The sequence below is a fragment of the Pelobates fuscus genome, chromosome 5 (genome assembly GCF_036172605.1).
Source record: "Pelobates fuscus isolate aPelFus1 chromosome 5, aPelFus1.pri, whole genome shotgun sequence".
In the NCBI taxonomy this organism is placed as follows: domain Eukaryota; kingdom Metazoa; phylum Chordata; class Amphibia; order Anura; family Pelobatidae; genus Pelobates; species Pelobates fuscus.
Window position 1 is genome coordinate 292,597,714 of NC_086321.1, and position 54,840 is coordinate 292,652,553.

At 40.9% G+C, this 54,840-nt stretch overlaps 1 protein-coding gene across 1 annotated transcript; it reads right to left on the reverse strand.

Moving 5' to 3' along the window:
- Nucleotides 1-14,042: 14,042 nt before the first annotated feature.
- Nucleotides 14,043-35,090, reverse strand: BABAM1 (BRISC and BRCA1 A complex member 1). Its single transcript, XM_063457321.1, has 9 exons — nt 35,033-35,090; nt 28,964-29,307; nt 27,911-27,969; nt 27,516-27,636; nt 26,662-26,740; nt 18,424-18,448; nt 17,543-17,672; nt 16,567-16,647; nt 14,043-14,304 (listed from the first exon to the last, which is right to left on the reverse strand). Exons 2-9 carry the CDS (start codon nt 29,219-29,221, stop codon nt 14,101-14,103), a joined length of 957 nt encoding a protein of 318 aa, XP_063313391.1. The 5' UTR covers nt 29,222-29,307; nt 35,033-35,090; the 3' UTR covers nt 14,043-14,100.
- Between the last annotated feature and the right edge of the window lie 19,750 nt (nt 35,091-54,840).

A 54,840-nucleotide genomic window follows, 5' to 3' on the forward strand; every position in this document is an offset into this window, starting at 1 on the left:
AGGGGGGTCGGTAGGGGTTGATAATTTTTTTGGGGAGGGGAGTAACATTTTTATTTAGGGTCCCCACCAGGCGCTCAGGGTTGGTGGCCGGGAGGGAGGACAATAGGTTCCCTCCCCCCTTATTCTACTTTAGAGAGCCCAACCGCCGCTCAGGGGGCCGGGGGAGGGAGGACAATAGGTCCGTCCCGCCCTTATTTTACATCAGGGCCCCCATCTGCATACCCGCTATGTATGGATTTTATGATGTTTTGGGAAGTTACAGGGTCAAATATAGCATGTTACATTTTTCAGTTTTTTCACATTGAAATTTGCCAGATTTGTTACGTTGCCTTTGAGACCGTGTGATAGCCCAGGAATGAGAATTACCCCCATGATGGCATACCATTTGCAAAAGTAGACAACCCAAGGTATTGCAAATGGGTTATGTCACAAACACTGGCCAAAGTTAGTGTTAATATTTGTGTGAAAAATGCAAAAAACTAATTTGAACGCCAATTGTGGCCAGTGTTTGTGAAGTAAGTGGGAAGGATGGCAGGGACGTGCTATGCCGCACCCCAGCGTTTAGAGCTGGGTCCTTAAGCACGACTGCAAATGATGACAATATGGGGCGCAAGCACCGCAAATTTCAACTCCGAGAGAGCCCTAGAATGCTCAATATATGGCTTTCCTTTGAGAGGCCTACTCCGCCAGACCTACCAAGGATAAGGCCTCAGAGGAGGAAGATCTCATATCTCCTGGACCGGGGGAGGACTCCCAGGAAGTTGAATCAGACGAGGACTCCTCTCCTTCCACAAAAGTAGACATTAAAAGGCTCCTGGCAGACCTGCAGAAAGTGTGTAAGGCCGACCTGAGAGAGACTCAGGAGGAGCTAGGCGCCCTCTGCCAGAAAGTCCAAGTGGTAGAATTAAGATACCAAGGGTCAGGTGGAAAACCTGGCTCAACAGATACAGAGTCTCAACCCGGCGGTCTCAATTATTATTATTATTATTATTATTGCCATTTATATAGCGCCAACAGATTCCGTAGCACTTTACAGTATTTTGAGAGGGGGGGATGTAACAATAAATAGGACAATTACAAGAAAACTGGCACCAACTGGGGCATTAAGAGACACGAGAGAGACACAAGAGTGGTCACCAGGGATGTTGCGGCTTGCGCTGCCTCCTGGCCTGCTCCAGAGACAGGGGGGCGCTCCAATTTGAAGGCTACACGGTGGCAGTATCAATATCATTCTACGTGTATTTTGATATTAATATATATATATATATATATATATAAAAATATAATTCTATATATATTAACCCTTTAAGGACCGCTGACGGTTCAGGACAGTCAGCGGTAAAACGTGCGTTTGGACCGCTGACGGTCCTGAACCGTCATAACGGTTTTGGGCAACTTACCTGATCGCCGTCGGTCCCACGGCGGCGATCAGCTCTCCTCCCGGTCCAGGGGGACTGCCTGTCTGCCCGGGCAGTCCCCCCTCGGCAGATCAGGACCCCACGGCCATGTGATCACTCGATCACATGACCGCAATAGGTGTCTGTGTATCTGCCTGCAGGGGGACTGTCTGTGCTGACAGGCAGTCTCCCTGCAAGTGTAAAATCATAAAATAAAGTTAAAAAAAAAAAACAATCAGTGTAAAAAAAATATAATATGTATATATATATATATATATATATATGATATATATACATGTATTATATCTATATATACCTATATATAATATATGTATATATATCATATATATAATGTCATACTAAGTGTATTTTTATATTTATATATACGTATATTAATATAAAAATACACTTATATTTAAATTACACACGAATATATACAATATATATAATAACTATATATATGGTATATATATATTATTATAAAATACAAATAATATGTTAATAAAAATAAATAACAAAAAATAAAAATAATTTTTAATAATTAAAAAAAATTATATATATATATGCAATTTTATTCTAACAGTATTTTGATATTGATATATATATATTTATATCAAAATACACTTAGAATGTAATGATATATATATCTATGTATAAATAAATAAATAAAAATAATACGAAATATACATATGTCCACATACATAATTACATAAATAATTTCATAAATATACACGTAGACGTCAAATATATAAATATGTATATATATTAAAATTATACGTGCATATTTATGTAATATTTTTACCTAATTAAGTAATTTTAATGATTGCAATTCGAGGGACCTGCCTGCCAACCCAGGCCGAAAGTCCAGATAATTTAATTTGCTAGCACTGTGTTTAACCCTGTAACTTTCTATGACACCCTAAATCCTGTACATGGGGGTACTGTTTAACTCGGGAGACTTCGCTGAACACAAATATTAGTGTTTCAAAACAGTAAAACATATCACAGCGATGATACAGGGAGTGCAGAATTATTAGGCATGTTGTATTTTTGAGGATTAATTTTATTATTGAACAACAACCATGTTCTCAATGAACCCAAAAAACTCATTAATATCAAAGCTGAATATTTTTGGAAGTAGTTTTTAGTTTGTTTTTAGTTATAGCTATTTTAGGGGGATATCTGTGTGTGCAGGTGACTATTACTGTGCCTAATTATTAGGCAACTTAACAAAAAACAAATATATACCCATTTCAATTATTTATTTTTACCAGTAAAACCAATATAACATCTCAACATTCACAAATATACATTTCTGACATTCAAAAACATAACAAAAACAAATCAGTGACCAATATAGCCACCTTTCTTTGCAAAGACACTCAAAAGCCTGCCATCCATGGATTCTGTCAGTGTTTTGATCTGTTCACCATCAACATTGCGTGCAGCAGCAACCACAGCCTCCCAGACACTGTTCAGAGAGGTGTACTGTTTTCCCTCCTTGTAAATCTCACATTTGATGATGGACCACAGGTTCTCAATGGGGTTCAGATCAGGTGAACAAGGAGGCCATGTCATTAGATTTTCTTCTTTTATACCCTTTCTTGCCAGCCACGCTGTGGAGTACTTGGACGCGTGTGATGGAGCATTGTCCTGCATGAAAATCATGTTTTTCTTGAAGGATGCAGACTTCTTCCTGTACCACTGCTTGAAGAAGGTGTCTTCCAGAAACTGGGAGTTGAGCTTGACTCCATCCTCAACCCGAAAAGGCCCCACAAGCTCATCTTTGATGATACCAGCCCAAACCAGTACTCCACCTCCACCTTGCTGGCGTCTGAGTCAGACTGGAGCTCTCTGCCCTTTACCAATCCATCCATCTGGCCCATCAAGACTCACTCTCATTTCATCAGTCCATAAAACCTTAGAAAAATCAGTCTTGAGATATTTCTTGGCCCAGTCTTGACGTTTCAGCTTGTGTGTCTTGTTCAGTGGTGGTCGTCTTTCAGCCTTTCTTACCTTGGCCATGTCTCTGAGTATTGCACACCTTGCTTTTGGGCACTCCAGTGATGTTGCAGCTCTGAAATATGGCCAAACTGGTGGCAAGTGGCATCTTGGCAGCTGCACGCTTGACTTTTCTCAGTTCATGGGCAGATATTTTGCGCCTTGGTTTCTCCACACGCTTCTTGCGACCCTGTTGACTATTTTGAATGAAACGCTTGATTGTTTGATGATCACGCTTCAGAAGCTTTGCAATTTTAAGAGTGCTGCATCCCTCTGCAAGATATCTCACTATTTTTGACTTTTCTGAGCCTGTCAAGTCCTTCTTTTGACCCATTTTGCCAAAGGAAAGGAAGTTGCCTAATAATTATGCACACCTGAAATAGGGTGTTGATGTCATTAGACCACACCCCTTCTCATTACAGAGATGCACATCACCTAATATGCTTAATTGGTAGTAGGCTTTCGAGCCTATACAGCTTGGAGTAAGACAACTTGCATAAAGAGGATGATGTGGTCAAACTACTCATTTGCTTAAAAATTCTGCACACAGTGTATTGTCAGTGAAAGTGAAGTTTTTTGCAATTTTCACACACAAACAGTTCTTTCACTGAGGATATTATTGCTGTGATATATTTTACTGTTCTGATACACTCATATTTGTGTTCAGCGAAGTCTCCTGAGTATAACAGTACCCCACATGTAGATGTTCTATAGTGTTTGTGAAAGTTACAGGGTCAAATATAAGGCTTGATTTTACTTTTTTTTTTTATTGAAATTTGTCAGATTGGTTAGGTTGCCTTTGAGAGCGTATGGTAGCCAAGGAATGAGAATTAGCCCCATGATGGCATACCATTTGCAAAAGAAGACAACCCAAGGTATTGCAAATGGGGTATGTTCAGCCTTTTTTAGTAGCCACCTAGTCACAAACACTGGCCAAAGTTAGCGTTTTTTGCATTTTTAACACACAAACAAATATAAATGCTAACTTTGGCCAGTGTTTGTGACTAGGTGGCTACTAAAAAAGACTGGACATACCCCATTTTGAATACCCTGGGTTGTCTACTTTAAAAAAAATATGTACGTTAGGTGTGTTTCGGGCATTTATGACAGATAACGGTGTTACAATGTCACTATTGATACATTTAAAATCTATATATATTGAAACAGCAATTTCCTACTTGTATTTATAGTCCTATAACTTGCAAAAAAAAACAATAAAGCACGTAAACACTGGGTGTTTTTAAACTCGGGACAAAATTTTGAATCAATTTAGCAGTCTTTTTCATTAGCTTTTGTAGATAAGTAAAAGATTTTTCAAGTAAAAGTCCAAAAACATGTTTTTTTTTAAAATTTTTCACCATATTTTTTTTTAATACAATATATGACATAATACAAATAATGGTATGTAAAGAAAGCCCTTCTCGTCGTGAAAAAAACAATGTATAACTTGTATGGGAACCGTAAATGAGAGAGCGGAAAATTACAGCTAAACACAAACACCACAAAAGTGTTAAAACTGCTCTGGTCCTTAACGTACAAACATCGCAAAAACAGGCCGGTCCTTAAGGGGTTAATATTAAAATACACTTAGACAGTGTATGTATATTTATGTGTATGTGTGTATATATACTTAGATCATATATATAATAAATATATATATATATGATCTAAGTATATATAATTTAATTTTAAACTGTTTTAACATTTGTTTTTCAGGCAGCAGGGGGAGTACCTGTCATTACAGGCACTCCCCCTGCTGGCACTGCCTTGGACGGCTTTGCCGTCCATGTGATCTTGAGGTCCTCGCAAGGACCTGCGATCACATGGCCCAGGGGGATCGTTTCCCGTCCTGCTCTTAACTCTAATAGCTGGTCGGCTGAGGGAACACTTGGGGAGGAGACAGCTCACTTATTGTCGCACACGGAGACACCAACCTGACCCTGACCTCTTCTGGGAACAAGGAGGCATTCCTGCAACAACTAAAGCTGCCAGCTGGGCTAACAGAGGGTACATAAGCTCCAGGCAAAGGAACTGTTACTTGAAAAATATGGTGGATTAGACCACTAGGTCTGCGATCAGCTCCAGTTAGCTATCTTGATAACTTTGTGTTCGGGTTGTTTTTAGTTACCTAGTGTGACGAAAGCACCTTCATCACTGGGATTTGGAGAGGCCTGCTTGCCTGCCTCTTGCCCTGTGACTATGGCCCAAGGGATGTATTGCCCTTTAAAAACTTTATTTGGGCATATTAGATTTTAAAACACTTTTTCTGCCCCTTTAAATCCATGGGAAAATGTGCCTCTTCCTTTTTCCTTTTTCTTTTTCCTGTCCTATTGTTTCTCCAGCAGGGCGTTGTCCCAGGGACACTGCCAGACCAGTTTAAACTGGCTGCTTTGTCCCTCCTCAATCACCCAGAAGCCCTTGCTATTTTCTGAACCTTCCTTGTACTATAGGGCCCTTTTAACATTGGACATATTGAGCGCTCAGATCCAAGCTATCTGGGGATATGTTGAACATATAGGTTAAACATTGTATTATATGAGTTATGTATTTTTATGTGTTTTTTGTAACAGTTTCTGACTTTGAATTATCTCCAGGTACAGGAAATATCTCTGTTACCACAGCCACTTAAGCCAATTATCTCCAGAATAGAGGAGAAGATAGAATGGCAACACAGCCTAAATCTGTAGAACTGTTTTGGGCATGAAAGCCATGCTTGCGGTCGGTCAAATGTGACTTCCATAAAACTTTTGAACCCCTGCTCTGATCTGGGTGATTTTTGGATATGTTGTTCACTCAGATCAGGGCTATTCAGGGATGTAGGATTTATTGGTATATGTTTGTGTTTTGGGGTGTTTCTGGACTTTGGGTAAAAAATTATATTTTCTGCCTGTGGTAATTGAGTTAGTCCATTGTGTTTGGTAATTGTATCACAGGCAGAGGGGAGGGTTTGTGTACATTAGCTGGGAGTGTCTAACCGTACAATACTGTGTTGGTTGGCTGTTGTGACTTTGTGTACTGTGCTTCACAAGGTCTACTTGGGTGGTAATCTTGTGGGGAAAACTGTATAAAATGCCTTTGTGCTCATTTAACAGACCTGTTCTACCCTTCATGAAGTCTTGGCTCATGTTTGGGGGATTGGAGAACTACCTACCCTCTGGGGATTGCTATAATCACTATATTTCCCAGAGTAAGCTCTTGTAAGAGCTTGTTCCTGTTCCTGCTCTCTGGATCCAGAGTGGGTGGAAGACGGCGAGACCCCAACCAAGCTGCGGCAGTTCATGTGGTCTGCGGTAGTTATGGTGTCTAGTGGAGTGCTTGGAGCCCTCAGGAAGCACTAGGAGCATCCGTCAAATGGAGGTACCCAGTCAGGTTGCCAGGCTATCCGTTACAGTGGTGGCAGTGGTGGGATGGCGTCCTAGTGTGAGGAGAAGCAGCTCGGAGACACCAGTAATGTGTGGAGTATATTGAGGGCAACGCTAGTATCCGTACAGCGCCCCTGACTACAGCAAGCATGGCACTCAGCAACACTGAGGCAGATTTTGACGCTATGATGAAGCTGCAGCTGGCTTTCTTTGGACCCAATCCAGCTGAGAAATACGTACAGTTCACGAGGAACCTAGTGATCGAGACCCTGCGGCACAGGGCAGAGGTGGCAGGCAAGTTGGCACGTTTGTAGAGACCCCAGTGGCAGTTTACTTTGCAGGGAGAGGAGACGATCGGTCTCCCTCCCCAGCGGCAGTGCATCTCACAGGGAGAGGAGACAACCGGTCTCTCTCCCCAGCGGCAGGGTGAGTTACAGGGAGAGGAGATTGTCGGTCCCTCATCCCAGCAGCAGCAGGAGGTTAAGCACCAAGCAGCGTTACCAGGAGTCAAGACAATAGCTCTGACTCCCCAGCAGCAGCTTACCTACCAGGGAGAGGAGACAACTGGTTTCCCTCCGCAGCGGCAGCCAGTCTTCCAGGGAGAGGAGATTGTCGGTCCCTCGTCCCTGCAGCAACAAGCATCACTGGGAGTGGAGATGGTCTCTCCCACTATCCAGCCAAAAACAGCATTACAAGGAGAGGAGACAATCGGTCTCTCTCCCCAGCGGCAGTGCATCCTACAGGGAGAGGGGACCACTGGTCTCTCTCCCCAGTGGCAGTGCATCTCACAGGGAGAGGAGACAACCAGTCTCTCTCCCCAGCGGCAGTGCATTTTACAGGGTGAGGAGATGGTTGGTCTCTCTCCCCAGCGGCAGCCCATTTCACAAAGAGAGGAGACTGTCAGTACTTCATCTCAGCAGCGGCAGTCATCACTGGGAGTGGAGATGGTCGCTACCACTACACAGCACCAAGCAGCATTACAAGGAGAGGAGACAATCAGTCTCTCTCCCCAGCAGCAGTGCATCCTACAGGGAGAGGGGACCACCGGTCTTTCTCCCCAGTGGCAGTGCATCTCACAGGTAGAGGAGACAACCGGTCTCCCTCCCCAGCGGCAGGACAAGTTATTGAGAGTGGAGACAGTCCGTCTCACTCTCCAGCAGCAGTGTGTTTTTACAGGGAGAGGAGCATATCACTCCCTCTTGCCAGCGGCCGCCTAACCAACAGGGATGCTGGACGGTCGGTCCAGATCCCCAACCCACACTACAGGAGTGCCAGGAGGAGGAGGTAGGTGATCCCTCCTCTCCACAACAGCTCCTTGGTTCAGGGCCTGAATTCCCGCAGGCCTCCCCAGCAGAAGTGCTGGCACCAGGGCAGAGCGCAGTTGGCCTCTGCCCACCACGTATCTACAGCTCCATGCCTGGGAGCACAAGTGAGATCAGGGGCGGCGGATGTGCCCTCTGCAGCCTGGGACAGACAGGAAAAAGCTGGACACCCAAAAACTACTGGTGCAGTACTTGGTTGTGGGTGGGCTCCTCAACTAACTCAGGTACTGACCGACAGGAGGTCAGGTACCTGGTTACTCTCCCCCTGGGAGGGAAGATATGTGACGAAAGCACTTTCGTCATTGGGATTTGGAGAGGCCTGCTTGCCTGCCTCTTGCCCTGTGACTATGGCCCCTGGGATGTATTGCCCTTTCCTTTAAAAACTTTATTTGGGCATATTGGATTTGAAAACATTTTTTCTGCCCTTTTAAATCCATGGGAAAATGTGCCTCTTCCCGTCCCCCTTTTTCCTGTCCTATTGTTTCTCCAGCAGGGCGTTGTCCCAGGGACACTGCCAGACCAGTTTAAACTGGCTGCTTTGTCCCTCCTCAATCACCCATAAGCCCTTGCTATTTTCCGAACCCTTCCTTGTACTATAGGGCCCTTTTAACATTGGATATATTGAGCGCTCAGATCCAAGCTATCTGGGGATATGTTGGACATATATGTTAAACATTGTATTATATGAGTTATGTATTTTTGTAACAGTTTCTGACTTAGAGATATTTCCTGTACCTGGAGATAATTAAGTTACCACAGCCACTTAAGCCAATTATCTCCAGAATAGAGGAGAAGATAGAATGGCCGCACAGCCTAAATCTGAGGAACTGTTTTGGTCATGAAAGCCATGCTGGCCGTCGGTCAAATGTGACTTCCATAAAACTTTTGAACCCCTGCTCTGATCTGGGTGATTTTTGGATATGTTGTTCACTCAGATCATGGCTATCCAGGGATGTAGGATTTATTGGTATAGGTTTGTGTTTTGGTGGTGTCTAATGAAATGTTACCATGTTTTTATTGAACACACCATGTAAACATTCACAGTGCAGGTGGAAAAAGTAGGTGAAACCCTAGACTAATGACATCTCCAAGAGCTAATTGGAGTGAGATGTCAGCCAACTGGAGTCCAATCAATGAGATGAGATTGGAGGTGTTGGTTACAGCTGCCCTGCCCTATAAAAAACATACACCATTTCTGGGTTTGCTTTTCACAAGAAGTATTGACTGATGTGAATGATGCCTCACACAAAAGAGCTCTCAGAAGACCTACGATTAAGAAATGTTGACTTGCATAAAGCTGGAAAGGGTTATAAAAGTATCTCCAAAAGCCTTGCTGTTCATCAGTCCACGGTAAGACAAATTGTCTATAAATGGAGAAAGTTCAGCACAGCTGCTACTCTCCCTAGGAGTGGCCGTCCTGTAAAGAATCCTAGAGTGTCAGCTAAAGAATTACAAAAGTCACTGGCAAATGCTAACATCCCTGTTAGCGAATCTACAATATGTAAAACACTAAACAAGAATGGATTTCATGGGAGGATACCACAGAGGAAGCCACTGCTGTCCAAACAAAACATTGCTGCACATTTACAGTTTGCACAAGAGCACCTGGATGTTCCACAGCAGTACTGGCAAAATATTCTGTGGACAGGTGAAACCAAAGTTGAGTTGTTTGGAAGAAACACACAACACTATGTGTGGCGAAAAAGAGGCACAGCACACCAACATCAAGACCTCATCCCAACTGTGAAGTATGGTGGTGGGGGCATCGTGGTTTGGGGCTGCTTTAGGGCCTGGACGGATTGCTATCATCGAAGGAAAAATGAATTCCCAAGTTTATCAAGACATTTTGCAGGAGAACTTAAGGCCATCTGTCTACCAGCTGAAGCTCAACAGAAGATGGGTGTTGCAACAGGACAATGACCCAAAGCATAGAAGTAAATCAACAACAGAATGGCTTAAACAGAAGAAAATACACCTTCTGAAGTGGCCCAGTCAGAGTCCTGACCTCAATCCGATTGAGATGCTGTGGCATGACCTCAAGAAAGCGATTCACACCAGACATCCCAAGAATATTGCTGAACTGAAACAGTTCTGTAAAGAGGAATGGTCAAGAATTACTCCTGACCATTGTGCACGTCTGATCTGCAACTACAGGAAAAGTTTGGTTGAAGTTATTGCTGCCAAAGGAGGTTCAACCAGTTATTAAATCCAAGGGTTCACATACTTTTCCAACTGCACTGTGAATGTTTACATGGTGTGTTCAATAAAAACATGGCAACATTTCATTCTCTGTGTGTTATTAGTTTAACCCCTTAAGGACACATGACATGTCTGACACGTCATGATTCCTTTTTATTCCAGAAGTTTGGTCCTTAAGGGGTTAAGCAGACTGTGATTGTCTATTTTTGTGACTTAGATGATGATCAGATCACATTTTATGACCAATTTGTGCGTAAATCCACATCATCTCAAAAGGTTCACATACTTTTTCTTGCAACTGTATAAGCAGTATATAATTGTAATGCCTCATCTCTTAGCTTAAAATGACTATACCCATGTAGCATATAGATCTATCGCCATATGTCTTAATAGCAGCGACTATATGTATGCAGTCTATAAATCTATGTTGTCTTAGATTTTGCTTCACAACGAGCATATGTATGCAGTATATGAACATAACACCTCATACCTTAGTTCAAACAACTATAGGAATGTAACATATATATTTTGCTTTATGGCTTGGTTTACAGCGACGATCTGCAGTATTGGAACCTATTACCTTATGTCCTTGTCTGGAGAGACTATATAGAACCAGTGTATAAAGCCCTGGTCAGATGTCTTAGTTAGGGGTACTGTATGCAGCTTATGAATCTGTTTCAGTTAAGCGACTACATGTAAGCGACAAATTGACGGATTGCCAAGATTAATGTGATCTCACATAAGCAGAATAAGCACCTACGACCATGTGCCTCAGTTGAAACGACTATAATAGGTGTCACATCCCCCTCACCTCCATACAGCATGGCTGCATCCGATCGCTGCGATGATGCTGTAAAAATAATAAATAACTTATCTGAGGCAAGTCAGCTTTCCATTCGGCACCCTGGTGGAGCGATTCCTGACTGGATGCTGCGGTCCCACAAAGCAATATAGCCCCGCCTCCACCCTCAACAAAGATTGCGCTGACGTGCATGTGATGTCACGCAAACGACGAGCACGCACGTTTTGGGGTCAAAAGCGAAGTACAACTAATCACAACCTTAGGAGGGTCATTTAAGCTCAAAATAGCATTTGGTCATTGCCCTGTAGTGGTTTTCACTAGTTGGTTAACAGAGAGTGCGTTCTTGATGTAGTTCTTTTTGGTATTTGACTTTGGCTTGTATTTTTGACTTTCCATTATTTCTGGTATCCTCCCTTGACTTTTGGCTTGTTTCCTCGTTGTGTCTCTTTCCGTGTCCCTGACCTCGGCTATTATTTTGACCCATCTTTTTTACGTTAAGTCCGGCCATTTTAAGGCCCGGTATACGTTGTCCTTGTTGTTGGGTCATGTTATAATCGTGACAATAGGCAGTTTAGGATGCTAAAACCGGGAGTTCTAGTTCTAAATAGAGTGACTTCCCTGACACAGTGACTGGTTCCAAGTTCAACGCACCTGAAGATGTTCAATATTCCAGGCTAACGCCATAGATCCTAGACTACAGCGACTATATACATATATGATTCTAGACAAGAATGCTGCTTTGTTTGCTGTGTTTCCATAGATCTGCTTATACCATCGCTTGCTGCGCCAAGCCATTACCATTACTATTGTGAAACCATGTCTTAAATTTGTTACTTTTATAATCATACAAAGATCAAGGAGTGTACTATTTGTAAACCCCCTAAAAATAAATCCTTGAAAAAATAAGTTGCTAAGAGGAATAATATCAGATCAACCTGTAGCCATTTACAAAAAAAAAAAAAATAACATTAGAATAGGTTGGCACCCAGTCTTTTACAGAGAACTAATTATTTTAATTTGTTATGTAAGAAACCAGAGGCTTTCTATAAATTTGGAATTGCACTTTTTTTGCAAATACCAAGAGAAGAAAACTAGGTTTTATAAATTCAATGGACAATAAAGAATATAAAATAAAAGGGCTACTCGAACCACCACGAACATTTCTGCTTTTTGAAGTGGCCATGGTGGTAAGAGTCAGCTTGAAACACTGCACATACTGAGATATTGTCACTTGTATTTGCTGGGAGCTGGCTGCATTCCCAGCACATGTGACTTTGATAGTCCAGAACTCTGTTCCGGACTGGCAAATGTCAATACTGTGCATAAAATGTGCCTGTCGTGAGCGTACACAGCATACTGGCAATGAATGTATTGAGCATCCCCTTGCAGGATCTGCAAGCCTGGATGTCCCCTTCCTCCATCTGTGCAATTCTACCAATAAGCTCAATTTCTTTTTTCCAATTTCTAATCTCCCACTCTTCCTTGCTGGTTCAGAGTGTGCACATGCGCTCTGATCTGGTTAAATGGTTCAATCAAAGGCTTATCTGTGAAAGCCTTAATTAGACCTTGCATATCTGCTGAGATGCCATGAGAGGGTGTGAAAAGCCATGTAGCCATGTCAGGGCTTTCAAAGCACTGGATTCCAGGTGAGAAAACTGCAAAAAACTGGATGCTGAACCTGGAAAAAAGCTCCATATAAACTAGAGATAGATGTTTTGTGTACTTATAACCTTAAAAATTCTTTCACAGATGAAACTCGTTTGGTGAGAGGCTCTAATTTAATGTGTATTTCAAATCACATACTTTTATTGCACTGATATGTAGTGCCTTTGAAAATTTAAGGCTATGAACCTTCTTGATCCCTTATACATTAAGGGAATTTAATCTAAATACAGTTCTTTATTCCACTATGTGAAATTACTCTTTTGAAACTGTACAATCAAGGCTCCAAATTGACATAACATATTAAAAATATGTATATACCGTCATTTGTATAAACTAAGTGTTTTAATTCACTTGGGAGGTAGTGCGTGGTATCACCTTTTCAAGTGTCCCTCCTAATATTTTATGTTACTTTGTGGGTGTTGCTTGAGGAGAACAGAAAGGTTGGAGCTTGTGTTATTGCACCAGCACTGTGTTATTTAACATTTATCTTGTTTTCCTCAAATAAACCGGTGCCTCACATGATTACTGCCCCTCCTGGGCCTCTTGTCACAAGGATTTGAAAAGCAGTGCCGTTTTAAAATTATAGTTTTGATGTTTTTGTGCTTTGTTTGGCAGGAAAGCGCTACATACAGTTGTCCCAGTGTGGTCTCGTGCTCCCTTTTACAGGTTTACCCTTTTTTATCTGGCTTGTGTCCATGCTGCTTGTGTCCATGCTGGTAAATGTCCACAAGGCTCCTTCCTATTGCTTAGTTCCTAGGCTACTGGGATTTAATTATGTTGCTACTGCTTGGATCCTTTGTACTTTTGGCATGTTTTCTTCTCTTCAATTTGGCTAAATGGCTAGACAAGAAGGCTTTTGTCTGGAACACAATGTCAGTTTGGTTCTACGTCGCCAGTTTGGAAAAGCAATATCCTACAAGTAATGGATTTTCATGGATTGTGACCACACATAATTATTCAGATGACAAACTCTGCCTTTTTATGGTGCCTAGAATGTCCTTGTAAATCCTATGCAACACATAGAGAAATTAGGGAAAAGAAAGCAATGTGGTCAAAGTACAGTTATCCTTTCCAACAATAACCACCTCACTACTGAAATGAAGTGAGAGGCAGGGAATGGGATGTTCAGTTGCAGCTATAGGCAACCACCCCTTATTTGTACTGGAATTAATTTGGGCCACATATCTATCCTATTAAATGACAAATGAAAAACATAAATAAAAGATTCCCGTGCTTACCTTTAGCTAAAACTATGAAATCAGAACAAGTATGGAAATATGTATACTTAAAAAAATAAAATAAAAAGGAATTTAATCAATTCTGAAGGAAGCAAAAGTAGCCAAGAATCTATTTCAGACTGTGACTTCCCCCTCAGGACTCTCCTCCTCTTCTTCTAGAAGACTGTACGCTGCATGGCTCTGAAATGGCCGCTGAAGGGGATGGGCGAGCAGCCTGGCCATACAATTGTGAAGTTCCAGAGCTGGTCCTGTTACTGAGACTTCATACTTGTAGCTGGTGCCTTTTGTGTCCAAACTGCTGAAGAAATTAAATACATCCTGTGAAGGAGAGCAAATTAACATTTTTAGTTTAAAACAAAACCCAAAACAAAAAACCACAAAGAAACACTAACATGACCCCCAAGTATTTTTTAATTGTGTGTGTCAAAAATGTCTCCCAAACTAAAAACATCAAAAAACAATTGAAATAACTTCTCATAAATGCTTCAAGTGGTTTTCCCAAATTAAACTGAAAATGACTTCTCAAAATGATTCAACCCATTCATGGCAAGCATTTTAAGTACTTAGTAGAGCATTCTTTTGCTGTTATGATCTGCTGCAAACGAGATGCATAGCCATACACCAGCTTCTAGCAGCATTTCAGAGGACTTTTAGCCCACATGAGCAATGACCTTCAGTTTAGTAATATTCTTGGTTTGCGTGCTGCAATGGCCTTCTTCAAACCCCATCAGATATTTTCTATGGGGTTCAAGTCAGGCGACTGATAGCCACTGTAGGATTTTCCAGGACTTCTTCTGCAACCAAGCTTTGGTGAATTTGAGGTATGCTTGGGATCACTTCCTTATGGGAAGGTCCAATGACGCCCAAATTTCAACTTCCTCAAAGACGGCATGATGTTTTCTCCTAGAATTTCCTGATACTTAAATTAATCCATCTTGCCTTCCACGCGCTGCAGGTTTCCAGTGCCAGAGGATGTAAAGCAGCCCTAGAGCATCATCAAGCCAACACCAAGCTTAAGTGTAGGCAGAGTGATCATTTCAGCTTATGCTTCATTCAGCGTATGCTCCTGACATACCAAAAAGTTCCAGTTTTCTTTCATCACTCCACAAAACAGAACCCAAAAACGTCTGTGGCATATTTATATGATCTGGGGTATATAGGAGCCGACTTTTCTAGTGCTTTTCGGTCAGTAGAAGTGTACATCTTTGAGTTCTGGCATGGAAACCTTCTGAGTTTAGTGTTCACTGAAACCTCAGTGAATGTTGCCACCAAGTCTTGCTGCAGGTCTTTTGCAGTCACTTGAGAGTTTTTCAAAACCTGCCTTCTCAGAAATCTGGTTGCAGCCATCGATAGCTTCCTTTGTCTGCCCCATCCAGGTAGTGTAACCAAAGTTCCTTCAACTGTGAACTTGCAAACTATGCTTCCAATGCGGTCTCTAGAAACATTCAGTGCCTTTGCTATTTTTGTATCCTGTTCCTTGTTTGTTAAGGGCAATGATCTCTTAATTTTGTGGACCATTCTTTTGACTTAGCCATATTTCTAAAGCTAGCCAGTTCAGGTATTTCAAGGGTTCCAGCTCAAGCACACCTGGTACAACTAATGAAACCCTTGATTAGTTGCATCAGGTGTGCTTAGAACATCACCTTTTGCATATTTGTGTGTTTGTGAGGGATTCTATTCAGGGGGTTGAATCATTCTGAGACTGTAGAAGTCATTTTAGGTTGCATTTTCAGTAGAATTTGGGAAAACCACTTGAAGCATTGGTTGTGTTAAGCTATTTCAATTGCTTTTGTTCGATTTGTTCATTGCAAACAGCTGAAAGTCTGTACATTTTGAATAAATAAATCTGGGGTTGACAAATATTGATTACACCTGTGTATAATATTTATAAAATATTTCACCAGGAAGGATACATTGAGATTTCTCTCATTTTCAAGTATGTCCTGGGTTCACAAAACATTGCATTGTTACAATAGGATAACACACACAAATTTAACACATGACAGGTAATAAATATACTCAACCATGACAGGTGAATTCTGTATTAAGGTTTACGGCCATAGATCTCTTCATTTTTTTTGATTGAATGAAGATTTGACTGTCCCTGAGGTTATTCCATAGTTGCGGTGCTCTGTAGGAAAATTATGATCTAGCCACTTTCTTTTTTGTATTGCGGTATGCTAAGTATCGTGCTGGTACTGGATTGGAGGTTATAGGAGGTGGGAACAGCTGGGGAGAGCATTCTACTTAGATAGGGTTGAATGCACTTGACTCACCTAAAATGAAATAATTTCAGCCAGGCAATACTGATCATTACAGCAGCCTGATTGACAGCTCTGAGGGGCATATTTAAAAAAAAAAATTTTTTATTTTTTTTATAAATTGTTGGCTTTCAAAGCCACGGTTATAATGAAGAGTTGCTTCAGAGTGCTCCACTATAGTTATTCTGGGAATGCTAAAAACACTGTATGAATACTTAGTGAAGTGTGTTCCTTTAACTTTAAAAATAATGTGGGTTGTTGGGTTGAGTGTATGATTGTCAGCTACAGATTTTTTCCTACCCCTTTCATAAAAACATACCTTCCAACCCAGCTCCTCCTCATCTGATCCATTGTGGATGTAAATGACATCAAAGAAAAAATAAGGACATTGTAGCATTTTCTGTGAATTGGAAAAAAAATTTAGTGAAACATGTTTTAAAAACGGAGCTTAAACACAAAACAAAGATTATGAACATCATATATTACATATGAATACCCAAACTGTGCCTGTAAATAGCTATTTAGTCACTTCAAAAAGTTGCCCCTTGTGTTAATTTGTCAGATCAGATTAGCTATCTATTCATGGCATAATGCATGTGAACATTGTTGTGGCTGACCTTATCAGTCACCTTCATGTTGATGATGGCCTGATATGATAAATATATTATACAGTAACTCACAAAAGTGAGTACACCCCTTACATTTTTATAAATATTTTATCTTTTCATATGACAACACTGAAGGAATGACACTCTGCTACAATGTAAATTAGTAAGTGTACAGCTTGTATAACAGAGTAAATTTGCTGTCCCCTCAAAATAACTCAACACGTTTTTTGTTGCCAACGGTTTAGACATTAATTGCTGTGTGTTGAGTTATTTTGAGGGGAGAGCAAATTTACACTGTTATACAGGCTGTACACTTACTACTTTACATTGTAGCAATGTGTCATTTCTTCAGTGTTGTCACATGAAAAGATAATAAAATTTTTACAAAAATGCGAGGCGTGTACTCACTTTTGTGAAATACTGTATATAAATAACATGTACAGATTGAGACATCAATTCTCTGACTTTATAAACCGATTCACTCTACATACCAGAACACCAAGTCATGACCCTGTAAGAGGGTTTTTTTTTTTTGTCAACCAGAAAAAAATAGTTTTTTAAAAATCCTTTAGTTCAAAGCACACTGGCTGTAACATGAGGCTCAATATGAGAATATAGCGTTTAGATATTGTATTACTCTCGCGCATTAATATACAATATATTTTAAGGTGGTCTTTTTTCCTTTACCTTCATGTTCTCTGTGAGGATCATTTGAGGCTGAGACGCAGGCCGACTGTATATTAAAATAATCCTTACTACGTAGGGAGGTGGTATGGTCTGCACATTATCTGTAATGGGGAACTCTGTCCGCTGTTGTCTACATTAAAAAGAAGGAAAAGGAGAGGCAGTATGAGATAAAAGGAATTTTTATTTTTAGTTTATTTTTTACTTAACCCCTTAAAGTCCAAACTTCTGGAATAAAAGGGAATCATGACATGTCACACATGTCATGTGTCCTTAAGGGGTTAAAAACCATATATACATGACACTAGTATACATGCACACACCCCTAATCCCAAAATCCTGTCATTGCCGAGAATTTGAGCTTCCACATTTTAATAATCAAGTATACTTATGGTGTGAGCATGTGCTGCTTGCTCATGTATGCAACTCAGCCTATTGAACTAGTGGGAACTGGGCTAGGAAAGCAAATAGCACTGTTTCCTACATGATTACAGTATACAGCTGCTGCCAAATTGACAAAAGCATGTTATAGTAAGGCACACAATAATTTACCAGTATTTTTTTGAGTCGTAATTTCAAAGCTCTGGACGAAAACTATATGTAGTCAATCAAAATAAAAATGTTAATTCAGATAAATCAAGATTGTTCAAGTTAAGTTCCGAGCATAATATAAACTATATTGCACTGTATGAAGCACCATCCTATGTTCCCTCACAATCAACCAAGATACTGAGGTGCTTCAATGTAGGAACCATTTGAGGCATGCAACATAATATGCAACACATTTTAATAGGAAAAGGTGACTGTTTTTATGTGCAAAATCCCTGATTTTAAAACTGAAAACGTTGTATGCAATACCTATTATGTAATTATTTGGTACTTACATAAGGTTAAAAAGTCCTTCTAAATCTAGAGAAAGGAGTTAAGGAATCTTTTATTGCAGTGTCTGATCTATGGCAATACAATAGAAAGGCAAGGTATGCGTGTATAAATATATACACACACACACACACACACACACACACACACACACATATATATATATATATATATATACACACACACACACATATATATATATATATATTTAATTAGCTGTTTAATCAATTTACAGCATCATACACGCAGGATAATTAAAACATGAAAACAGCTGAAACAGAGCCAGTGAAAAAAAATAAAATAAGAAAATTTTCAATTGACTGTAATAACAGATCTTCCACATAAACATGAACTGGGTTACAATGCAAGCAAGTGGGTGAACGGTATACTCCAATACAATATGTTAGGACCGGGTATTGTGTTAGACAGTATCTGTGTTGCTGAGACATGCTTTTTGATCCAATATGTGAGTAGTGATTTCACCCATTAAAGCCGAAGAAAACTGTTAATGTAGCCTGGAGGAGAGTGGTATAACGACTCAGAATACTTTATAAATCCAAGAAAGTATGTACAGAACAAGTAACATGTGTTTTAAACCAATACCATACATTGTTCCCTAGTGAAAAGGTACAAAAGAGAATGAAAACCACAAAAACAGAGCACCCTGTATGGTGGATCACTTGGGGAAAAAGGAGCTCAGAGTGGAAATGAATGAAAGATGGAAAAAAAAAAAAAAAAAAAAAGTGAGGATAGGGTGAGAAGTAAAACAGAAAAAAAAGAAACTAAAGCTAGACATGAAAAAAGAGAAGGCAGACAGTTCTTGGCATTTGCTGGAAATAGACAAGCACGCCCTGTCCGAAACTGGTATTCATTGCTGACTTAGTGATGATGAAGAAAGCACCGGGGGACACCCATGTGGTACAAAATGAGGGTCTTGGAGCTGTGGGTCTCAGACTTCATGGAAATGCTTAGGTAAGCCATGCAGTAATGCAGTGAACTTGTCCACCTCCACAACATCTTTCACCTTGTTTGTCACTGGGTCAATTGAAGGGATTGTGGGACACCCATAATTCTAATAGCTTGTCTGGTAGCCAACGCCACCCTGGCTACTAATTTGTTTTGTGCTTTAATGGGCTCTGAACAAGGTTTGATAGTGTGAAGTACCATTTTAAAGGGATACTATAAGCATCAAAAATAACTTTAGCTTAAAAGGACACTATAGTCACCAGAACAACTACAGCTTAACCCCTTAAGACCGGAGGGCGTACTATTACGTCCTTTTAAAAGCGGCTCTAAACGCCGCCGGACGTAATAGTACGCCCTCCGGTTTTTAGTAACTTACCCGGTCGCTGGCGGTCCCACGCCGGCGATCGCGGTTCGGGGGACTCCCAGGGAGCCCCCCGCGGCACGTCCGCCCTCCAGGAGCCCTCCCGGCCATGTGAGAGTGAGGTCCTTGCGAGGACCTCACAATCACATGGCCGGTATAGCTGCCTGCTGCATTGCCAGCAGGGGGACCAACTGTAATGACCCTGCTGGCTGAAAATAAAATAAAAATGTTTTAAAACAGTGTAAAAATAAATAAATTATATACATATTATATATATATGATCTAAGTATATATATACACATATACACACATACACATACACCGTCTAGGTGTATTTTAATATTAATATATATATAATTATATATATATATTAATATCAAATTACACGTAGACTGATACGGATTAAATATATATATAATTATTGTTATATATATATTTATAAATAATATAAAAAAAATTAATATGTAAATACGTAAAAAAATTAAATAAAAAAAATAATTAAAAATAAAATATTAAAAAATATATAGATGTGTTTTATTTCGTTCTAACTGTATTCTGATATTAATATATATATATTTATATCAAAATACACTTATAACGAAATAATATATATATCTATATACATAAATATATACGTATATATCACTATATATATATACCTATATATAAATAAAAATATTAAAAAAAAATTATATATATATATACGTATATATACACATATGTATATATATACATATATTAATTCTACACATATATTTATGTAATAATTTTACATAATTAGGTATCCTAATTAATTACAATTAGCGGGACCTGCCTGACCACCCATGCCGAAAGTATAGGGAATTTAATTTGCTAGCACTATATTTAACCCTATAACTTTCCAAGACACCATAAAACCTGTACATGGGGGGTACTGTTTTACTCGGGAGACTTCGCTGAACACAAATATTAGTGTTTCAAAACAGTAAAATGTATTACAACCATGATATCGCCAGTAAAAGTGACGTTTTTTGCATTTTTCACGCACAAACAGCACTTACAGGGACGATATTATTGCTGCAATACTTTTTACTGTTTTGAAACACAAATATTTGTGTTCAGCGAAGTCTCCTGAGTACAACAGTACCCCTCATGTACAGGTTTTATGGTGTTTTCAAAAATTACAGCGTCAAATATAAGGCTTGTGTTTAATTTTTTTCACATTAAAATTCGCCAGATTGCTTACGTTGCCTTTATGACCCTATGGTAGCCCAAGAATGAAAATTACCCCTATGATGGCATACCATTTGCAATAGTAGACAACCAAAGGTATTGCAAATGGGGTATGTCCAGTCTTTTTTAGTAGCCACTTAGTCACAAACACTGGCCAAAATTGGCGGTTTTTGCATTTTTCACACACAAACAAATACAAACGCTAACTTTGGCCAGTGTTTGTGACCAAATGGCTACTAAAAAAGACTGGACATCGCTTATTTGCAATACCTTGGGTCGTCTACTATTGCAAATGGTATGCCATTATGGGTGTAAATTTATTTCCTGGGCTACTATACAGTCTCAAAGGCAACGTAACCAATCTGGCGAATTTCAATTTCAAATGTAACACGCTATATTTGACCCTGTAACTTCCCAAAACACCATAAAACCTGTACATAGGGGGTACTGTTTTACACGTGAGACTTTGCTGAATACAAATATGTGTATTTTATTGCAGTAAAAGCAAACAGTATTATGACATTGACAGTTAAAATGTCATGAAGAACGAAAAAAATCAAAAAAAATCTTATTTTCTCCCATTTTTTTCATATTAAATTATGTTTCATAGCTAAATATTTGATATTAAATGAAAGCCCTGTTTCCCCTGAATAAAATGATATATAATAAGGGGGGGTGCATTTAATATGAAAGAGGTGAATTACGGTTGGACAGACATATAGCGCAAATGCCAGGTTTTGTTTACGTTTTGTTTCGTTCACAACTTGTACATTTGGCTGCGGTGTTAAGGGGTTAATGTAGTTGTTCTGATGAGTATAATTATTGCCTTCAGGCATTTTCATGGGAAAGCATTGGATTGGCTAAAAATCGGCAATTCTGATGTCATCAACAAGGCGCATCGGGGGAGGGGCCAGCGCACCTGGAAATAAGGTGAGTTTTAATTCCCTTCAAGCCACCTAAATGGTGGGTTTAACACTATAGGGTCAGGAATACATGTTTGTGTTCCTGACCCTATAGTGTTCCTTTAATGAAGCAGTTTTGGTGTATACATTATGGCCCTGCAGTCTCACTGCTCAATTCAGGCCCATTTAGTTTCTGTTCCTGCAGCCGTAGCCACACCTGCAATGGCTGTAACTGACAGCCTGGATGAAAAAAAGAAAAAAAAGGTTTATTTGTCAATTCAACTTAACCCCTTAAGGACCAAACTTCTGGAATAAAAGGGAATCATGACATGTCACACATGTCATGTGTCCTTAAGGGGTTAAACTTACTTTAGAACATTGCACTGTTGAACTTTAATCACACACAGGAGGTTCCTGCATGGTCTAGCAGGCTAGTAACAGAGCAGGAGATAAGACATTCTAAATTAAATAGAATTTGCAATAAAGGAAGTTTAAACATTAGATCTCTCTTTGCAGGAAGTAAGTGTTTAGTAAGGCTGAGTAAGACACATGCAGTGAGGTCCTGCATTTATTCCAGCAGTACTGTATGTACACATGCCTGTGATGGTACAGCACTGCTAAAGTTAGCTTATTTGCATACTGCCAAGCAAATATAGTTAACTAAAATAAAGTATTTTCAAATACTTTTAACCTAACTTAACTTTTAGTTAACCATTACATTATGTACAATTATTCTTTATACAGATTAAAGGGAAACTCCAGAGCCAGGAAAACAATCAGTTTTCCTGGCACTGGAGGGACCCTCTCCCTCCGACCCACCAATCCCCAGTTACTGAAGGGGTGAAAACCCCTTCAGTCATTCACCTGAGGCAGCGGCGATGTCCCTCGTCGCTTCCTCCTCCTCCACGCCGCTCCTCGCTGTGATTCCGTCGGCCGAGGAGACCTAATGCGCATGCGCGGCAATGTCGCGCATGCGCATTAGCACTCCCCATAGGAAAACATTGAAAATCCTTGCTACAAATCAGGAAGTGACCTCTAGTGGCTGTCTAGTAGACAGCCACTAGAGGCGGAGTTAACCCTGCAAGGTAATTATTGCAGTTTATAAAAAGCTGCAATAATTACACTTGCAGGGTTAGGAGTAGTGGGAGTTGGCACCCAGACCACTCCAATGAGCAGAAGTGGTCTGGGTGCCTGGAGTGTCCCTTTAAGGAACAGTGCACAGAAAAATACAAATAAAATAGTTTTTTTACACGGATACTTAAAATCACCAATCTGGGAAAAGAAATATGGGTATCCAGTTAAACCATATTGTGTTAAGCACACCCACCTCTCATTTGGAGGTGACCACAGAAAAAGCATAAATAGAGGAGAGTCTCTGTAAGCTGTACGTACAGCCACATGGTGTAACTGAATCACCATATTTATTTGCTAATATATGCGACTTTAAGTTGCCTTGTAAAATGTAAAACTATTTTTTTTCTGTGTACGCTGTTACTTAATCTATATTTTGTATATATGTTGGTCTTTACGGCAGCACAACTACTTAGAAATGCATGTTTTGTGTGCGCCCCCAATTCCCATTTAAAAAAAAAAAAAAATAGATATATTCTTTAATATTTATCTAAACTTTCAATGGTGCTTCGAGTATTTCAGTCAAAAATACATTTCTAGGTCTGCTAGAACAAAAATATTTCAGTGAGTTCCACACAATGTTTGTGAAATTGCTGGCAAATGTATATTATTTCCAATTTTATAGTTACTGAGGAACAAGGTACATACATAACCTGCTCACTGCACCTGAACGTTGGTCACACCTCTACGTCAACAACGCACACATAGAAAAATAGAATGTGAGATCTAGTCTGCCCAATTTTCTAAATACTCTCATTAGGTCCCTGGCCTTATCTTATAGCTCGGATACCCTTATACCTAACCCACGCATTCTTAAACTCCGTCTCTGTGTTAACCTCTACCACTTTAGCTGGAAGGCTATTCCATGCATCCACTACCCTCTCAGTAAAGTAATATTTCCTGATATTTTTAAACCTTTGCACCTAATTTAAAACTATGTCCTATTGTTGTGGTAGCTTTTCTTTTACATATAGTCTCCTCCTTTACTGTGTTGATTCCCTTTATGTATTTAAATGTTTCTATCATATCCACCCTGTCTCGTCTTTCCTACAAGCTATACATGTTAACCTTCCCTGGTAAATTTTATCCTGCAGTCTATAAACAGGTTTAGTAGCCACTCTCTGAACTCTTTCCAAAGTATCAATATCCTTCTGAAGATACGGTCTCCAGTACTGCGTACAATACTCCAAGTGAGGTCTCACCAGTGTTCTGTTCAATGGCATGAGCACTTCCCTCTTTCTACTGCTAATACCTCTCCCTATACAACCAAGAATTCTGCTAACATTTCCTGCTGCTCTATTACACATTCTGACAACCTTTAAGTCATCTGAAATAATCACCCCTAAATCCCTTTCCTCAGCTGTTGAGGTTAGGACTCTATCAAATATTCTGTACTCTACCCTTGGGGTTTTACATCCAAGATGCATTATCTTGCATTTATCCACATTAAATGTCAGTTGCCACAATTCTGACCATTTTTCTAGTTTAACTAAACGATTTGCCATTTGGCTTATCTCTCGTGAAACATTAACCTGGTTACATATTTTTGTATCAGCGAGCAAAAAGACATACCTTACCATCAAGACCTTCTGCAATATCACTAATAAAAATATTAAAGAGAATGGGTCCAAGTACAGATCCCTGAGGTAACAAGACCTTGCTTCGAATACACTCCATTGAATACAACCCTCTGTTGCCTGTCACTCAGCCACTGCCTAATCCATTTAACAATATTGGAATCCAAACTTAAAGATTGTAGTTTATTAATAAGTCTTTTATGTGTGACAGTGTCAAAAGCCTTACTAAAATCTAGGTAAGCAATGTGTACTGCACCATCCTGATCTATTATTTTAATTAACCAATCAAAAAAAATCAATAAGATTAGTCAGGCATTATCTCCCTGAAGTAAACTCATGTCTCTGATCTTGAAATCCATGTGTTTTTAGATGTTCAACAACCCTTTCCTTTAACATGGTTTCCATCACTTTCCCCACTACTGAAGTCAGGCTTATTGGCCTATAATTGCCCGACTCCTCCCTACCACATTTCTTGTGAAAGGTAGTAGGGAGGAGTCATTTGTCAATTTCCAATCTTCTGGGACTAGGCCTGGTTACAATGATTGATTAAATAAATCTATTAATGGTTTGCTAGAACACCACTAAGCGCTTTAAATAACTTTGGGTGTATTCCATCAGGCCCCATTGACTTATTTGTCTTTACTTTTGACAGTTGACATATAACCTCTTGCTCTGTAAACTCACATGTAACAAATTATTCATTTGTCCTTTTTACAAACAGAGGTCCTTTTCCTTCATTTTCAGCTGTTAATACTGAACATAAATATTCATTAAGGCAGTCAGCTAGTCCTTTATCCTCTTCAGGGCCGGTGCAAGGATTTCTACCGCCCTAGGAAAAGATCCATTTTGCCGCCCACTCATGTCACTCACTCACTGACAGACACTCACTGACATACATACACTCACTGACACACAGACATCCAGCCTCCCTACCTCTCTGGGGTCCAGTGTGAGGCAGCTCCTCACTCCTCCAGCGCACGGTTTAGTATGCTGGGGCTAGAATTACATTATATTCTGGCTCCAGGCATCACAGACATATGGCCACCTCCTGGGCCCCCTGTGACAGGTCTCCTCTCAGCAGCCCCATTTTCGGGCACCTGGAGGATCAGCCCAAGGTTGGGAAGGAGGCGGCTCAAGAGATGCTTGCCCATCGCTGTGGCTCAGGACAGTGGGAGCCCACCAGTAAATATCCTGGTGGGTACCCCCAGCAGGCCGGCACCCTAGGCGAATGCCTAGTTCGCCTAACGGTTGTGCTGGCCCTGGTCCTCTTCTTCATACCTACCTTCTTTTGTTTTTACTCTAATCCTTGTTTTACTTTCCTATTCTGATTTATGTATCTATTTTCTATTCTGTGTGTGATTTGGAAGCTCTTGTAACTTGCTTAGCCTCTTTCTGCCTAATCTTATAGATCCGTCTATCTTCCTCACTCTTTTTTTATAATTACTAAATTCTAACTTTTAGTTTTTTACTATTTTGGACACTTCTGCGGAGTACCACAGTGGTTTCTTTAATTTTTTGCTCTTACTGACAAGCCTAATGTAATTTTCTGTTGCCTTCATTGGTGTAACTTTTAAATAATCCCATTTTTCTATAGGCACCCAGACAACTTCATCTCAATAAAGTGGTCTGGGTGTTATGTCTCGGTTTAACTGTGCAACAGAAAACATTGCCATTCTGCAGGAACAGCAATATTTGCATTGTAGGTTCAAAATGCATCTAGTGACTGTCTCCATGACATCCACTAAACGCATTTCCACCCCAATAGCGGAGTTAAACTTGGCTATTCAATCAAATGGTCTCATAGACATCATTTAATTGGCACATTGTGACCTTTTTCCGCATATGCGCAATAGCCTCCCAAGCTTCCCTACGGAGAAACACTGGCCTGGCTGATATAATTAACATTGATAACCTCAGCCAAAGAGATGGGGGGGGGGGGGGGGGGGCATAATGTTTTGTTTACTATTTTTTTTATATTTATTATGCCTGATCACCTCCTCCTCAATAAAACCATTCAGGGAAAAGTTAGATCTACATCACTGAAAAAAATGTTAGAGAAGACATTTCCTTGCATCACTGTGCATTAAAGGATACTGAATGACTCACAGATGTTGGTCTCCAAGTCATAGAGACAGCTACACACCTCACGTGGATCTGAGGTGAACCCGGAGAGCTGGTTAGAAAGGGTAAAACAAGGGCAAAAGACCAGAGATTCAGATAACAAAAGTAGCAATATAAAAATCATTATTACAGACTAGGCCTTTTAATTCAAAACACCATGAGACATAAAAGGAACAGTATAGGATCAGGAATGCAAATGTGTATTCCTGACCCTATAGTGTTAAAATCACCATTTAGGTATCTAACCTCCCCTTGCCCCCACTTAAAATGAATAAAACTTACTTTTATTCCAGCGCTGTGCGAGTCTGTCGACACTGGCTCCCGCCCCCGATTCCCTAAGGAAATCATTGTATTGGCTGAGATAGTCAATTCTAATGATCTCAGCCATGGAGGCGTGGTCAAACACCACGCTGGCAAATCAGCATCTCCTTATAGAGATGCATTGAATCAATGCTTCTCTATAAGAAATGTTCAGCGTCTTCATGCAGAGTGTGGAGACGCTGAACATCAGTGCTACATGTTGTACAGCAATGACCCAGGAAGCAGCTCTAGGGTCTAAGTGACTGCCACTTGAAGTGTACCTAAGGAGCAATGTAACCACTGACTTTTCTCTGAAAAGGCATTGTTTGCAGCACAATGCCTGCAGGGACAGGCTAAAGACATCAGAACAACTACATTAAGCGGTAGTTGTTCTGGTGACTTTAGTTTTCCTTTAAAGAAACCTTTAGAATAACCTTTAGAATAAAGAAACAGGAGATTTACTGGTAATGATGGGTCACTATCAAATGGACCTCTAGTTCAAAGTTACTGCTCCCACCTCCACTCACCCACATGGCCTCATTGTTTGCCACCACCAGTGCAAATTCATGCCTCTTGTCTATTTTGTGCTTGGTACGGACGAACATCTCAATCATTTTCTGAGATGAATTCAGTGCATTAGCTTTTGACCTTGAAGAAGGAAAAAAAAAAAAAAAAGGAGACATTAAATATATAAACTTCAATTGGCTATTTTACAGTTAAATAAGTTGTGACACACGGTAGCATTGCATTCCCGTCCATTCTTCTTCACCTTCTTTCTTCCCACCATGTACTAATTTGATAAAATACTGGTAAGAAGTAACCAAATAGATTCATGTTTCTAATATTATATATCTTTACAATATCAATAGTAGTCCCAAGACTACTTAGCATTCACCCTTTATTTGTATTAAACTGGACATACCCATTAAATGATTCCAGCTTCTGAGAGGACATTTCTTCTGACAAATCCAAGCAAATTATCTATAAAGAAACTCATATTTATTTAAGTTACTGATGTAGGAATAATTTAATTGTAACTTTTTTTTATAACAATGTTTCTCTGCCAGGATTGTTCCAAAAATTTGCTTTGAGAAGAAATATATATCTATCTGAGGGCTACAGACCATCATTACTAAGAAAGCAAATAAAATGTTACCTGCGCTCTCTCCTTAATCCCTATGTATATTTAGACAAATGGAGGTCATTTAGTTGCTCCAATGGCCATTGGAGGGAATGCCCACCTGCCAACGTCAAGGCAGACCCCCCTAAGCGGGTCCTAACACTGACCCTTCAGCCTGCTTCCTTGAGCTTCTGGCAAAGATATCTCTAATGAGACAGAAAGGGTTTTTTTTTTTTATATACACCCCTATACTTATTGACCCTTAATAGGGAACACATGGGATGGGCGGCAGCATTGTAACCAGGCTGTGTGATACAAAGTTGGAGCAACTAAATGACCTCCATTTGTCTAAATATACATAGGGATTAAGGAGAGAGCGCAGGTAACATTTTATTTTCTTTGTTTTTTACTACATATTGGAGCTAATGTGTGTTGTAGTCATTGCTGCTGGCCCATTAGTAATGGGAGAAAGCGCAGGACTTCTCTTTTTGTATTACTAAGAAAGCGATCACTTTTATAGATGAGGGGTGCTGTAACCTTCCGGTAACAACTCCATTGGCTAAGCTATATTTTAATCAACATTTTCATGAACAATTATAATAATAATACAGATTTCAAATAAAGCAATAAAGTTTCTGGTGTTCTACATCATTATTAACCACATCATTATTTATAAAAAAAAAAAATAAAAAAAAAATATGCTCAACCAATGAATATATAAATAAATGAACAGTCATTCATAAACATTAGTACCAAATAGTTGATTTTGCTTTCTTAAGGATTACATTCCCTTTGCCTTCCTGATAACTGTATTGTTAAATAGAAGAGTAAATAATTTCCCATGATTATACTCACCAATTTTTCTGGGCAATTCACTCTGGGTGTTTTGACCTGGAACTCTGGAGGTGGAGGAAGAGGGCAGCTGGGAGGAGCGGTCACTGGAGGAGGAGGCTGGCCTTCTACTTGGGCTGCCTCCCCCTCCCCCTCACTCCTGCTATCTACCGCAGGCTGAAGAGGTGCACTTCTATCCTCTGCCCCTTCTGGATTAGAGCGGGTACGTGGCCTCTGCTCTACTGCTTGCTCCCCCTCCTCTGCTGGCTCGGACGTATCCATGCAGCAAGTCTCATCAGTATCCTGAGTATCCAGCTTGGTGGTGGTTTTCTTCAAATAAGTAAAGAAAAATACTGCCAGCAGCAGTTCTGAAGAACAAATACAATTTGTAAGATATAATTAAGGGACATTATATGCATCAAAACAACTTAATGAATCAATTATGGTGTACAAATCATTTCCCTGCAGTCTCACTGCTCCGTTCTCTACCATTTAGGAGTAAATCTCTTTGGTTTCTGTCCATTCAGCACTAGCCAATCCTCCCTTATGTAAAGATGGGGTAACCCAAACACACAGAGAATAGGGAAACAGTTTTGATGTAAAGGAAATAGAGTGATTTCGGTAAAAGTGCATTTGAGCGCATTTCATTATTTGCCATTCCGTTCAGGTGTGATTAAGTGGCACAATAAGAAAAATAACGTGGTGGGAATGCCCAACTATAATCGGTCGAGAACTTAGTGCAACAGATCTTCCATAGATCACCAGCTATGGACCCTTGGGTCTACCTCCTGAATAGGTCTCTAGAGGGGTGGACTAGGATGGAGCAAAAACTATTGCACAAGATCACATTAAGCACACGTAGAGCGATAGCAACAGCATGGTTGGCGCCGGAGGGACCGAGCTTCACCAAAATATTTTCTAGGATCAAAGATAGCAGATTAATGGATGACCTAACAGCTAGGGTAAAGGGCACCACAGTAGCGTTCCAAGTGAGTGAGAGGAGCCCCATGAGGAGCCAGGAGACAAGATAGAAAGTCGCCATAGACAGAGCCAATCGGAATACAACAGTCACAAGCGTTAAGGACCGGCCGCCCCTATTCCCCGCCGCGTGCTCCAGTGCCCCCTCATCTCTTTCTAAATGTCTATCTTTTCCTTTCCCTTTCTCTATTCCTATCCCATGCTTTACATGGGACCAAGCGTATGCCAGATACAAAAGATAAGCAAAAGGGCGGTACAAGCACTGTAGATACAGAAGGTGAGAAAAACAAATGGTACAATGGCAGAAGTGCGAATTGGCAGCCGGTTATCGCTATCTTCAGTGTACTATTCTAAAAATACACCCTGGTTGACAGTAGAAATGAGCAGAGTAAAAAGAATGTACTGAACTACATAATGTATAACAAAGTGGAATTGCACAACATGTACTACAGGCTTTTGCACAAGCCGATATGCTATATCGTTTGTCTTACTGTTTATGCCAAGATTAAAAAAATTGAAATAGGGGGGCGGAGCTAACGGCACAGCGAGGCAGTCGCCATTTGCAAAAGCTCCACACGGCCGGCGCAAAAAACGGGGAAAAAACGGCACACCCGCAGCCCATCGCCTAAAACTGCCACCCGGAACAGCCTCCTAACACCCTGCTGCACACGCAGATGCCTTTCTTTCAGCCATCGGGCATGAAACGCCGCGTTAAGAGCCAAGGGGCCTACCGCACACGCGACCAGCTCCTCACCAGGGAACTGACAGCGTGGCTCGAACAGAGCCCACAACTAATAGAGGCAGACTCCCACACAACTGAAGAGATGGGTCGGAGGTCCAACAAACCGGCAGCGAGTTGCCCCACACCTAACCGGAGCATAGACAGCATGCTGCAGCACCCCCCACCCGCACAGACCCGCACGACCACAGCAGCCTCACCTGTAAGATCTGAGGAAGAAGGCTCAGAATGCAACACAGCAGAGGCAGACACAGGCAGCATAAAGGCACAGGCAGCTGATGGATTAGCCCCAGCGACAAAAAGTGACATCCAGTCCATGCTGACAGGACTACAAGGTAACCTACAACTAATGTGGCAAGCAGACCTGAAAGGATTAGCAACAGAGGTACAGGCAGTATCAGCCCGTACACAGGCCACGGCACAAGAAGTTACAGACCTGAGCCAGGCCCTAAACTCACTTAAAGAGACAGTTACCCAGATGCAGACAATACAAGATAACGTCTCTAGACAAGTCAATATCTTAGACGACAGGGGTAGAAGAAAGAACGTCAAGATCAGGGGGGTGTCAGAAAAGGTGCCGTTGGAGGAACTACCCCACTTCGTAAGGCGACTAGTGGCCTCACTCATTCCCAACAGGCTGGCAAAACATTTTACGTTTGATGGCGTATATCGCATAGCGAAACCCCTGAGGGCACCTAAGTCAGCCCCACGAGATTTAATCCTACGGTGCCAAACCTTGACGGACAAAATCGCCCTGATAACAGCCATGAAAGGGAAAGCGCCCTATGATTTTGAAGCACACCAAATTACATTCTTCCAGGACTTAAGCAGAGACACATTATCTTGGCGCAAGAGTATGCAGTCCGTGACCACCACCCTGCAAGCAGCGGGTCTAGTTTACAGATGGGCGACCCCCAGAGCGCTATGGGTGACCAAAGACGAACAACACTACAAAATTACCAACATGGAAGAAGGACCGGCTCTGCTGTCCACACTGGGACTCTCTAACAATGCTACAAAGACGGACTCACAGCACCCAAGACCCGCGACGTGAACCCTGGTCTGACTAATCCAAAGACTTCCAATTCTTGCAATACTGTTATATTAATGTTTAATTGTATGTTCTGTTCACTACACCAAGTTATATCCCGCCTGTCTTTTTCTGCTTAACCTCAGACGTGGCATATACTGCCTTGTGCCTTTAGGGCAGTACAACAACAACATACTGCCCATGCCCCCCCCCCCCCCCCATGCCTCAGGGTCAAGAGGCATAGCAACCGATGGAGCACATGTTCACTATGACCCACTCTTTTTTCTTATTTCACATAGACCCTCTACACAGTTTTATCCCTACAAAACGTATAGCCGTAAGGTACCTGCCTTAGGCCACCGCCAGTGCAACCCTCTAAAACCACCCTAGCTATGGTACCTACAGACAACACTGGCATAGGCGACCACATCGTTACTACTGCCTAGTCCCACATACGAAAATGTGCACTACTATTCCTAGCCCCAAAGGCGGGAGGCTTAGCCCACTGAGTAATTTTATATTATTTTATTTTCTGGTCTGGCTGATAGGACATGTTTATACCGAGTTTATATCATTATACCAACACTGCAAGTAAAGGTTTCTAAAGTGAAGTGTTCACACCCCCTATAGTCCAGAGTGATTACGCGAGACTCACCTAAGCACCTTACGGAGACTAGCCATGGATATGAGACATAATCCATCACCACCACACACGTATAAGCAACCTGCTCGGTGATAAGTAACCGGCTCCCTAATAGCAATTGTCTAACACTTTTACTCTAAGTTGTGTGTAAATTACGCATGTAACCAACGGTCCTTATCTTGTAACTCATATATGACATCCGTTAATGCATAACCTATATGTTGAGGAACAGTTTATAGTAGTCGGTCTTTCATATTACAGTATGTTACAGATGTGATAGCCAACCACAAGACAGAATAAGTTAATGTTCATGACAAGCCTGCAGATGCTGTTGGGGCAATGCAAGACTAAATGTATGTTCTTTACAATGCACAAGAAAATAAAGATTTACAAAAAAAAAAAATTGAAATAAAATTAAAAAATATATATTTAACTCCAAATAATAACATATGCTAAAACACACGTTTACTCCCACTTTCTAGGTAAGACAAATACGAGTTATTTTGCTTAAATCACAGCTGAATGAAACGGCAAATAATAAAATATGCTAAAATACACTTTTACTGAGACTTCCTGTAAAGGACCTTAGAGTTGCTGGGCTTAACATGTACCCAAGTCAGGCAAAAATACAGTATAAGAATGTAAGCCAGCGTTAAGGATCCCAGAAGTATTCATAAACAAATAAACCAGGCCAGATACCAGAAAAGCAGCATAGTCAAACCTAAGCCAGGTCAGCAACAAGAACACTAATAAACTCAGAACGCACTGTAGGGTAATATAAACCATGACAGGGCAATTACCTCAAGGAAGAGGGCTGTGTAAATATAGGGATTGTGGACACCAGGAATGTGAATGCAGACTAGATAGAACTGAGAGGTTGCTGCCAGCCAAGTCAGCCTGTGAATCTGCCTCATAATGGTTAGCAAGGATGACCGCCCTTTGTTAATGATATCGCAAGCTGCGGAGTTGTCAGGAGTAGCATTTAACTGCCTTGCCGGTCCAGAGATGACCCCATGTGTGGGCGGCCGCCAAGATGGGGTAGATCTCAAACAATGTAGAAGTCTCTCTAAAGGCCAGCAAGGCATCCGTCTCAGTGGGCCAGTCATCCCTAAACCAGTGGTTGCCGAAAATGAACCCTGTGTGTGCTGCTGTGTCTGTGTGAATTGAAGGGGAGTGCTCTGAAAGTGGGGGAATGAACAAAGAAATCCCATTCGGCACAAAATCTACTCCACATGTGTAAATCTGCCCTGGCTGGATCGTCCAGAATGATTGGGCAGGAGTCGGGCACCCCGTGGAGCAAATTAAGTAGTCTAGAGACAAAAGACCTACCCTGCAGAATGATACGCATTGCGAAGTTGAGGGACCCCAATAAGGACTGGTGTCCCTTCCTAGTGCACGCGACAATTTCCTTCCTAATGTGAGACAGTTTGTCTGGTGGTAGACTGGCTTGGAAGGTAGTGGTGTCCAATACTATGTCCAAGAAAACGAGCTTTGTAGAGGGACTGAGAGTTTTGCCTGGTGACAGAAGGACCCCAAGTGTCGTGAAAAGGGCTGTGGTGCTATGAATACTGCTGGGTGTTAGAGAACCTGGTTCAATCAACAAAAAAATCATCCAGATAGTGGATGACTGATGGACACCTGATTATGTGTAGGAGCAGCCAGCAGATGGTTTTTGCGAAGATGTCAAATAACTTTGGGCTGCTCCTAGAGCCGAAAATGAGCCGGGTAGCGAAAAAGTACTTATTCCTCCATTTAACACCGTGCAAGTGCCATAGTGAAGGGTGAATGGGTACCTGTCACCAGATAATCTACCAGATGCCTATCTGGGTGTGAATGCAGATAGTATTCCAGGATGTCAATGTTAACCTCGGTTAGTCGTTTCTTAGGTGACAGTCGGGCTGAGCACATGGACTTGGTGTGGGCTCTGAAGCAGATGTGCAATGCCCTGCATGCAGTGAAACTGCATGCCCCCGCATTAAAGTCATTGCACACCAGCGCCCTGCCCAGGAATGAAATGGGTCTGCCCAGCTTGTCCTCTGCCCACCTTCCTAGAAGACAAACAGCTTGAACAGCAAAGGTAAGTAAGGGGGTAGGAGTTTAAATAGGGGTCAAAACTCCTCCCACAAATTCAGGCCAAATGGCCTTCCAACATATGAACAACATTCTCACTAAAACAATGGCTACTCTCTTAGCCACTTCCTGGTTAAATTTGAAGCAATGAACAATAATTGTAAAGTTTATTGATTAGTCAATTGTATTGATTTGAATAATAATATGCACAATTGATGAGCTGTGAAAATTCTCATTTCGGCTTAATTTCCAGCTCGGCTATTTTACACTTCAATCCTCATTTTAAAAAGCCAATTTTCTTTTTACATATTTTTTCATATGCTTTACCTACACATTGTACTAGAAAATAAGAGTTTGTCTGCAGACTGCAATGCTCATTTATTACATATTCTAAAATATATGCAAGGATAGAATAATTAATCCAAATGATAAAGTGTCCTATAATATAAAATTTCAAGTATTCCCTGATATTTCACTTCCATCTCTCCAGCCCTCCCCTCATAGTGCCAGCTATTTCTCTGTATAAACTCCAGGGAGCTACTGTGCTGCTGTGTCCTATAACCCCCTCCTCTGCCCTGCTCCCACAATATTACTGCCCCTACCCCTCCATACACCCACTTAGCACTTGCTCACCTCTGTGCGTTTCCCCGAGTCTCCGTAAAGCAACGCTATTGGCTAGTCGCACACCTATTACGTCATCAAGCGTCTCTACCAGTGTGGAATTCCGGTAGTTGTAGTTTTACATCCTTCGAACGGTTTTTCTGGGAATGGAATGTTTTCATACTGTTTGGAATGCAGTTCCTTAGAACAACAATAACAGTTGTACCTTCTCATAGAAAACGTTTTCCCTCTGTAATTTACTACACATATGTCACGTTTGTAGTCCTGACCATTGCGAATTGTGACCCCCATTTTTATCCCAGTTAGACTGCATCCCACTAGAATTAATTTCAAAACAAAACGTATTTCCTCTACATTAAATGGATTTCTTTAGACTTCTGGGCTTCACGTTACAAAAATCTGCATGATACCTTTAACAAATAGTAATTAAATGTCACCCAGGGCTTTATCATTTGTACAGTGCCAATATACTACCAAGTGATTTATTATAATTTTATAGTGCCAATATCCTACCAAGTGCTTTAGTATCATTTGTAGAATGCCAATATATCACACAGGGCTTTATTAATATTTGTATGGTGCCAATATATCACCCAGGACTTTATCATCATTTGTATAGTGCCAGTATACTACCCAGTGCTTTATTATGATTGTATAGTGCCAATATACTACCAAGTAGTTTATTATTATTTGTATTGTGCCAATATATTACCCAGGGCTTTATTATCATTTGCATTGTGCCGATATATTACCCAGGGCTTTATTATCATTTGTATAGGGCCAATATATTACCAAGGGCTTTATCATTGTGTATGGTGCCAATATACTACTCTGTGCTTTATGTTCATTTGTATAGTGCCAATATATTACCCAGAGATTTATTAAAATGTGCATATTTATTTATAAAAAATAAAATATTTTACCAGGATGGATACATTGAGATTTCTCTCATTTTCAAGTATGTCCTCGTTCCACAAAACATTCCATTATTACAATAGGATACAATATTACACAGTGCAGATGTGAGCAGCACGAGCTCCCGCTTAACTGGCGGATTTCGGGGTTCCCTCAGCGGCTCACTCACCACAAACCTTATCAGGGTGCACTACCCAAGTCGGGGGTGCACTGCTGAATCGATCGATACCACACTTGATTTAGTCGCAACTGGGAGACCGGAATGCTGCGGTCTACTTGTCACGGGTAGCGGTACGAAGACCGGGACCCCTGAGTGCCTGATGATGATGGGAGTGTTGAAATCAGGGCCTGGTGCAGGGTAACCACACGCCCCCTGGTGTTGAGCACCAGCATTTGTGCAGCCACATACCAAGGCCTTGATGCAGCTTCTGCGGATCCCAAATGCTAGGAGATAATATGCAGACCTCCCAGGATCTGGATAGGGAGGCTCTGCAGCAGAAATGTATCCAGTACTAGAAACAAGGCAAGACTAGAACAGGCACCTAACAAGAAAACAAGACTAGAAAAACCCAGAACCAGAGCAGGACAGAAAGCAGAACCCAGAACATGTACACAAGACATGAGGGAAACAAGAACAGGGCAGGACAGGACTGTACATGAACTGGGAAGACAAAATAAAACAAGACAAGAGATGCAAGGCAAAACAAGAGGAAACATAACTAAGTACTATATATGTAAAACATTGGAGATTTATACATACATAAATGGCCAAGATGTATGCAGTCCACCACTGCGCCAAAATACTCAAATTACGGTGGGTCCTAACCGCCCCAATATGCATGACTAAATAAACAATAAAACACACACAGTACTTACCTGCAAAGAAAGGAGCAGAGGTAATGAGACCACTGCTTGCAGGACCAGACTGAAACAAAAAAGGATTAAATGAAAAAGGAACGGGTGTGGCAACAAAAAAAATCATTTAAAGGAATCCAGGAGACTGGGAATTCCAGGAACGGAATAAAGGGTTGAACCCAGAAAACCCAGCAAAAAGAAAACCAGACATAGAATAGAAAACCAAAAAAAACAAGAAAAACTAAACAAGAATTGTAAAAAGAGTATTAGATACCAGAAGCCAAGGCCAGACATCTCCGCAGAACAGGATGTGACACTACTAGAGTTGACCGCTCTTCCCACCCCTATACTCGCCAAGCGACTCACCTGGACTCCAACCCTCCCCTCCCCCCTTTTGGACTGGTGGGGATTATCCTGGTCCCCACTGGGTACCCGTGTGTAAACTGCCCAGCGCAAAGAGCTTACCAAGCCCACACAACGGGACCTACTGGGCCACAGGCTTGCAGCAAAGATAGCGACCACACAGAGGCCGGACTCCTGGGCTCCCCACGAGGACTGCATAGCGGAGGCCTTTGACCATTTCTGGACACAGCTCTGTGCTAAGATGCCTGAAAGGGCACAGAAGCAAACAGTCCTGTACGTCTCTCGACAGCCCACAGCACCAATTAAATCAAAGCCTGCACAAAAACATAACGTCGAAACTAGGACCGCGAGGAAGTGGTAGAGGAAGGTGATGAGGGCACTCCACATCGAAGACACCGCCCCGCCATCAGCAATCACTTGTCTGAGCCATGGCACACTCGGAGAAGATCTCCCACTCACAGCACAGAGCAGCAAGTCCCTAAACAAAGCACTCCTGTGGTCCCCTCTCTGCAAGATCAGTGCCGTACACAAGGTCAAGCTTGGAGATCAGCTCCTAAAGCGTGACACAGCCACAACATAGCCTCTGGCCACTGCCCAGAAGGCCTCTACCTGTCCCCCTATCAACACTGGTGATCTGCCTACTTCTGGAATCGGGTGAAAGGGGACATTTGCAGCATGATGGCCCACTGTGTCAGACTTTACAATACATATAACGACCCTGACTGCTTTAATATCCAAGTTGATTTGACCTGTCATCCTTTTACTTTCCTCTCACCTCCAAAACGCTTACAACACCTAAAGCTCCAAGTCTAAAGCCTAGTCCCAATGGCAAACTCTGACACATGGATGCACCATCACATAGTGAAACAACATACTGCACAGATAATGCTGTGTACTGCTCAATATTCTTGCTCTCTCTGTTGCACGCTCTGCATCCTCCACACAAGTCTTCCCAACTCTACCTATCAAACCACTCACAAATCTGTAGACATGTACATTGCAGCTTGTTAGAATACACAGCACTTATGATAACCACGTTAGTTAACATTTTCACCATTCTACTGACATCTATTATAACAGTACTGTTTCTAGCCTGTCACCTCCTGAAAGGCTCCAGAGGTACGGCGCACCTGACCGGGTGCAACCACCTAATGTTATGGAACTCTGGCTTGGATCGGGCACTAGCCATGATCCACTGAAACTTTATTGTATGCAGTCTTGGTTTTAAGACCAGCTATCAGGACTCTTTTTGGAGGGGAGACAGAGGAGGTGGTTAGGCATCCAACAACAACCTGGAGCTCCATGTACCCACGAAAAGCACTGCGGTTTTTGGTAGCCAGGAAGTTCTACCCAGCAGCCTGGAACTCTGCACTGGATCAGAGGATAGCCGTTGCCCGATAAAAGCATGATTTCCATCTAGCTCGAGCTAGCCACTTCTGATACAAGCACTTTTTGGACAGAGTGGGTGCTCAGAAGAGAGCTTTCCGGGGATATCATTTGTTTGGGGATGTGGGCACAGGAACCCCTGTATTATTGCTGTTTTTGTTACCTAGTGCCGAGGTGTTTGGTCACTAATTAAATTATCCATCTGGGTACAGACACCAAGGTGCAGGGGATGCCACAATTCCATTGTTCAACACCTGTTGAGGCACAAGGTATATAAGTGTAACAAGTTGACAATAAAAACAATTCTTGTATAGTATTTGGGTGAAACCACTATGCAAGCTATAACAGTGAGCTATAATCACTATTCTATTCATTGGGAGAGATACTTTGTAGGGAAAGGAGATCCTTGGCAAGAAGCCCACCACAATCTGCATGTTGGGGTTATATTCCGTGACACTGCATCTTTGACTCCGAACCTGGCAAGCCAGATAAAGTATATGTAAATTATATCTAATTTATGAAAGGACAGATATTTTCACTAACAGACAATGTTGCCATCAGTAACAGGAACCTGATGTAAGCTTCTTTAGAATAGTGTAATACTGTAATAAAAGTGCAGCAGACCATGCTCGGATTCAATTTTCATTATATATATAAAAATATATATATATATATAGAGATGCTGGCAATGGGCTTGTGTGGGGATCTTAGTCTTTGTAGTACATTCCATTTAGTTCATTTTTCACATTATACTTATCGAGTTTGGAGTATTTAATTTTTTATAACTGAAAATTAACTTCACATGTTTGATACAATAAAATAATTAGCTTTTAATCCTTTAATTTCTTTCTTGTTTATGGCATTTCCATATACACAGTAAATGTCACCAGTGAATACATGCTAGCAAGAGGTCACTGATTGTTTGAAAGATTGCAGTTTATGATTTTCCCATTAGCTATTGTCTATGCTCTTCCTGATAGACTTCCTGTATATTATTATGTCTTTGTTTCCATGGATACCATTAGACCTCAAGTCAATTCTAATTTAGTCACTGGGTTATGTGTTTTGTTATTCATTTTATTAATAGACTTACAGAAGGCAAGGTAGACTGTGTATATTCAAAAGGTAGTCAACTGGTGATGGATGATTCTGACAGAGATCCCCCTGGTAATTTCTCTTTGGGGAAGAAATCATTCAAATAACTAATTTATTTCAGTTTTAATCATAAATTATAATTTTATATATATATATATATATATATATATATATAATTAATATCATTCTACATGTATTTCCAGGGCGTTTGGTGCTTTTGCTTGTCAACTTTTGGGAGCTTCTGCTGCCACAATACAGGGTGCTCCGGCTGGTTCCTAAGCAGCGTTTGTTCCTATTACTCTCAGGCACCTTCCCTCCAAAAAGCGCTCTCCTGGCAGATTTTAAAGTGGTTTAAAACCACAAACCAAGTTGTCCGGGAACCGCAAGGTCCCCATCCTGAGGAAAACAGTTCCATAACATTCTAAAAGGCTAAGTCCCGCTGAGGTGACCGGGAACCCACAAAGTCCTCATGCCAAAATTAGTTTCATAGCGGTTGCGGCTAAGTACCACTGGGACTATTCGTGGGTTTGTTTCCCACGAACGGCCACCAGAGAGCTAGCGTTCAGTTCCATTCGCATGAAGGGAAAGTGCTGAACCAGGGACACCCAGGGCATGCTACTAATGGTGGTTGGGAAGATTTAACTCCCAAACAGGGTCTTAGAATATGGTCCATATTCCTGGAGCAGGAGGCTAGCTAGCAGACTCCTCCACGAGCTTGTGGCAAACATCCAGGATAAGGAGCATTTGTCACAGGTTGAATTGCTCTCTTTGGCTATCATGTTCTCATTTTATAGCCTGTGCCTCTTTACATGCATTATTGGCTTCCTTATATTTTACTTAGGATGCCTCTGATTTGTATGATTTAAATGTATCTTTTCTTATTTTTAATTTTGTGTCTTGCCTTCCCACTAAGCCACATTGGTTTCAGCTTGTTTTTTTTTATATATTTATTCCACTTATCCTAAGTGGTTTATTTATTTGTAATTGTTATTTAACTGAAGAGTTTATGACAGTCAATGAGTTGCAAAGCTGCCCTTATGTTATTAAAATTGGTCTTTTTAAAATAATATGTTTTAGTATACAACATTTGCATCTGCTTTTTTTGAGTTTATTTCAAAAGTCACCACATTTTGATCACTATATCCCAAGTGCCCTCTTACTTGGTGTTAGAAAAAGGACCAACATTGTTTGTTATACCAGATCCAGCAATGCATCCTTTCTAGCTGGTGTCATTTAACAAGTTCATTAACCTGATACCCCTATCTGAACTAGTAGTACCTCTAGAGAAAAGGAGATCAGGAAAAGTATCCCAGATATGCTAAATAATGGGCACAGGATAAGGGCATAGACTCTTTCTGTAGACTTAAAAACATGACTGCCTGAATGCATGGCTGCCTGGAGGAATATCACAGTATGGTGATAATTTTGTTAACATTTGAGACTACTACTCTATTACCTCTAAGCTCTTACAACGTGAAAACATATGCACTACAGTGCTCAAGAGTGTTGGGTAGGCACCATATTGACATAGATAATATAGGTAAGCCACAAGACGGTTAGTTTAGCAGATTAGTGGGTATGCAAAATTACTGGAGCATAACAGTTGCAATGGGTGCCTAGTAGTTGGGGAGACGAGCTTAACTCGCTGATCTAGTCAGCACCATGACTTTACCACCCCCTATGGCTCTCTTTATGGCTGGGACAGTCCAGAACACCAAGCTATATCATCATCATAGGTTAGTAAAAAGGCATAGTATATCACAGGGCCGTCTATAATATGAATAGGACCCTGGGAAAAGCATTTTCTTGGCCCCCCTAGGCCCTGCCCCCCCCCCCCCCAATAACGCCCTACCCCCAATCACACTGACAGACCTTCTGAGACAAACACACACACAGACAGATATATTGAAACATTCGCAGATACATACTGACACACATACACTGACACACAAATATATACTTATATACATTCAGACACACTGACACACACATACACATACACTGACAGATATACTGAAACATACACAGACAGATGTATTGACACACACAGACATTCTGACACACACACAGGGATACTGACACACACAGGCATACTAACATACACACACACACAAGCATGCTGACACACACACACACTGACATACACACACACAAACATACTGACACACACACTGACATACACACACACAGACATACTGACATACACACACACACACACACAAACATACTGACATACACACAAACATACTGACATACACACAAACATACTGACACACACACAGACATACTGACATACACACACACAGACATACTGACATACACACACACACTGACACACACACACACACACACAGACACACACACATAGACATACTGACACACACACACATAGACATACTGACACACACACACACACAGACATACTGACATACACACACACAGACATACTGACACACACACACAGATATACTGACATACACACAGACATACTGACACACACACTCAGACACTGACATACACACACAGACATACTGACACACACACACACAAACATTCTGACACACACACAGACACTGGCATACACACACAGACATATTGACACACACAAACATACGGACACACACAGACACTGACATACACACACAGACATACTGACATACACACACAGACATACTGACACACACACAGACACTGACATACACACACAGACATACTGACATACACACACATACATACTGACATACACACACAGACACTGACATACACACACAGACATACTGACATACACACACAGACATACTGACATACACACACAGACATACTGACACACACAGACATACTACTGACACACACATTTAGCCACCCTGCAGGTTCTTACCTTTTCCTGGCGGGGTGGTTTCCCTGGGGTCCAGTGGCAGGCTGAGGCAGGGCCGGATTAAGAGCACACTGGGCCTGGTGCTGACAGTTATGATGGGCCTAATTACGGAATCTTATCGACCAAAAACATTAAAACAATCATACCTCCCAAGCGTCATGTATCTGATGGAGATGGAGATGGTGCTGGAGGGTAACTCATAGGATGCAGCTATAAGAAAACACATACTCTATGCTAATCTCTCTCTAATTTATATCTTTCATCTTTCAATTAAATCCATAACCCTTAACAGCAGTGTCCAGTAAAGCAGGCAGTCAATGGGCGGGGTAAAAGGGTGGCCACTGGTGCGAATCACGTGACCAGACCTGCCAAAAGGGGAGAACATGCCAAAAAAGGGGCATGTCTGTCCAAAGAATTTGAAGGACAGCCTGGCAGGAATGCATGTCAGGCTGCCTGCCAATCATGCAGGCTGTCCAACTAAGGGCATACTATGCAGGCAGCACCCTGAGCTTGACATAAATGCGTCTAATGATGCGCTCACTCAATGCTTTCTAAGGACTGTCCCCTAGCACTCGCTGGTCCACTTGTCTCCTTACCTTCTTACTAGCAGGCAGAAGTTCCTGGTATATAGTCTGAGACAGATAAAAGGTGTATGTAGTGAGTGTAGATGAATGGGGACATGCCACAGTGTTAGAGAGACCAACGTCTGCATTACCTAAACTAATTTTATTGTCAGCCAGTCCACACAAGATTTGTTCCCATACATCCCTCTTAAGCTTCCAAACTTAAAGGGACACTATAGTCACCAGAACAACTACAGCTTATTGTATTTGTTCTGCTTAGTAGAATCATTCCATTCAGGCCTTTTGCAGTAAACACTGTCTTTTCAGAGAAAATAACTCCACTGGTCACTCCTTAGATGGCTGCTAGAGGTGCTTCCTGTGGCAGTACTGTCTAGTGTGCAGCACTGCCATTCAGTGTCTCCACCCTCGGCATGCAGACACTGAACTTTCCTCATAGAGATGCATTGATTCAATTTATCTTTATGTGGAGATGCTGATTGGCCAGGGCTATGACTTGTGCTGGCTCTGCCCCTGATCTGCCTAGTTGACAGTCTCAGACAATCCTATGGGGAAGTATTGTAATTTGCTCAGACCACCACTTCTGATGATCTCAGCAGACAGTCAGTTCAGAGGCAGAGCCAGCAGCTGCAGACTTGAATACAAGTTATATTTTACTATACTTAGGGAGGCAAGAAGGAGGCAGGGTGGTGGTTTTAACATAATAGGGTCAGAAATACATGATTGTGTTCCTGACCCTATAGTGCTACTTTAAGCAAGAGTATGTGAAGAGTAGTTAAGGTTGCCACCTTTCTTGGAACAAAATACCAGCCTTAATCCTTTGTATAATCACAAGGAGTGACATCAGAGAAAATTCTGTAAAATCACCAACAAACTACTCACAGTTTGATTCTGCTGTATAGATGGATTGCTCCCAGTGTCTCAGTCTCGCAAGTCACCCAGTGTCCCTATGTATCACAGTGTCAGTGTCCCCATGTCGCCCAGTCCCCTAGTCTCCCAGTGTCTCAGTGTCCCCATTTCTCCCAGTGTCTCAGTGTGTCCCCATGTCACTAGGGCACTGAGAGACATGGGGACACTGAGACCTGGGGACACTGAGAGACCCGGGGACACTGGGAGACATGGGGACACAGACATTTAGGGAAACTGGGAGAAATGGGGACACAGACACTAGGGACACAGACACTGGGAGACATGGGGACATTGAAACATTTGGGGACACTAAGACACTAGGGACCCAGAGACATGGGAACACAGACACTGGGAGACTATGGGACACTGGGAGACTAGGGGACACTGGCTGGGAGACAGACACTTGGGGACACCGGGAGACATGGGGACAGTTGTGGACATAGACATGGTGACACTAGGCACACAGAGACATGGGGACACTGAGACACTAGCGACACTGGATGGGTGCGGAGTTCGCTGCAGCCCCTTGTTTTGCTGCCGTTTATGCCCTGTCCCCTTGGAAAAGAGTTGAGGGAGCTTCTTCAATCGGTGTCTCCAGGTGGGTTGGCTCCAGGGAGCATCTGCTCAATTGGCAGGAGGAGAGGTAGGTCTTTGTGCGCCAAGTTTCTCCCAGAATTGCTGGCATATGCGGTCAAAGGCTGCGAGGATCGCATTCAAGCTAGTGTGTGGTTGATGGGCGGTAGTTGCAGCCATCTTTAACTGTTGAGTGTCAGCACTCCTAAGCACCCGACCGCTAATACGTTGCTGCATTTGATGTGGCTGGTCCGTGGGCACGGTATGCTTATGTGGGTTGGGGTACCCCCCCAGAGGGGGGGGGGGGAACAGGGCTGCAAGGGACACTCAGGCGAGGTGATTCCCAGGACAGGAGAGCGCCCGCCTCTCCCGCCATTTAACTCTGCCAGGCCCGGCCGAGATTGCTCCTACCGGCGCAAATTAGCTCCCGGGCAGTCCACACAAAGCCCCCCCTACCTGTTCATGGGTCAGGTGGGTCTCTGTTTGAGTGGTTTCAGCAGGCTGGTGGGTATAAAGTCAGCTAAAATTGGTAGTTAAGCCCGGAGCTCATGTTAAACACGACCGGTCGCCATGAGGTTCAGACCTCGCCCCACGTAATTCTTTATTTTTCATGTGCATAAGAGGTACATGCATGCCGGTACTGCCACAACAGCAAATACTAGCAACTCAAAGTAAACATTAATATGGCAGGAGTAAAGACTGCACAATTTTTATAATAAACATATAAGTACATAAGTAGAGGAAAATAAGATAAGTGCTATCCCTATCGATGTTAGTCATTAGTTGATTAATCTGAGATATGTACTGGTGTCAATGTGGACTCAAAGTATTTATGGTTAAACAGGTACTGCCTACGAGCGAGAGTTGTACTAACAAGTGTAACAAGTGTAAGCAGGGCCGGCGCGTCCATAAAGCTCTCCCTCCTGCCGGCCACCATCTCCGCCCCCAGTGCGGCAGTGCTGCGATCAGGCGCTGCGAGGGAGCTCTAACCTCTCTGCTCTGCTCCCTCGCGCGCTGTCTAGTGATGCCGCGGGAGCCGGAATATGACGTCATATTCCGGCTCCCGCGGCATCAGCAGACAGCCCGTGAGGGAGCAGAGCAGAGAGGTTAGAGCTCCCTCGCAGCGCCTGATCGCAGCCCTGCCGCACGCCGCCCTGCAGCCCCACTGGACCCCAGGGAATGATCCACACCAGCTCTCCAGGTAGGGAGGCTGGGTGGATATTATTTATGTATTAAAATAATTTGTGAATGTATGTGATGTGTCTGTGTGTGAGAGTGTCTGTGTGTGTGAGTGTCTGTGTGTGTGAGTGTCTGTGTGTGTCTGTGTGTCTCTGTGTGAGTGAGTGTGTGAGTGAGTGTCTGTGTGTCTGAGTGTGTATGTGTCTCTGTGTGAGTGAGTGTCTGTGAGTGTGTGTCTGTGAGTGTGTGTCTGTGTGTGAGTGTCAGTGTGTGTGTGTGAGTGAGTGTATGTGAGTATGTGTCTGTGTGTGTGTGTGTGAGTGAGTGTATGTGAGTATGTGTCTGTGTGTGTGTGTGTGTGTGTGTGTGTGTGTGCGTGAGTGAGTGTATGTGTTACTGTGAGTGACTGTGTGTCTGTGAGTGACTGTGTGTGTGAGTGAGTGTCTGTGAGTGTGTATGTGTCTCTGTGTGAGTGAGTGTGTGAGTGAGTGTCTGTGTGTCTGAGTGTGTATGTGTCTCTTTGTGAGTGAGTGTCTGTGAGTGTGTGTGTGAGTGTCTGTGTGTGAGTGTGAGTGTCTGAGTGTATGTGTTACTGTGAGTGACTGTGTGTGAGTGTATGTGTGTCTGTGAGTGTGTGCGTGAGTGAGTGTATGTGTGTCTGTGAGTGTGTGCGTGAGTGTATGTATGTCTGTGAGTGACTGTGAGTGTGTGCATGAGTGAGTGTATGTGTGTCTGTGAGTGTGTGCGTGAGTGAGTGTATGTGTCTGTGAGTGACTGTGAGTGTGTGCGTGAGTGAGTGTATGTGTGTCTGTGAGTGATTGTATGAGTGTTGCATGTGAGTGTGTCAGTGTATGTGGGTGTCTGTCAGTGTGTGTTTGTGAGTGTCTGTCAAATCAGTGAGAGTATCTTTGTCATTGAGTCTGTGTGTGACTATCAGTGTGTCTGTCAATGAGTGTCAATCAGTGTGTGTGTGTCAGATCAGTGAGTCTCTGTGTTTGTCATTGAGTGTGTGTGACTGTCAGAAGAACACTAAGGGACAGGGAAGGGAGGGGACCAATAATGGACGGGGAGAGGGGCTGGTTAAGAGGCACATAGGTGAAGATGTTATTTTTGAATGGGGGGGGGGGGGGGAAATACATCTTCGCCTATGTACCCAAAAATCCTTGCACCGGCCCTGAGTGTAAGCAGTGTACTATTACTGACTAGTAATATCAGAGAGGCTTAATATATGCTACAGGCATAAGGAAAAAAGGAGGGAAAGCCACTGGGTGTTCACAGCATAGAGTAAGCTATCATACATATCAGTTTTATAAGTAAGTAGATGCATAGAAATAAAGGCCTTCTAGCCAGCTCAGGGGTGGTCACAGCAGGGCAAAGAAGAGAGTTAAAGGTGTCAAAGAGACGCCTGGGATTGCGGGAGCATGAACTAATGAGAGAGGAAAAGTATGACTGTTTGGCGAGGGCAAGGGCTGTGCTTTCTGAACACAATATGAATCTATAATGGACAAAGTCTGACTGGGTGCGAGACTTCCTCCAGGAGTGTTCAGCACAACAAGAGCAACATTGCAGGTAGCGTGTTGATTTAGTATGCCAGGTGACAAAAGGGATTTATTGCCCCCCCAATACATCAGGGGAGTCACCCTAAGAACGCTTATATCTGTCTACATCTAATTTACACAGCCGTATCCTGAATTGTTTCTCTGTGGCTTTCTATATATGGTATAGGTCGTTTCTAGGTAACGACCTAGGGAGGCTGTTATTTGTTATCCTAAGTTAAGTATTATTTTTGTATTTTTTATTTTATTATTGCAACATATCACATTGTGGTGTTATATTTGGTAGCTATTTGACCCCTTGTGGTCTGCAGCCTGTGAGGACCAGCACGGCTGGTGACAGGTGCTGTGGGGATCGCTGGAGCTCTAAGATGCATACCTGGAGCTCTAGATCCTTCTAAAAGCTTAGCTGGCTTAGCCACTTCTCCACGTCCCCCCTGTCCTATTTTCTTCATGTCCCTTAGGTTTATATATGTAATGAGTCAACTCCACATTCCCAGTGCCTGGAATTTTGGCTGTTAGGTATAGGTAGTACATTCCCATTCTTTTCTGTTTTCTTCTTGTTTTACAGATTTCCAATGCATTCAGCTCAGGACAACAATGGAGGAAATATTAGAGGAATTGGAGAGAACTTTATAGAAGTCTTGATAGTACACTGAAAGGGAATGACCGTAAATTCTGAAAGGAATGCCTTCTGTTTCCAATAAACTGCTTCCCATGAATTGACGGTCCAGCTGAGCTGGCTCTACTCACCCAAGTTCTCTTTTAGGTCTTCTAGGTGACGTTTTGAGCAATGGGATGAATCTATATCTCCAATGCCTGAGGCTTCGGTTGTTAGCATTGACTGGTAATCCAACTTGTATGAATCTGGACTCTCCCTATTTAGCTGTTTTCTTCATGTTTTACAGCTTTTAGGATTACATGTGAGAGAATTGAAGTCAATTTTAGAGAGCTCCCTGATTAAATCTTCAGATCATATCTTTGTTTTCTAAATATACTTTCTGCTTATCTATAACTAATTCTGTCTGGTGATTCTTAACAGTCCATAATATAAGGTGCATTATTTTATGCTGATACTCCATGAGTTAGCGGTACTCGCTTATGATTATTAGAAGACTCTTAAAACAAGTCACAGCAGTCAGGTAATACTTTGGAGCTCCAAGGGAATCTTGGATAGAATTTATTTCTAAAACCGATTTTGAGGTAAACAATTGGGACTGCAACTGGTAAGCATGAAATTGCAGCTTTCAAATATTATGCTCTTAATTTCAACACCGAAGTAACTGTGAGCCTAATTCCAAATGTGCAAGGATATCCCACTAGGGCTTTATCTATTGAACTATACTTATCTAATCTAGTGCAAACATGACTATGGTTCTTGAGCCAACATATCACTTTGTATCAGCTATACTCATCAACAATATTACCTATATACAGCAACTTTAATTATGCCCTCTTCCTGTATTTTTGATCTAACTTAACTATATTTGTATCCAATTCCCCTACATATTTGAATAAAGCCTGATAAGATAGGAGAACTGGAATTGTTATAGTCAGAGACTATTGGATTACTAATCTGACCACAACCACTTTGTGGTGAAGTGTTTCAACCTCAGAGTATATATACTTTATTTTCTTTCCAGATAACACTTACATACAGAGCCTTGTCTCTGGTGGGAGTTACAATTTTATTTCATTGATAAATAGGGGTTAAGCCCCGAAACACTACTGAAGTATCTTTTTGGTGTTTTAGTTTAAGAGTGGGAGATTCTGCAAGTGCAGACCTCTCCACTCTGAACAAATCTTTATATTGGCATAGAATAAGGCTGCACAATTTTTCTAATAAACATGCTAATGCAAAGTATGTCAGTTTTAAAGTGAAAATGACATGGAATCTGACACTTTGGTGATCACAGGAGAATTGTATAGATAATGTTATGGGCAAATGCAAATATTACAAGTTTTAGAATGAAATGTTGTATTTCTTAAACTGTGTACTTTGTCTTTAAGAGATATTGCAAATTGACAAGGTGTTAGAAATGGAACATATTGTTTTTTCATAGATGTTTCTTTAAGCAATAACCTCAGTGCATATTATGTTCACGCCATTTTGTCCCAGACGAATTACAATAACAATAATGCATAAACAAGCTTCAAGGCTATGCTACGACTCTTTCAGTACACAATATACTGTGGTAACCCCAAGTTAATGGAACTTCCCCAAATCCGGGAATCTTCCACGACTGTGCACTTACGTCTTAGTATAAACAACAGATAAGCTATTCAGACTTTGGGAAGCCATCTTGTCCCAAGTTGATGGAAGTTCCCCAGGTCCGGGAGTTTTCCATGACGTGTGCACTTGCTTTTAGTTATGGACTTTTTCATATATGAACTATGGTGACCTTAAAATGAAGACACCTAAGGTATAAATAGGTGTACTTTTAAATGTTAAGACACAGAGGAGAGACTTGGAGACAGACGCTGCTCCATCTTAAAATGACTGAGAGGCTGACATGATGACATGTTCAGAAGGGTATGTTAACCTATTAATGAAATTTGCAAGCATTTAATTTCATCTTATAAACTCTGCTATAATGGATTTGATATGTCTACATTTATATTTTTTATATAATAAATATCTAAAAGACAAAATCTATTGCTTCCAAGACAATCCTTATTTTATATTGTATTCTCAATTATTTACATATGTTAAATAGAGGATCTCTTACTAACTATATAACATTATGGCTAAGATATCTGTATGGTTAGCCCTGCTAAGTTCTATGCTTTAAGACATTATAGAGGTAAATAAGGGAACCGCCAGCGGTTACAATTGGCGACCACGAAGGGACTTGTACTTGGAAGGGTTAAATAAAAAATAATAAATACCTAGGTAACCTCTTATACGTAAGAGAAGACACAATACTTTGTCATGGCACAAGTCTTGAAATATCAAGAATCTAATGAGCTATTTGTAGCCCAGACTCAGAGAGAGATCTTCATCAATAGAGATGATTTTAATGTGAACTTGTACAAGGCACTTTAAGTTCTGGTGACAGGTACATTGTAATTAGCATACAATGCTGAAATTGTGGATCTTAATATCATAAGAGAGCAAATATACATATTTGGTAAACTCCCTGATATGCCTAATACACCAGCACAGCATTGCCCATTAGTTCCAGGACAGTGGATTGCAGGCAGAGGGGTATGTTCTCTTTGTAGCTGCGTAGTATGCATGCGCAGGAAAAAGATTAATGCAAAATGTTGTCAAAAGAAAAGTGATAAGACAGAGAGCGATGAAATTTGAAGTCTAATTCCAAGAATGCAAAGAAAATTGCATTATGGCTTAATGAAAACATTCATGCAACAGACAGACAGGATTTTTAATTATTGCATTACTGCATTCTGGATTCCAATCTCCACTATAAAAGAAAAGTTTGATAAAACAGTGATAATTTCCATATTGTCAGTTACGCTAGCTGTTGATTGAAAATCAGGAATTATAACAGCATAACTATTTTTGGAGTCTGGAGTTTCCAGCCAAGGTTGCAGAGATAGAGACATGTAAACATTCCAAGGAATTGAGAAGTCGTTGGTTTATATTCCAAATTATGAACAACATTATTACATGCAGCCATAAAGAGCGAGACATGGCTTTTAAATGCATTCAGTGCAGTACAATGCAGTACACTGCAGCATATATTTTATATAATATATGATAACTAGCTCATATTTGTTCCTAAACAGAGTTGAAATTATACTACCCTCCTAGAAAAAATGCAACCGGTGGTTATACATCCTTTGCTTCCCTAAATGCTCTGCAAAAATAAATATTTATAAAATGATTAAAAATAATATATATGTAAGATAAATCAGGGCAAAATAAAATTGTAACTATACAGGATCTCTGATAACTTTTAAACTGAACTTATTAAAGGCTTATTTAAATAAAATGTTAAATACATTTACAGCTTGAAATGTGACCAAAAGATACTAAATGATGTGTTAAGCAGCCAGCCCATTTCACTAGAATAGCATAAGTATTCTACTATTTAAAGTGCACAATTCCTGCACATAATGACTTTGCTTACTCAGGTACAGTCTTTAGTCTATTGCAATGGCAGGATTAAAATCCACCAATTTTAAAAGGGAAAGCTTACTTAAATAAGTGGTGCTATCCCACTGTACCTGTATTGCTAGCAGTAAGGAAATTAGAACAATGATATTGTACTACTGACTGTAATCAGATCAGACACATGTAATCTCAGTGAATTTCATAAACTAGGTTTTCATAAAATAATATAAAATAAGATTAAATATCAAAGTTGTTTATATATAAATGTATATAGACTTGGTAATAAGAGCATTTACATGCATTCAGCAGCCTGCTCTCTCAGAGCCAGAAACGGATTTATGAAAAAATAAAAATAAAGTAGGTTTTAAAAAGTCCACAGTCAACCACACATGATGGGGGAAATAATTGCTTCTTTAAAAGCTATATGCTGCCACAATTATGTATATAAATACAGATTAGGGCACAGCGTAGAAATAAAAATACAGTTTCAAATCTCATATATGGGGATTCAGTTCCACCACATATTGGTGTATCTTACACTAATTCCAGTGGTAGATAGTGCTAATACTGAAGGAGGCTAATTTTAATAATATGTTGTAAGAGCATTGTGAATATATATACTGCAAAATTAATGTGATATTGCAAAGCCTGCAATATTCTAAACAGAAATTAAAATCTAAGAAAAAAAGAAAAATCATAATGCATAAAGAATAATGCAGTGTCAATTAAAGTGATAATGCTCTGATATAGTAAATCCCATTGCATATCACAAATCTGCTATATGAAAAGTATAATTAAAGTGACTTTACTGTCCAAAGCCCCCTCATATCTATTTTATAGAATCTATACTTTTCTGTGGTCACCTCCAAAGGGGCCTCTGAAACTGGGGGGCTAAGAAGGGTGCTCATCCTAAAAGGAATCAGATTTCACAAAAAAAAAAATATACATATATATAATAATAGAAGAGGTATTGTGGGAACATCCAGAACATGTATTTTTGTATAAAATCTTAATTTGCAGATATTTTATGCCTTAAAGACATAATTAAATATTTATACATAATTTAATTAAATATGCAGGTATCTTTAAAAATTAGGCAATGTTAAAAATAAATAAATAATAATATATATATATATATTTACCACAATATAAACAGCTTTGTTAAACAGATTTAAGTACAAGTACTTATGTCAAGAAATATACAGAATACATTTACAACAGGCAAGTTTAGCATAAATGCAAAGTTGTTGTTTTTTGGGGATTTATTATTGCCCAAGAAATCTCTGAACATATTCAGAATTTTTGAGAGCAGCAAGTACAGATAGCAGATTGCAATGGACACCATTACAATATTGCTTTGCCGATTGAGGTCAGAGCTTTAAAGAATAAATAAATAAATGTTCTATAGCTCGCTAGACCACTGGCTTTTATTGAACAGTTTGCACAACACTTATGAATAGTTTGTAATACTGCACATTATAGCTGTGACATAATATACAGGGTAAAAATACTATTTCACTGTTTAATAGACTTACCCAGTATTTAAGGACGACATGTTTCTTGCAAAGTCATCGGGACTTTGAGGGAGTTTCTAACTATGTTTAATTAATTAATTAATTTACTAAAGAAAAGAAAAAGGGTTTTGTTTTTTTTCCCTGCAAGTGAATATTCAGCTCAAGGTCATTTTGTGTTCACAGACTATTCGGATTTTTAAAAAGCTGTTCTTTATCTCACACTACGAACGGCCTTGTAATTCCTATGCACACTAAAAGTTGGCTTTTAAATGTTATTGTTTTAACTTTAATATTTCATAGTTAATACAGAGGATAAAGTAATTTAGAGAAAGTGTATTGAAAGTATATTAATTGATAGGATTTAATTTATCTATTTTGGTCCACTGATCTCGAGTCTCAGTCTGGTGTTCAAATAGTTTTTCTTACGCTACGTTGTGTGTTTATATCCACAACTGCATGTTGCTTTGTGGAAACAAATTAAAAGCCTGGCATTGTAATACGTGTATGGACATGCTTATAACAAAGCATGGGCCCTCTCCTCATATAGTTGGCCGTTAACAGGCACTTTGATGCAATGTGTCTACCAACGCTTTTCTGTGGTCACTGGATCACAAAAGCATACCCTATCTCTCAGTCATGATGCAGAGTTTATGCTTGCAAGGATATCCAGACCTCATCCACCTGGTATCCGCATAAATACTCCTATCGTTTAGAGGGGTTAATTACATAATAACCATTGAAGGTAATATGTTGATTGTTCTTCCTATAGAGGAAAGATAGACTTGCCCAAAAGCTTTTTCATGGCTAGGACAAGCTCTTATAGAGAGAGGTAATCTACTACTAACTCCTGAAAAGGAATATTGATGGTCCAATATGGGATATACTGTAATTCATGTGTTTAGTAATCATAAGCATTTGCTTATTGCCACATTACTGATGTACTGTTTATTGAAATATTAATATCTAACGTACTTTTTGAATTACTATACATTGGAAGTTTGCCAACATCTCATGGTTATAATTATGTTTTTGTATGTGTTGATGCATGTACCAGGTTTACTTGGATATATCCTGTGCGAAGTGCAACCTCTGATGCCACGTTTTCTAGTCTCACTTCCTTAGTATGCATTTGATAATCCCAGGACCATCCATTTGGATGGTGGTCCTGCAGTTACTGCAAAGGAAACCGAAAACTGGGCAACCACATTTGGGTTACTTTGGGATTTCAGTGCCCCAACCACCCCCAAAGTAGTGGGGTTGTGGTCTGGGAAAATGCTGAGGTTAAATGATTATTAACCAAGTTACCAGTTGCTTGCCCCACACAGTGGTATCTATTTATTCCTATGGTACAGATAAGCATTCACAACATACCTGATGATACAAATGGTGAGACACCATATGAAATGTTACATGTTTTTCACTGACAAACATATTTCTGCACCAGGGAGAGCTTAGAACCATTGGTTCTATAAGAGAAATTTAGGGAATTTTTTTTTCCAGCCCACCTCACCATGCACCACCACCTATTTCCTACTGTTGGCCAGCTTGTCCTGGAGAGGGTGACTGCGAGAACTTTTACTACAGAGAACAATCAGAGCCAACAGAGAACAGTGAGTTTTTATATTTTACAACCTGCTAAATACTTCCAAGATATTCACAGAACCACTGACTGACACAGTGAATGCTGTTAAAGATGACAAGATGACAAGATAAAACAAACAGAGGATGACAGAAATGCCACCAGAACACAGCCACCAGAATCATAGCCACATAACAGACTGAATCATGGTCTGACATCTGAACCTGCAAATGTGAAGGAGAAGGATGAACAGACAGGCGTGATACATTCACAGTTAACATGGAATGTATGAAAAATGAATCATCAACATCATTATAAGAAAGACTCTGGAGAAAACAGAGACTGAACCTGAATTATCTTATACA

Coding starts and splice junctions, on each gene's coding strand:
- BABAM1 (XM_063457321.1), bottom strand. CDS start 29,221: ATGGATACGTCCGAGCCAGCAGAGGAGGGGGAGCAAGCAGTAGAGCAG. Junction 17,673..18,423: donor GAAGGACTTTTTAACCTTAT/GTAAGTACCAAA, acceptor TTTTTAATGTAG/ACAACAGCGGACAGAGTTCC. Junction 14,305..16,566: donor AGGAGGAGCTGGGTTGGAAG/GTATGTTTTTAT, acceptor TCTCCTTCACAG/GATGTATTTAATTTCTTCAG.